General features: G+C 35.6%; 5 protein-coding genes and 1 long non-coding RNA gene across 6 annotated transcripts; 2 read left to right on the top strand and 4 right to left on the bottom strand.

Moving 5' to 3' along the window:
- Positions 1 to 20,992: 20,992 nt before the first annotated feature.
- Positions 20,993 to 23,454, bottom strand: LOC145107320 (uncharacterized). Its single transcript, XR_013707819.1, has 4 exons — positions 23,059 to 23,454; positions 22,143 to 22,950; positions 21,786 to 22,063; positions 20,993 to 21,707 (listed from the first exon to the last, which is right to left on the bottom strand). It is a non-coding gene; the product is annotated as an uncharacterized LOC145107320 (long non-coding RNA).
- Positions 23,455 to 23,998: 544 nt separating this feature from the next.
- LOC145123638 (uncharacterized) lies at positions 23,999 to 26,051 on the top strand. Its single transcript, XM_079058847.1, has 3 exons — positions 23,999 to 25,105; positions 25,205 to 25,671; positions 25,823 to 26,051. Exons 1-3 carry the CDS (start codon positions 23,999 to 24,001, stop codon positions 26,049 to 26,051), a joined length of 1,803 nt encoding a protein of 600 aa, XP_078914973.1.
- Positions 26,052 to 28,157: 2,106 nt separating this feature from the next.
- On the bottom strand, positions 28,158 to 28,582 carry LOC145123648 (uncharacterized). The gene is made up of 2 exons (XM_079058857.1): positions 28,427 to 28,582; positions 28,158 to 28,319 (listed from the first exon to the last, which is right to left on the bottom strand). Exons 1-2 carry the CDS (start codon positions 28,580 to 28,582, stop codon positions 28,158 to 28,160), a joined length of 318 nt encoding a protein of 105 aa, XP_078914983.1.
- A 2,181-nt stretch (positions 28,583 to 30,763) lies between these two features.
- Positions 30,764 to 40,180, top strand: LOC145160980 (uncharacterized). Its single transcript, XM_079080376.1, has 5 exons — positions 30,764 to 31,918; positions 32,008 to 32,049; positions 35,333 to 36,340; positions 37,646 to 38,551; positions 39,107 to 40,180. The coding sequence occupies exons 1-5, from the start codon at positions 30,989 to 30,991 to the stop codon at positions 39,788 to 39,790; spliced, it is 3,570 nt and encodes a 1,189-aa protein (XP_078936502.1). The 5' UTR covers positions 30,764 to 30,988; the 3' UTR covers positions 39,791 to 40,180.
- A 27,411-nt stretch (positions 40,181 to 67,591) lies between these two features.
- On the bottom strand, positions 67,592 to 68,993 carry LOC145123660 (protein FAR1-RELATED SEQUENCE 5-like). Its single transcript, XM_079058866.1, has 4 exons — positions 68,973 to 68,993; positions 68,224 to 68,793; positions 67,760 to 67,911; positions 67,592 to 67,643 (listed from the first exon to the last, which is right to left on the bottom strand). The coding sequence occupies exons 1-4, from the start codon at positions 68,991 to 68,993 to the stop codon at positions 67,592 to 67,594; spliced, it is 795 nt and encodes a 264-aa protein (XP_078914992.1).
- Positions 68,994 to 69,047: 54 nt separating this feature from the next.
- LOC145123669 (protein FAR1-RELATED SEQUENCE 5-like) lies at positions 69,048 to 71,941 on the bottom strand. The gene is made up of 4 exons (XM_079058876.1): positions 71,813 to 71,941; positions 70,575 to 70,677; positions 69,426 to 70,230; positions 69,048 to 69,231 (listed from the first exon to the last, which is right to left on the bottom strand). The coding sequence occupies exons 1-4, from the start codon at positions 71,939 to 71,941 to the stop codon at positions 69,048 to 69,050; spliced, it is 1,221 nt and encodes a 406-aa protein (XP_078915002.1).
- Between the last annotated feature and the right edge of the window lie 148 nt (positions 71,942 to 72,089).

Below are 72,089 nucleotides of genomic sequence, written 5' to 3' on the forward strand. Positions count from 1 at the left end.
GAATCCAGAATTCTCACTTGGAGAACTTTGCGTAAAGTTTCTCCGCCCTTAAAGTTTCCAGCACCAATCTCAAGTGCTGTTTGTGATCTTCCTCGTTTCTAGAATAGACAAGTATATCGTCAATGAATACGATAACGAACTTGTCTAGGAAAGGACGACACACCCGGTTCATCAGGTCCATGAACACAGCCGGTGCGTTGGTTAGACCGAAGGGCATAACTACGAACTCGTAGTGACCATATCGAGTCCGAAAGGCTGTTTTAGGAACATCGCCCTCATGGACTCGTAGCTGATGGTACCCTGATCTTAAATCTATTTTCGAAAAGTAGTTGGCTCCTTGGAGTTGGTCGAAGAGATCATCGATTCGAGGAAGAGGTTAACGGTTTTTGACTGTGAGCTTGTTCAGCTCTCGATAATCGATACACATTCGAAAGGATCCATCCTTCTTTTTCACGAAGAAGATTGGGGCTCCGCAGGGTGAGGAACTCGGTCTGATGAATCCTTTGTTGAGCAGCTCATTGAGCTGACTAGATAGCTCCTGCATTTCTGCTGGTGCTAGGCGATATGGAGATTTAGCTACGGGGGTAGCTCCGGGGACTAAGTCGATGTGAAACTCGACTTGGCGTTCGGGAGGAATTCCCGGGAGATCTTCTGGAAAAACATCGGGAAAATTGCAGACTTCGGGGATGCTCTCGAGGTCTTTAACTTCCTGTTTCTCGTTAATGACGTGGGCTAGGAATGCATAACACTCCTTCCTCAGGAGTCTCTGGGCTTTGATGCACGAAATGATGCGAAAGTTTGAACTGAGTTTATCGTCGTAGATTACAAGAGTTTCGTTTGGGGAAAGATTGAGACGGATAGCTTTTTCGTAACAAAGGATATCAACATGATTGGGGCTCAACCAATCCATGTCGATGATGACATCAAAGCTTTTTATGGAGACTGGCATAAGGTTGATAGGAAAAGAGTGATCGTTTAAGGTAAGGGTACAGCCTACGTATATCTCATTAGAGCTCTCTTTCTCACCATTAGCCATCTCGACGGTAAATGTTTCGATTAAGGGTTGAGGTTTATGTTTAAGGAGATGTTTAAATGCATGGCTAATAAAACTTCTCTCCGCACCAGAATCGAAAAGAATGCATGCGTAAGAGTTGTCGAGGAGGAACGTACCCGAAACAATTGTGGGATCAGTGACTGCCTCCTCGCGTCCCATCGTCAGTACTCTCCCTGTGCCACCAGCTGTTGTTGCCTTGGGACAGTTTCTCTTGTAGTGCCCGACTTCTCCACAATTATAGCAGGCTTGACCGACGCCTGCTCCAGATGTTTGATTGGTTGGTTGAGCTGGTGTTTTGCAAAATCGAATCGTGTGCCCCTTTTTGCCACAGTTAGAGCACAACATTTCACGACATGGGCCAGGATTATGGTGGTAGTTACACTTGTCGCACCGAGGAAGGGTACCAGCGTATTTACTGGTAGGTGTTTGAGTGACAGGGGTAACAGGAGCGTGGACTACCACTGTGTGTTGCTTCTTTGAGGGCTCCTGCGAAGACTGACCCTTTCTTTGTTTCCAGGATTTTCTCTTCTCACCACTCCCTTTAGCCGGTTCAGGAGAGGCTGTCACTTCGTCGAGATCGTCTCCATGATCTATGAGGGTCTGTGCCAGACACTTGGCGCTATCAAATGTAGTTGGCCGATCTATGAGGGTCTGTGATCTATGAGGGTCTGTGCCAGACACTTCGTCGAGATCGTCGAGATCGTCTCCATGATCTATGAGGGTCAGTCCCCAAATGTATATTTCAACCTTTTTGCTTTCCGGGGTGACCATTCTCGGACAGAGAACTACTAGGTCTTCAAACCTAGATGTGTAGGCAGCAATGTCGGAACCCTTCATCCTTAGGTTCCAGAGTTCGTGCTCTAGTTTCTGCACCTCGCCTCGTGGGCAGTATTCACCTATCATGAGTTCCTTTAGGCTTTCCCAACCCATAGCATTTGCCACCGTTAGGGTTAGGGATTTGACCCGACCATTCCACCAAGTCAGTGCCCTGTTGGCGAAAGTGCACGCGGCAAATTTTACTTTGTTGGCTTCAGAACAGGCACAAATTTTGAAAATGGACTCAATCTTTTCGAACCATTGAGTCAGGGCAATGACACCTCCAGTGCCATCGAAGGATGTGGGTTTTGCGTTCATGAAGTCTTTATAGGAGCACTCCTTCTGGTGTCCCTGACCATCTTCATGATTTTGGGGATGAGTACCACTCCCCTGCCCGCTAGATCCGCCGGAATTCATTTGAGACATTGCGGCCGCCACAACAGCGGTAACAGCTGCCTGGAACATAACGGGATCGAACTGAGGGGGTGGTGGTGGTGGTGGAGTGTCGTCGTCTCTCCTGATAGGTCTCTTTCGGGGAGGCATCTTGTTCTAGAAACAACCAGGAAGAAGAGGATGGTAAGTCCTCTGGAAATTCGGATCAAGAGATATGAAGCAATAGATATATCTCACTATCATAGTTACAGTGTTCTACTAAGCGATAAACAAGGAAGAGCTATCAATACAGCTAAGTTATCGCTAAAAGGAATAAGTAGTAACACTAGGAATGGACTCCTACAATGTATTTGGCTCTGACTAAAATACTCCTATAGTATTTTAAGTTGGATGGTTTCTGGGTAAGTTTTAGGCCTGTTGCAACACCAAAGTCACTCCCAAACACATGTTGGTCATGTCTCGAATGAATATAGTTGATCAGGCTATATTGACCCTAGACATGATTACACAACTGCCCAGGTTTAACCGTAGTGCTCAACATCCAAAATACTTTTGTTTTGTTCTACTCATGACACGGTTTCTAGTACTCGGGTATACTTGTATACTTTTTGTAAAAATACTTATATTTTAAAAGTATACTCTTTGTAAAAATACTTATAGTCACGCTCTCCCTCCAGGAGATTCTGGTTACAGGGATAGTCCTACACTTGTGTATTCCGGTGGAGTGTTACCAAGGACGTGTCTCCAATCTTAAGATAACGAATTTACAAGTAATAATATGGAAAATCCTGTTTATGGTTGGCATGAATCCTTTGTAAAATATGACATTTTATGATAAGATTCACAAGTTTCCTTGCTTTAGTTTTGAAAAACTGTTTCTACGTGTGATTTCTTAATCGGTCGGTAAAACGGTTTTCTGTGTTAAAAGCATGCTGAACATGTAAGTAGTTCACACGAAATGATAAGTTTTGAGTACAAGTTTCCTTGTACGTTTGCTTGTATTCCCCCCCCCCCCCTTGAAAACATGAAAAACTCGGTAAAAGGTGTAGGGGTATGAACTCACTGTTTATCGTAGGATCCGAAAGCACAATTGAGAGTCAACCGATGTTTCGTACGCAAGTGGATCCTAGTAACATATAATAACACATATATGATTACACTTAGGGTATATAGTCACTATTAGACACATGGACACATCTTAGGGACGTGAAAACGCTTAGGATTAGGTGTTACAAACACCTATGGAAGTCCCCAAATGAGTGTAGGGCTTTAGAATTGAGTGTAAGGCCAAAAAACTCGACTTTTATGTGTGTGAGGCCAGGTGTGCGGTTAGGGTGTGCGGCCAGACTGCGTGTGCGGTTGCACACAGGAGTGTGCGGCCGTACAGAGGGTATGTGCGGCCGTACACAGGAGTGTGCGGCCGTACACTCCTCATTTGAGTCTGAAACATCGATTTTGGGGCCAAAACTCTTCGCTTTGGAGAGTTTAGTGTGTGTGCGGCCACCTTATGAAGGTGTGCGGCCGTACACCTTTAAAGGATGAAGAACACGAAGAACACGAAGAACACTATGAGTTTTTTATGCTTAGATTCAGGTGTCTTACCACTATAACAAGCTGAATGATGAAGTGGTTCACGTTTTTGAGGCCTTTTAAGTATTCTTGGATGAAGTTCTTAGAGAGAGAAAGTAGTGAGAGAAGGTAGAGTGCAGCCAAAGGAGGAAAAGAGTGAATGAAGGGGGTCTCTTCCAATATATATAGGGTCAGGTGTGAGGCTGGAGGGTGTGTACGGCTGGGTGTGCGGCCGCACACACCTTCTTTGGTGTGTTTGGCCCGATTTTGTGATGTTACACACTTTCTAACCCTTCTTAAGACTCATTTCTAGGTTATACTAAGCCTAGAACACTCCTATGGACCCTTAAATGGCGTTAAAAGATGATAAAATCAAGTTTAAATACGGATGCAAAGATTTAATGTACAAGATAAAAGTTTCGGGTTGTCACATAGTAGATGGTGGTGGAACAATAGTGGTTTGTGGTTGAGTGGTAGAATATGTGAAATAGGAGTATGAAATGAAATTGTTGTTTGAGTAGATGATGTTGGTGGAATAGGAATTTAAATTGTAGTGGTTTAAGGTTGATAGTTTGTAGGTGGTGGTGAAAGAGGTGGAACGGGTGGTGATTGAGATTAAGAAAGATTTGGAATCAGCTCATTAATGATATTCTGCAAAATATCATTCTCAATTTGAAATGGAATCGGAGGTGTAGTTATAGTAGAAACAACAGATACCTTGAAAGTCTACGAAGACTTAGGGATCACAGTTTGAATTTGTACACCACTAGTAGATGGTTGCTCCGATGTGTGAGGATTTGAAGATCTTGTAGTATCTTCGTTGATCACATCATCCTCAAAACGAATATCACTTACAATATTCTCATCATCTTCTTTATCAACAACCGAAACCTTTACTTTCTTCTTCAATTTCATTTGTGGGTTTTTAACTTTATCTTTTGTCTTTTCACTAGCTCTTCTCTGAACATTCCTATCATCCAACACAGCTTGTAGAGCAGGTGAAATATGAATTTCACCAAGCTTGGCATTTTTCTTATAAATGACAATAACCTCATTTTACATCAGAACCTTGCCCAACATTACATATGGAATAGCCCCAATGTTGTAACATCGTTATTTTTTCACCTAAAAATTTCCTTTTATTTTAACCAATTATTATCAGAAAACGTAAGTGGAAGTCTTATAAAACATCATGAATTGTTAATTAGAAAATTCTTTCAAAAATAACCCTTAAAAATTCAAAGTTGTAAAACCCCAACCAAACCAACATCAAAACCAAGTGTAAATGAAACATCAGATGATGTAACAACCCAAAATCAGTGATAAATTTTTATTTGTTAAAACCATTAGTTCCATACATCAAATGTCTCCAAGTCAATCGCAAAACACAATATCAAAAAAACATCAAAGTACAATATCCAAATAGTGCGAAAACCATGAGGGGAGGATGTTGTGCTATCAAGTCGGGCCCTTCACTTTCGTACCGGAAATACCTGAAACCATAAACGTAAACTGTAAGCGAAAAGATTAGTGAGTTCCCTAAATTACCACATACCAAACATAAAACTAACCCTAGCCTTGGGGTATATTCCATCTAATATACAATCATGGGCCTAGCCCTGGGGCCCAACCTTGGGGTTTCTTTTAACCTATCATATCCTTATGGGCCCAGCCCTGGGATTTATTTCAACCTGATCATAAAATAATGGTCCCATCCCTGGGGTCTATTTCAACCCAATTTTACAAAAATATAAGAGTCACATAACAGCTAGCTTTCTACATAAACAATTTGGTGGGTCGGCATTAGTGCCTTCGACCCACAAGCATAGTGAAAAGATTTACCTAGAGTAGGAGAATGCTAAATCTCACACCCGCACTACTGGCACTAGTATCCTCCTATTAATCGCATCAAATAGCTCTAATTAACAATTAGGGAAAATATTGTAGCTCAACTAGTATCCTCCTCTACCCGTTCCCCACACTACCTAAACCGTACCCCTGGTGTAGTGTAGCAGGGTACGGTTCCTTTCCACTCACTCCTATCCTGCACCACACCTTCCAGTCTTAATGGAAAAAATGAAAGTTTTCTAATTCTAAAATAAACAATATAAATTAGCTTTACCAATGTTTTAGTCAACTTAGAGTTCAATAAATTTTAGAAAAGAAAATTAATAGAACTATATAAATAGTAGAAAGATAATCTATATGTCGTTTAATATTAATAAGATTCTATGAAGTTGAATACATTATTTAATACCTAAAAAATATTTACATAAGTCTACTAAAGACTTTTTGGGGTCCAATATTGTTGGAAGACAAATTAAAAATATATCTTGTCTTCACAAATAGATTGGGGATGAATCCAATATTTGAAAAACATTCATGGAAACTTGTTCAAACTAAAACATTAATACAAACATAGATAAATTCAAGTGCTAATGTAATAGCCATAATTCCCATTTTTTTCTCCCAAAAAACAAAGTCAATTCTCCAACATCGTTTTATTCTTTATGATGAACTTCAACCTTCAAGTAGAAACAATATGCAAGGTTAAAACACACATAAGTAAAAATCTATAATTTTCATTAAAAAATAAGTCACCCAACATCAACTTAAAACTTGTTAGAACTTGGAACCTCTGTTTTGTCTTCGGCAATGTTCATATGCATGATGCTTTGAGTTAGTTTATCAACGTCAACATGGGTATCAACTGGATAAGGAAGATAAAAATAAAAAAAAATCAATACAAAATAGTACTTAACATAAGTAAACAACAAATTATAAAATACTACATTTTTCTCCATACAACCAATCCCTACTAAAAATTAAAGCTTCAATAATATCAAGCTTCATGGAACTTTGATACTCATTTAAATCTCTTCCACCGAGACTAAAGGCCGATTCAGATGCTAATGTTGAAACGAGAATATAAAGTATCTCCGTATCTAATTTAGCTAATTCTAGATATCTATACTGTTGCGATTGCCAACACTCAAGCATGTTAACAGAGGAAGTTCTTTTAGTTCTTGCTCAAGAAGGTATACTTGTAGTTGCCTTTTTTTGGTCGCATCCATATCATCATTATTGTATTCATCAAACGCCTATTATATTAAATAAAATATGGAAAAAACTATAATATATTTAAAAACAAAAAGTATAAAGCAAATGTAATGAAAAATGGATTTACCTTAAGAATACTATGATTAGAGCCTCCTATAACATTTCTAACACTAGCTTGTCGAGAGTTAATGTCACCACTACCACTACCACCTCCAACATTTCCAACACTGCCTTGTTGAGAAGCTTGCATGTATTTATCAAAAAGTACAAAAAATGCATCCTCAACCTTCTTCAATTGTGATGAACCTTCACCATACAACTTTTTATAGCTAAAATCAACAAAAGTGAACTTATATCACGGATCAAACACCACAAAAATAGCTAACAGAAGATTGAAATCAGCCCAATATTTGCTAAACTTAGTCTACATTTGAGTAGCTATTTTTTCATATACTCATGAGGACTATCTTTCATTTCAACTAATTTCACGTGTATTCCAAATATTTGAGGGAAATACAAAATTTTATGTAGGATAAAGAGCTTCTGAAAACTGAAGAGTTGCTTCATGAAACACTTTAAGAAAACCACACGTTTTCTCAATCTTTCCCATTCATCAGAGGACATGCAGGTGTGAAAGTTTGAATCACTCAAGCTCAAATGAGAAAAGTCGAGATGATAATAAAGTTCACATGAAAGCATCTTATAAGTAGAATTCTATCTAGTAGGAACATCTTGCACCAAAGCCTATTTGCAGTCTATCTAGTGGGAACATCTAGCATCAAAGCCTTCTTGTTGTCTACAAGATTTTACGAGAAAATTAGTGTAGATCCCTTGATATACTTCACACAATCTCTAACTTTCTCCACCATAACATCTATTTGTTTCAACCCATCTTGTACAATCAGATTCAAAATTTGAGCACAACATCTAAGATGAAATAACTTGCCATCATATACCAAAGAATCCATCAAATGAAACTGATTCTTAAGCAACTTAACACATACATCATTGGGTGCTGCATTATCCAAAATTGTAAGAAACAATTTCTTTTCAATTCCCCAACTTTTGATTAATTCACACAAATTTTCAGCTACAGCTACACCCGTATGTGGAAGAGGGAAGTGGGAAAAGTTTAAAATTCTCTTTTGCAAGACCCAACTGCTATCAACATAGTTGGCAGTCAGACTTAGATAACCATATGTATCAGTTGAGTTCCAAGCATCAGAAGTCAAGCATAGTCTACTAGGATATCTAACTAACTCATCATGAAGTCTTTTTGTTGAGTACTATATAACTTTTTGATATCACACTTTGTTGTGTTCCTACAAACAAGACTTGCATTTTGTTCCAAGTATGTGCAAAAATTTTGAACTCCTTCATACTCAACAAAAAAGAATGGCAAGTCATGTCCAACCATAAAATGAGTCACCATTTCCCAAAATGTTTCTTGACCAAACTTTGGATTTCTTATAGCCATAACACCATTGTTGGAAGAAATCATATATTGACTGATATCTCTAGTATTTGACATATCACATGCATCTCGATGAGGGAGTAGATTACCTACTCCTTTTTTTCTTGTTGCTTGATATTTTTTCTGCATTTTTGCACTTTCAATATAAGGGCTCATTTGGCTCCGGGAGTAATTCAAAACTTCTCCAAACATCTGAAACATTTTTTTCCTTTTTTTTCCTTTGCTTTGTAGACTTGCTCTCAACACCTTGTGATCCATTTTAGGCCCAATTTCTTCAATTGAATCATTACTTCCACCATTAACATCCAAAGGATAGTTGTTAGTAGTATCTGCCATAACTCCCTTACAATGAAGAACCATAAGGAACATCAAGTACATAAACAAAGTGTGCATAATTCCAAATCCAAGTGAATAAAGTAAAAAAAAACTTATACGTATTGATATAAGAAAAGTAGGGTAAAATTTATAATTTTGTTAAACAATTCTCTTCAAGTAAATAGCTTTATGTCCTTGGCTTTCCCAAATTAACACTTAATAAATTACATAGATGAAAGATTACTCATTATTGCATGGTGCATACTTATGTAATGTGTTTGTGTGAATCTGTGAATGGTACAAGTAAAGAGTAGAGACTGTGAATAATTAACTATGTGCTTAAAGTTACAGCTTAACAAACTACACAAATTAAGAAACAATTCACTCTTCACACTTCACATACACTGACACACAATATAACTTAATAGATTACACACACCCATATCAAGAAACTATTCGCATATACATTACAAAATCTATAATAAAAATTAAGCAACTATGTATCATTGTGTGAAAGTGAAACTGTGAATGTGAGAGAGAAAGGAAGTTAGGAACTTAACAACATATACACATTAGTACATTACAACTTAAGCAGCATACCAATGGTCCAGTCGTCCAAAACAAAAGAATGAGAACAAAGAAGTGAGGAAGTGTAGGGAAGCAACAGCAATCACTCAGGAGCCGCTCAATGAATTCAATCGTTCATCAGTGTTGTCGTAATCTTCGTATGCGTATAATAAGGCTAAAGGCAGATGGATTATTCGATATTGTGTTTGTGAGATTATTTAGGGCAAACATGGTGCAAATCAGCAAATGGTTAACATATTCAAGGGTCACGGGTCAAATACTCAAATGGTCAATAACCTTATCAAAGACAATGATATCCTACGACCTACTTAATAGAATAATACTTAATATATTTAAAAAATATATAATTTTTTTATTAAAATTCTAAACGGGTTGGCGAGTCAACAGATATGTGTTTTGACGAACCCATATATGACATGTTTAATAAACAGGTTGGCAGGTTGAAAAACTCAACCCAAACCCGTTTATCTTTGTGTCGGTTTCATGTCGTGTCTTGGGTCGTGTTGAGAATTTTCAGGTCTATATATATATATATATATATATATATATATATATATATATATATATATATATATATATATATATATAGGAGTAGGATCAAAATGAGAACACCTAAAAGGTTGAGAACGCGAGAACAGATCTGAACCATTTAAATACTTAAATCTAAGGTTATTATTAAATGGATTATTTATGAAAAATTCTAAAAACTAATGGTATTAAAGTGTAACTTTGAAATGATCATAAGGGCATAATAGGAATTGCAACTTTATCTATTTCCTATAATTTCTCACCCTCTCACCTATTTCCTCTCATCTTTCTCCTATTCCCCCATCTCACTCGTCTCTCTCTCTCTCTCTCTCTCTCTCTCTCTCTCTCTCTCTCTCTCTCTCTCTCTCTCTCTCTAGGGTTTTATAACAAATCGGCCTCCATCATAAAACTCACGGGGCATCACCGAGTATTACACCATCACAGACCCAAAAATCACAGACCCAAAAATCGAATCTATACAACTCTTCTTTCTCTTCGATCGACGCCACTCACAAGAAAAAATCACAGGTAATGGTATCAAATATTAAACTCGAAATTAGACCTCTTCTCTTCTTTAATCGATCGTACCCTTCTTAAATTTTCTTCTTTCTTTCTTGAAATTGATCACAGGTTCTGTTGATATGTGTTATTGTGTTTGGAGTTTGATGTTTGGCCCGGTGGTTCAGTGATGGCAGACCCATTAAGAGGGGGAAACGGCCAGCGATCCTCTGTCCTTCTTGAATCTGTCGCCAACAGTAAACCGAGGTAAGAATCTCTAGTATTCTTTTTGCTTCATCTTCTTCCTGATTTGATAAGAACAATAAAAAGAACAAAATAGATGAAACATCAATCCATTGGGGGTGTTTGGCTATTATTTTCACAGGAAATGGGAGAAGAAGAACATAATGAATCCTTTTTTTATTGTTCTTATTGAAATCAGTGTGGTTTGATATGTGTTATTGTGTTTGGAGTTTGATGTTTGGCAGAATTTGATAGGCTCAACTGGGTGTTTGGATTAGGTGTTTGAGCTTTTTGGTTTTTGAGAGGGGAATATAGAGGGAAGAAGGAACATTGAATGAATGATAGAGGGAACAGGCAACGATTATATCTGGTTGGCTCTTTTCATCTTTTGCTCATTGCTTGATTCTTCTTCATTTACAGAAACACTGAGATGGATATTCTTAGTCAAACTTCCAATACATCTTCTTTTCCAATGGATCATTCAAGAAAGAAGAAAACAAGAAGCAGACGTGATGCACCAAAGAAAGTGGCTGCAACAATTGCCAAGTGGAGGAAGGCAGAAAGAAAACGACAACAGGGGTGTTTGGGTTTCTTCGTGTGTCGTAAAAGAGTGGGAGAAAACAGAGGGGGCTGCTGCCCTTGGCTCGCCGGAAACCACCAACAAACACCTCTGGTGGGGGTGTTTTTGTTGCACCTCGAAGACAGGCGAAAAAGAAGGGAGTGTGAGAGGAAATGGAAGAATGAAAAATTGTATTTATCTATGAATAGCAGTGTATTCATTTGTGAATAGCAGTGCATTCATGTGTGAATAACAGTGAATGAATAGCAGTGCATTCATTGGTGAATAATAGTGTATTCATTTGTGAATAACAGTGAATGAATGTATTTATTTATGATTAGAGGTATTCATTTATTCAATTCTGAATAACAGGGTACTTATTTCTTAATAGCACTGTATTCATTTGTGAATAACAGTGTAAGCATGTGTTAATGAGTATATTTATTTATGATTAAAGGTATTCTTTTTATGAAGAAATGATAATTTTTGCACTCTTTTTATTTTCAATTGATTAAAAAAAGAAATTGGATTACTTGTAAATTGATGTGTATTTATTTGTGATTGAAGTAGTATTAGGTTTTTTGAAAAAAAGTCGTTTATGAATACAAATGTACTAATTTGGTGTTCGATTTCTATTCATTTTTTTTAACACAAAAAAAAAAAAAAAAACGTGAAATAGGAGAAAAAATTGTTTTTTGTAAGAATTTTTTTTCAGTTTTAAAATAAATTTTGGTAAAAATGTTTTTTATATTCTATTAATAAGAAAAATAAAAAATTGAATATTTATTTCTTTTTTGGTAACTGATCCTAAATTTAAGGGAATTTGATTGAACTTTTGTTTATTTTAATTTAATTAAAATATACAATTACTAGTATGCCCTTATATATTGATTGGTCCAGAATTGTTCTCGCGTTCTCAACCTTTTAGGTGTTCTCATTTGATTCATATATATATATATATATATATATATATATATATATATATATATATATATATATATATATATATATATATATATATATATATATATTAGTTTATAACCCGTGGGAACCACGGTTACAAAATAAATTAAATTTTCATAGTAAAAAATTTATAAATTATTTATCAGTTACTTTAATAAATCATTAATTATGAGATATATCAAAATTTTAAAGTTATTATAACTTTAAATTTAATATATAATTCGAAAAAGTAATTTGAATTTTAAAGTGTTGCCTAATATATCTTTTTGACATGTGACATGATATTAATGAAGAGTTGTATTAGAGTGACACATGTCACATGGAGATTAAAACTATTCATTTATTAGAATAGGGAGATATATATATATATATATATATATATATATATATATATATATATATATATATATATATATATATATATATATATATATATATACTAGTCGTTTACCCGCGCCAAGCGACGGGTGAAAATAGTTTTTTGAAAATTAATTTCTACATACGATTTGTTTTTCATATCGATTTTGAACCGGTTTTGGTTTTTTAAAATCATTTTTTTAGACCGGTTTTGGTTATATTAGAAAAACCAAAACAAAAATAGCTTCATACATATATTAAAACTTATTACTAAATGGCGGTTTGGTTTTAACCTACCCGGTTCTCAAAAAACTTGTTCGCTTTTTTTCATTAACTTAAAAAACGATTTTAAATACGCACTACCAAAAAATGATATTGATTTTCACATACGCATAAATTTATAAGACTATCAACTTATCAAAAATCTACTTAATATATGTTTAAAGAACTACTGAAATAGTATATAAAAATTTAATGAAGGTAAATTTATAAGACCATCCATAAAAATAGTTTATTTCGTTGTAATGAAAATATGTAAATTCAAAACTGATGTTTTTTTCTACCACAATGCTTATGTATGAGTCTAGTTATTTAAAAAATAAAATAAAAAATAACAGCACAACTACTTTCAAACATAATTTCTTCAACTACCTTCTCCACATATGCTTTTTAATTAATATCCCATAATTATATTCATTAAGAAGTTGATAAATATATATTTCATTATATAATAATTTTGACAATAAATAAATTTTGTTGGACATATAAAGACAAATGACGCTTGTTTTTTCTTTAATATAAAAATACAATGCCTTCATTTGAAGCTACTCGTGTAAAGCAGATTAGTAGACAAAGGAAGCGGAGAACTTGTAACAATCAACACAACTTCATTGTAAGGGCAACACCAAAAATTGTAGTAAAGAACCATGGTTTTGTGCAAGAACAAACTTAAAGAGTACCACCTACATACCAAGAAAAACTGATAAAGAGACTTGGATCAACAACTAACTTCAGGCATAAGGGCATAATTGTCCTTTCTTCACCAGAGAAAATATCTTTGAGCATATGATATTCATCCAAAACATGAATTAAGTTGCAACACCAGGATCACTTGAACTCTAGAAAATGTGATCCAAAACATGATAAATTGAATGAAAAAACAAAAGAAACATAGGCCAAAAAAAGAACACATACCAAAAGCATCCCACCCATATATCATACCACAAATAAAAACTTGGAGGAAGAAATTTTCGGCATACACAGAATTACTAAACAACCTAAATGCATTTTACGCTCGGGACAAAGATACACACACACACACATCAGGCCCACACATTATAATTGTTTATTTAGTACACCACCAAAGAAAATAGTTTATGTTTAGACGGTAACTACAATCAACTGAGTTGGGTGGTTAAGGTGGCTAAATAGATCCAATAAGCATGAACAATTAGGGCCAAAAGAAAAAAATAAAATTAACCATTATGTTTAATCTATAGCAGTGGTTCTCATAAGATATGACTCCACAAAAAAGAGCAAATCTAGAAGATCAAAAGGGTCACAAAATATACTCTTGCTTCCCTTCCTTCATCATATTGATTGCTCCGGTCCACATAATTGATTATATTATTACTTGGTGTAGCCTCTGAACAATGAGAGTTCAACAATCAAAAGACTATAAGAATAAAAATAAATGCACAGTAATCATAGTACATAGATAATCAGGTTTCTTAATACCTTAGTTCAGTATGTATATGTTTTTGTTAAACCAGAGAGGCAGAGAGAAAGGGGGAGAGGGAGTGGACCAACAACATCAAATGGACTTTCTTTGATGCAGCTATCAAAGCCAACACCTATCTGATAGGAATTCTAACTTTTTGCGTCTTCCCGATTATCTTCCTGAAGACACTATGATATGGTTTGAAACATTAAAAAAAAAAGAAAAAAAACAATAGTAGGCCCCTTCATTTTACTTTTGCTTGTACTTTTGTTTTTGCATATTTTAGACAAATCTCATATAGATAGGAGCTTAAAACCCCATAATTATTAAAAATAGTGACTTGATGTAGAAATAAAGGAAATAGAAAGTGAGAAAATTACCGTCATGACTTGGAATCATGCATATTAAATTCTTGAGCTTTATTCCTGATTGAACCATTTCTTGAGGGTTTTAGGCTAAGAAACCATCAAGTCATAAATATAAAGCCAAGTTCTCTAAATTGACAACATTCAATGACATAAATATAATGTTGAAAGAAAAAAAACTTTTTGTTCTTGAAGATTGTGTCTCTTGTTGTTCCAAAACCCTGGTAAATGTAAACGCAAACTAATTTAGTTACAAAAGAAACAATAGGGAAGCTAGATTCAAAGAAGAAACAAATGCAACAAAAGAGGAAAAGGGCACTAAATAAAGATGTTTACCAATAGTCAATGAAGAAGAACAATGACGAAGAAGAAGAAGAAGAAGAATAAAGTACTGATGCATTTGATAGTGGTTGTAAGTAGAGGTTGTGACGGTGGCCAATTTTGACCCGTTTGTAGCAAATCCTCGCCATGAAATCAATTCTTGTCTCTTGACGCTTAATTTCCCAAAACCACCTGAATCAAACATTAAAAATCATTAAAAATATATAAAACTTGAAGTTTCTCTGAAAAAGAACCATATCCAATTCAAAACCCATGATTTTTAACTAAAATAGTTTATGTGAAGATTCAAATGATCAGGGTTAGGTTTAGATACAGTAAAAGACATGAAAAAAACATGGATTGGCCAATTATTTAATGTAAATCTTTCAATCCTTCACCTTGCCTGTGAAATAAAAAAAACATAACACTATGTTATCCAATCATTTCGACTAAAATCACATCGACAAAAAAAAACTCTAAGAGACCCCTTCACTTATGGAAACAAAAGAAAAACATCTAAGACCTCTTCTTGCCCAAACAGGTTCTGGATTTGATGATATTGGTGATGGAGAAGATGCCATTCAAGATCATAAAAAATCAACAGATGGAGAATAGTTCAAGCTCATAAGCCATAAAGGGAGATGGGGACGAACAGGTGAAAAGAAGGAGAAATCGAGGATGCCACTTCTGTACTTTGAGCGATAAATAGGAAGGGAATTTCAAACTATTTGTTATCATGGGATAATATTGCAGGGAATTCAAATGAGAATACCAGGTCAAAAGCCGAGATCTTTGCCAAAAAAATATCGCACACGCTTGAATAAATGAATCCCCCTTCTTATCTTTGACTTTTTCAATGGTTAAGGAAATGGCGATTTGAATTAGTTTCATATTTGACTTTTCAAATTGTTCGACTGTATAAAATATATGCATAAAGTTATTGTATATCATGCTTTAAGGGTTATACCTCTTAAAATTCAGCAAAACATGTTAAATGCTTATTAAGGTGTATATATATATATATATATATATATATATATATATATATATATATATATATATATATATATACTAGTGGTGGACCCACGCAAAGCTGCGGGGGCACATAATTTCTTTCGGCGATATGTTTCGTTTACAAAAATATTATGTCCAAAAGAAAGTACATGTCGAAGACAATAGAATCCAACTTTGACGTTAGTAGTTGTAGGGAAAGTGTTTCATTAGTGTATAATTCCTTAATATACATGTCACAAATGAGCTTTTATACCAAAAAATGTAATAAGAATCGAAACCGAAACCTTTTATTTGGTGTGGTTCTCAGTTCTCCCAAATCTATTATTTTTTATTTTCGGTTAGTAATTAGAACCGGGTAGGGGTATACTGATTCTCCAAATCCATCACTTTCGGTTAGTAAATAGAACCGAGGGAGAACCACTAAGAAAAATATGAGTAACCTATTGTATATAATTAACATTTTCAAATAAAAAAGCAAATGACCACGATTCTGAGTCCATATTTTTATATATCTAACAAACTAACCAAAAAAAAAATTCCAACTTTAGACATAGATACAACAGATAACAAATCATATTTTGCTGCCAAAGAATGAGCAAACAAACTCCATTCTAGATGATTTCTTTGTAGTAATTTGTAAGAAACATAAATGGCAAGGAACTTTGCTAGAATAAGAAACAAAACCCAATAACATCTGAGGCATCACACCACAAAATTAATCAGAAGAGGCGGTATGCAACTCCAACCAAGATGATTTATCATTAGCATGGTGGATATCCCGAAACAGTAACGAACTTTGTTCAACCACAGTAAGAACCATAATAGGAAGCAATCCTATGTGATTTATAGCCTTCACCAGAATCCAGATATATCTGCAAATCAACATTAACATTTCAACTTGTATAAAAATCATATTTTCAAGAAAAATAAATCAAAAATCTATAGCAAACTCACTGGAACAGCAAGAAAGAAATGCAATGGCTAAAAAAACAAACAAGTAAGAACTCAAACCTGTGAGAGCTTGAAACCACCTCTTTGGAATAAAACTCCTTAGAACTCTAACATATGAGATCACAAAGGAGTGAAATCCTGCCAAATAATTATCAAAAAGGGCCATTATTTTTTAATTACATATCACGAAGTATACATTGAAAAAAATTCTATAACGATGTTGTTCTTATCAAAGTATTAATCCTTTGCAACTTGTTGAAACAATGATCGTTTATTTGTTTTCCTGTGTAATATTCTGCCAAATAATTCTCAAATTTAGCAACCATTGTTTTAAACATGTAAATAGATCAAAATTTTATTTAAAAAAGTAATTATTAATAACCAACATAATTATGCATAGAAAACCATCAGATTGATGCCTTGAAAGAGCACCATTATCGATAGTGAGTTAGTGACAATACTTTGCAATATATGCATCATTCACAATTAAAGACGGGGCTAACCTAGAGGCCTCAAATATGTTATGAAGAAGTAACCGATATTCCAATCCATAAGAGTATGATACTATAATAAACAAATAAAATGAAGTATGTTGCTAACTCATGCAATTCATAATTTCAAAAGCTCATTTCATATGATTTTAAAAATTCATTTCATATAATTTTAAAAACTCGTGCATATAAGTATTGATCTTAATCGGTTTAAATAAAAAATGGAAAGATTATCCCTGTATTTTACAATAGTAATATAGTGAAAATGCAAGAAAAATGTGAAACTTTTGATCTAACGACCAAAAATTGACAAATGTTGTCGTCAAAGAAACATGTACTTACAATAAATGCATCCTAAATGCCTTTTATTTCAAGGTCAACTCCACCAAGGTCAAATTTTAACAGACCCACAAAAGTATGTCAGATCGATTAATAAGATAAAATATCTCAGATCCGTATCCCGCATCTACAATAAAAAATAGCAATATAATTAAAAAAAATAAAGAAAAACTATTTCTTGCATTTAACTGAAAAAAAATGAGCTTAAATGAATTTTAAAAAAAAAAAATTGCAACACACTTTACTTTCTTTACGAAAAGGCTTAAAAAGGGCAAAGTGCAAGAAAGTTTTATCCTTTAGTGGATTCATCACAACCAGGTGCTTTACATGTTATCTTAGAGCATTTTATCTCTTCTTTCTACAATTAAAAAAAAAAATTCATACCATATTCATAAAATCTACTAAGTTATAGCATACTTTTTTATTTGTATCTACTACTGTCATGACAAAAATTTTACCAGATTATACAAAAAGGATAAAGTATGATCAACCAATGACAAAAGAGTAGAAAGCCAAATAGTCCTTAGGGGGTTCCATGTAAGCACATCACATTTTTACTTGCATAAGAAATGAAAATTAATAGAATGGAAGGAATATCATTCCTTCAAGAACGGTCAATTTCATTCCATCAAGAGAAATAAATATTTTCTTCATTCAATAGAATATAAAAAGAGTATATTTTAACAACCGTTTGATGCAGGGGGTATATTAGTAATTTCACATGCTTGAATTGATTACATTACTTTCTGCATTATATTAGCAAATTCAAGAAGCGGGGGCCTTAAAGGATAAGGCTCTTTATTTTAGGTCGCTCAAAGTTGTTATTTTTTCATTTTGCTCCAAATGGTTAGCCTCAGATTAGGATTATCCTGAACCAATATAATGTTAGGTATAGAAGATGAAATGAAATAAATCAATATCTGTTAGTAGATTCATGTAAATAAGAGTAAACTCTCTTAATGGATTGAAGGGGACATCAGGTCATACAATAAATTCTACATCAACAACAAAAGTCAACTAAATCACAAGATTATGTCAAGCACAAGAAAAATTAATTGAAAAAAAGGAGATGAAAGAAAGCCTTACCTGATAGCAGTGTTGTAAAAATCCCGAATAGGTCCTGATTAATCTCCGATTAATCCCTAGGCGCTACTTGACCGATTAGAGAGCGCCTAACGATTAATCCATGCATACAAAATGACTGAAACAGTAGAACCCGATGAAATTTTAACACTTTGAAGAAGTTATATCTCAATAGAAACTATTTGGGGTATGATTAGTGTTGTATTTATCATATTAACCTATTTTATTATGATATTAGTGGTATTTATGAACTTTTATATGATATTAGTCATATTTAATTTTTTAAAATTTTACAAATTAGCAATTAATGGTCCCCGATTAATCTCCGCCTATCCGATTAATCTCTTGACCCCAGTCCACCGACTAGCTAACGTCGAGCTATTTTTACAACCTTGCCTGATAGAAATCATCATAAGAGATGGTGTGGTACTGTTCCTTAATAGGCTAAGTAATCTGACAACCATGTCGATGTTATAGTTGGCAGCATGGCTTAACTCAAGCTTGATCTTCATAGTGACCCAGATGGTGTCTCCATTTTGTATTAATGTCATTGTTGAGTCCCTATCTGAATCATCATCATATCCCCAAATCAATAACACCAAGTGCCATAGCCCTGCATACAAAGTAAAATAAATAAAACTAAACATATTTCTCCTAAAAAATGTAATTATATAAAATTTGACTGTAAGCAACCAAAATTTTGACCGTAAGCAATCAGATTCACTTAGCTTAAGCGCTTAACCTTTAATATGTAACCCTAACAAATATCAATCCAAGTTTCTGCATAGCCTGCAACAATTTCATTTAAAATGTAAGTGCAGAAAAACTGTGCATAAAGTAAAGCATTAATAAATGATATAACCTGCAAGAAATTCCTTCTAATCACTTATCTAACACTGATGATAGGTAGCTTTCCCTAATATTCAATACACACAAAAATGTGGATTATGTTCCAACATTACAAATCTACAAAAATAAATCATTTAGGGTCTGGATTTTATTTTTAAAACGACAAATAAAAAGAAAATATGATAGCAAAAATTCAATAACACTACCAAGTAACAACAAAAACACATTTGATTCAAAAGATTTACAGAAAAGAAAAGCAAACTTGATACCAGGTTGAGAGGTGAGAGGAGTGAACTTGTGTTAGAGATTCTTTGAGACATTCCAACAAACATATACGATGCCTATTAATAAATCAAAATAAAATAACATACCAATTCAATATCTAAATGGCAGAATTTGAAACCCATTCATATAATCGGTATTGAAGGGCTTCAAACCGTCGCCATTTCTTGAAATGCATCCGGATCATGTTGAACCCAACTTATTGTGTTGATGGCGCAGTGTGAGCGGAGATTGTAAAGAAAATCAGAGGCGAAGACGTTGATGGCAGGGAGGAATAGAAGCGATGGATACGGTGGTGGTGACGTTAGGAATTCCGAAATGGCGAAGGGTAGGAGAAGGCTTTTTGCAGGTGATTGAAGGCGACCGTAAGAGGGAAAGAGACCATGATGGTGCTGTCGATGCGGTGTTGTAAAGATAGTGGTGAATGATCGACGAATGTCTAGGTTAGAGAGAGGTGGTAGGGGAGTGATGGTGTCGACGATAAATTGTGGCTTAGGGTTTGAGATACAGAGCATCGTGGTGAACGACATTGTGGTTTGCAGTCACATAATGATATGCCAAAAATAGCCACTCGCCCTGCCTTCAACAAAGCATTAAAATAGGAGGATAGAACCAGAGATGCAATTGCTGGAAGCAGAGGCGATGTGAAGTTATTTAACATAAATCCATGGGCCAAGAATGAGGAGAGTGTTGGTGGTGGTTGCATTAACTGATGAGGGTGACAGGGTCGTTAGCTTTCGTTTTTGAGAGAATAAAAGGAGAGAGTTTGTGAAGGAGATGGGAGCCGAAATATTTGGGATTCAAGATGGGCCAGAATCGATTGAGTTTAGCCGATATATCTGGATTCTAAGAGGATTAGGTACGACTTGATCACGGATTAAGGGGGCTAGCTCGAGTGAAATAAGAAACCTATGCGCATTGAGTGATTGTATTTTTTGCTTAAACATTTGGACGACTTAAACTATAATATTATAATATTATAGGTTTGTTGTATTTTAAGCTTAAACACTTGGACGTCTTAAAAAAATAATATTATTATATTCAATCTATTTATGGAAATAGTCAGATTTCTTTTATAAGATAATATATATATATATATATATATATATATATATATATATATATATATATATATATATACACACACACATTCACACACACATACATATATCCTTACTATATATGAAAACCAGAAGAACTGAAATGAAAAGGCTAGAGGAACTTGCATTTGGTTTTGGGCGCATATCACGTGGCCTTTCTTTTCTTCCCTTTGAATGATGTAGCATGAGACAAGATGGTAGTGGCTTGAATACAACTTCCCTCCGCCAATGGAATCGCATCCACCACCCTCATTCCCAAGGGTAAAACTAGCATAGAGTCAATGCTACCCCTCAAATTTGTCTAAGAACTATTTTTTGGGATGATGTTGAAGATAATACAAGGTGCTACTCCTCGATGGTATACGGTGCTACTCCTAATATGAGTTTAGAGGAATTAGCATCTTTCGATGTCAATTCCAAACCCATGATTCAAGAAATATTTTGACTGAGAACTACAAGACCAACAACATGCTAAATCAGATATCATTTGAAAGGTATGTAGTTGTTTTTTTCTTATTTTCTTTGTCATCCAATTTCTAATACTAGTAACAACTTTGATTTTTTTACGAAATATGTGCATAACAAGTGTTTGATGGAATGAACTTCATTGCTATTTGGAAGCAAGTGGAATCTCTCAATCTTGTGAATTGTTTGTTTCTTGAGAAGTTACCTGAAGAGGGTTTCTTGAGTTGTTTGGTTTTACATCCGAGATACTTTAAAGGATGATTTTAAGAAACTCCTAAGGCTGTTCTTGACTTCATGTTACCATCAGGTTCTGCATTTCAACCTTAGTCCATAAGAGACATTTATTTTATTAGTATGTAAAAAAACTTTTAGTAATACCAAAACAAACCTTAACATGGAACAGAATAATTGGTCTTTCCCATCAAAACTTTGTTATGAAAGCGAAAGTCATGAGGTAGTATTTAGTTAAGAAGGAAATCACTATTTTAGACTAAAAACATGTTCCTGGTAAGAAAAACATTAAAAAAAACAAAAGATTAACATGGATTACAAAGCATTCTTTCTTAGCCTACAAAATCCGGAAAAATGGAGAAATAAACGCTCCAATCCATTGTGAGATGATCAAAAATCAGCTTTCTGCACCTATCTTCCGTTGCCAAAGCTGACCTAGAAAAAGTAGATGGATAATACATTTGAATTAGAATAAAAACAGAGAAATTAGATAGAAAGCTTTGAAAGTTGATACCATAAATTCAGATCTAGGAGCTTATGCATCTGATACTTAATCCTTTATCCCTCTTTTCAAGATATTTCTGTGGGCCAAAATACAGATAACCACCACTCTAAAAAATTATTAGTAAACATTCAACACTCAACTTGGGAACAACTTGTTTGTATTATTTATAATTTAATATTATTCAGGTTTTGAAGAGGGGGACAACTCACATAGAAAGTTTCCCATTAGAGATGGCATGAGGTGCCTAACTTTATATGGTTGAAGCAGGAAATAGGAGGATGATAATGGTATTATTAAGAAAATAAAATGTTTATAAAGGACAGGAGAAGGAAAATGAGAAGAGGAATAAGAACCTGGATCCGTCTAACAGAGTAGACTTTCATCTTCATAAGAATTAAATGAGGACATAACAAATAAAATCATAGTTAATAGACTGAGAAAGAGTAGGTTACTATTGAGTGCATTTTAAATTCTCACCCTAAAATAAACACAGAGAAAAGGAAAATTTACTTTGTCTCTTGAGGAATAGAGTCATTAGAGAGTTTCTAACGCAATACTACTGAGCCTTTGTAACTATTTTTCATTCGCATCTTGCATTGAACAGAAAATTCGATGTAAATCTCCTAAAGAATTATACTTAGTAAACAAACTTAAAGAAAAACTATACTATAGGATCGACAATCACACACAGAGTAAAATAGTTGGAAGAAGTATTGAAAATTTGCCTATAATAATCAGAAGAGAGCATTATGAGTGCTTGGAGAGATTAATTAAGTTCGAAAAGTCACTCCACACATCCGGGACTCTCATGAGCAACCTGTATTTCATCAAAAATGTTGATAAAAAAATTGTGTGAAGTTGTAGGTGGTGGTGAGAAAAAAAATCATATTTTTAATCGATGTATTGAAGGAACAATACGTTATACCTCATGGTTCGTAGAGAGGAGGGTGGAGATAAAGGACGGAGAGATCAGTTAGCATCTTAGCGTCGGTTGAAGTAGACATGCCATCAACGGCAGAGCAGGGCTACCATCGACGTTTAGCCACCAGTTGGTGGTGGAGACGAGGGCATCGACGATTTAGGCGATTGTGGCGTTCGTGATGGTAATTTGGTGATTGGTGTCGGGGTTATATAGTAAGTTAGGGAAGAGAGAGGTTCAGATATGGACGGTGGTAGGGGTCATTAATTGGTGTGAGCGTAGACAAATGCTGGAGATGGCAGTCAAATACGATGCTGGTGTAGAAGAAAGAAGGACGAGTGAAGTGACGACAACTCTCATATTAGGGTATATGAGTGTTGGATTGAGAGAAAATATGAGTTAACATCGAAATAAGAGAAATGATATTAATGTTTTTTTTAAGTAATGGAACGGATACATATATGTCAACCTAGGTAATATATGTCAAGTAATTGAAGGATACATATAGTGATATAGGGCTAATGGCATAAAAACCCTTAAATTTTCACAAAATTGACGGATTTGCCCAAAGTTCAAATTTAGGTCTGTTTTTGCCTTAAACTTGCATTTAATGTGTCGTTTTTGCCAAGTAGCCGGTTTCCCTTTAATCAACCGGTTACCACTTGCTTAGGTGGAAGGCTCATTAACGTCGTTTGGCAAAAAAACTCCAATTCCGTTACATATGTTAAACTGTCGCATCTCATCTCCCTCTATAACCTGATCACTCTTCACCTTTTCCCATTTCATCGACTGTATACACAGAGAAAAAAAAGGGTTTTCTTGGAGACGATTAGGGTAAAAGTTTCTTCGAAATGTAAGGTTTTTACAGGTTGACTGAAATTACGTTTACATTCAACATTTCTTGAAATGTGTTCCTAAAGTTAGTGTGTTGATGCAGGAGGGTGTAATGGCTTCATCAGACGAAGGGTATGCTGACCCCTTTGCTGGCATACATGAGTCATTTGCTGGCTTGAGTGAAATGGATTTTGAACTCCACGGCATTTACATGGACCACGAACCAGAGGAAGAATTTGTGTCCTCACTCGATAAATGTAAGGATATCTTCCTAAATGTTTTATTAAGTGATGAAAACCTACGAAATTCTAGTATGGCAGATGAAATCAGAGCACAAGTGTACCATGCTACTGATTGGCAGAGTGATGAAGATGAACAGGAGGTATTGAAAAAAAACTATAGAATTCATGACCCAACCATCAAGTGGGACAAGATGGTACCAAAGCTTGGTGACATCTTTGAATCCCCTGCCCAACTGAAGTTTTGTGTCACCATACATGGCTATAGAATATACTTTGAAAAATGTGATAGTAAAAGAATTGTAGCTAGATGTGGCAATAGGAAGGAAGAGAATAAATGCCCTTTCAGAATTTATGCTGCATGGATGTACAAAGAAAGATCTTTTCAAATCAAAGCTATGAATGGTGACCATAAATGTTCTAGGCAGTTTAAGTTTGGATCCATTGTGTCTCCTGAATGGATTGGAAGACATTATGTGACTGAAATTGCAAATAAGCCAAAGATGAAACTTCAGGAAATGATTGATGACATCAGACAAAGGTATAGGTGTGTGGTATCTATAGGACAAGTTAGAAGGGCAAGGAAATGGGCCAAAAATTTAATAGAAGGTAAACTCACTGAGCATTATGCAAGGATATGGGATTATGCCCATGAATTGTTAAGGTCAAACCCGGGGTCCACATGTCAAGTTGGTGTAACAACCAATCCAGATGGAAAGAATTATTTTCACAGGTTTTACATTTGTTTCAAAGAACTAAGTGATAGCTGGAAAAGAGGGTGTAGGAGAGTAATTGGGCTTGATGGGTGCTTTCTAAAGGGGCAGGTAAAGGGTGAACTACTAACATCCATTGGTAGAGATGCCAACAACCAGGTTTATCCAATTTCCTGGGCTGTTGTTGATGTGGAAAATAAGTCCAACTGGACTTGGTTCCTTGAGCTACTGAGTGGTGATCTAGACCTTATTGATGGAAGGGGCTTGGTATTTATATCAGATCAACATAAAGTAAGCTTCTTTATAACATATTAATCCTTTTCAAATTACTTATAAACACTTACATGTATGCTGGTTTTCTTATAGGGTTTGTTGCAATCTGTTAAAGATATATTGTCACATGTGGAGCACAGGCAATGTGCCCGACACATATATGCAAATTTTAGAAAAGCTTACACTGGGGTGGACTTGAAGAAGTTGTTTTGGGCTGCAGCTATGAGCTGTGTGGAAGGTGATTTCAAGAGACATATGGACACAATTAAAAAGCTCAATCCTGGTGCATATAAGCATCTCATGTCCAAAGAACCCCAAACATGGTGTAGAGCTTACATGAGTACATGGTATGCATGTGAGGCAGTGGAGAATGGTATATCAGAGTGCTTCAACTCCATCATTGTGGATGCTAGAAAAAAACCATTGATCACAATGCTTGAAGAAATAAGGATATACATCATGGATAGGTTTGCTCACATGATTGAGGAAAGCACTAAATGGAATACCCGTATATGTCCAGCAGTGTTAAAGAAGATGAAGCTTTTTGAGAAGAACATGAGGTAACACTTTAACATGTAACTTTTTTTTAATTTCATTAGGTAGTACTTTAACATGTAACTTTTCTTTTAATTTCATTAGGTAGACCTTTAACATGTAACTTTTCTTTTAATTTCATTAGGTAAAACTTTAACATGTAACTTGTGGATGTAGGTTTTGGTTAGTAATTCATAGTCAACAACATGTGTTTGAAGCAAGGAGAGGATGTGATAGCTACATGGTGGATTTAGATGAAAGGCATTGTACCTGCAGGTTATGGGATCTGGCTGGGATCCCATGTGTTCATGCCATTGCAACCATCAACTATATCCAGCAAACACCTGATGAGTACATTGATCACATGTTTTCTAAGGAATGGTTCAAATCTATGGCCTCAAACTGAATTCATAAAGCCCTTGCCACCAGTGTCAAGGAGAATGCCTGGTAGGCCAAAGGTCAATAGAAGGAGACATGTAACTGAAAATGATGGAAGAGTACACACCCCAAGAACTGTAAGGTGTGGTAAGTGCTTTGAGTATGGCCATAACCAGAAGGGATGCAAGAATGCAACCAGGGAACTTGTCCCTATGCCATCAAGGAAGAAAGGAAGGCCAAGGAAGAAATAATGTGAACCCAGTCAAGCATCATGTGATAGGTCTAAGAGGCAGGAACATGTCCCTATGCCACCAAAGAAGAAAGGAAGGCCAAGGATGGAACAATTTGAACCCACTCAAGCATCATGTGATAGTTCTGAGAGGCAGGAAGCAGTTCCTATGCTACCAAAAAAGAAAGGAAGGCCAAGGAAAAAGGTCCAATCTGACCCAAATCAAGCATCAAGTTCTAAATTTGTTAAAAGCAAAAAGAAGTTGGGGATAAAAAGAGGTGGTAGCATTGTTGAAGATAGAGTTCTACTTGATGAGCATGATGGTTTAGATGGTCATGTTGAAGGTAGGGGATGTGAGGAACAAATGAAAGATTTGTTTGACAAAGAAGATATTGATGATGATAGTTTGGTTGATATGATGTGCACTTTTGAAGCTTCTCTTAGCTAAGCAAAGTATAATTATCAGAAAGGTGATGGATTCCAAGATGCAATGGATGCTATTATTCAAAGTATTCATCATGCTAATGATGAAAAAGGTGTTGAGGATGTTGAACCTGACCTGACAAAAATACTTGATGAGGTTGAAGATGCAATGGATGCTATTCTTAAAGGTACTGATGAAAAAAGTCAATATGAGAATGAGGGTAATCCTGAACCTGAATTCACTGAAGGAAATGCAAGTGATGTTCTCCCAGAGATGGTGATGCTAGATCTAGAAAGTGTAGCAGACCTACTTGGGGCAGAATATAGCATGGTTGAAATAGAGAGCATGAGAGGGGTTCAAGTTGAATTGGATGATATGCCACCAGTTGAGATGGTTAGTTTGACTTCATCATTTTATAATTGCTAACATTAGTAACAAACATGTTTATATCTTTTATTAATAAGTATTTTTCAAATATTTATTAACAGGATGTGAATGAAGTTGAAGATATTCCATATGTTGATGATGCTGGTGAAGTAGCAGGTGAGGGTGAGGGTGAGGGTGAGGGTGATGGTGATGGTGCTGGTGAGGGTGATGGTGCTAGTGAAGGTGATGGAGAGGGTGATGGTGCTGGTGAGGATGATGGAGAGGGTGATGGTGATATTGAGGATGAAGGTGATGGTGCTGGTGAGGATGATGCAGCATATTTGGAGGGAAATGATGTTGATGATGAAGGGTATGTACCACCTAGAAGGACAAGAAAGCCCTCAGAAAGGATCATCCTGCAAAAGCTGAAGAAACCTTGTTTTGACAAAGATGGAAGGGGTTCCACATCTAGCTATCCAGTAGATTTGGAGTAGTTACCTAGGTATATGGGGGCAAAAGTGGGGATGGTATCATTGGGCAATTGTAAAGGTAGCCCTTTTTGGTTATTTTTTGATATACACCCACTACTTGCAGCATACATCCATTTGTTTATGGCTTGCCTTTTTTGGATATTTTTTAAGCTTTTGGTTACATGTTTTGGTATACAAAATGGATGGCTGCTACATGCTAGTAAAACTTATGTAATGGATGCTTTATATTAAGGTTTATAATGGATGCCCCCTATAATGGTAACCATGATGTTTTTATTTTATTTTCTAGTAAATGTTAAGCATTAACAATGTACTTTCATTAGTGCAATTCCTTTTATGCAAGTTAGTGCAATTCCATTCATGCAAAGTTTACTTTCATTGTGAATGTAACTAATGTACTTTCATTGTACTTCCATTCATTAGCCCTTCCTTTTATGCAATGTACTTCCATTCATGCAACATATACATGAGATAGCAATTAACTACCATTAATAACATTACCATTAATACCCTTAATACATTACAAACATGTAACATTCAGCCGTTCAAAAAAAAAACATTACAAAGATGTAACAATTCTTCATTACCCTTAATATATTACTAATACAGGAAAAACCAACAAAACTACATCTTAATAACCACTATTGCTAGCATCAACGATATAACCACTAATAACCCTATGATCACTTCTAACAATGGATTGATCTCCTCTGTATGACACATCTCCATATTTTGACCTAGTTCTTCATCCGCCCATTTGAAAAAACCACAGTTACCTCCTTCCACCTACAACAAAAAAAATTAGGGTTCTATTACATACGTTCCTCTTTGGGAAGTTAGAGCAGCCCTAAAATTTTAGGGAGAAATTAGTACAAAAATAAATAGATTTTTACCTGATAATTAGGGCAGCCCCAAAATTTTCTTCCTGGGTTATCAGGTGTTCGTGAGATTGATACACCACAAACATCACCACAGTCGCATCTTATTACCTTCTTGTTCCTCATTCTTGTACCACCATTGAAGCTTGATCTTGAAGACAAAGTTGTCATTTTTCCGTTGTAGCTCTGTGACTAACTGTGGGGGTCGAAGGGATCAATTGCACACGAGGATGTCTGTGAATGGGTTTTTAAATGATAAATGCCACGTATCTTCCACCTAAGCAAGTGGTAACCGGTTGATTAAAGGGAAACCGACTACTTGGCAAAAACGACACATTAAATGCAAGTTTAAGGCAAAAACGGACCTAAATTTGAACTTTGGGCAAATCCGTCAATTTTGTGAAAATTTGAGGGTTTTTATGCCATTAGCCCATACATATATAGTAAGTAATAAGCATAACATGGTTGTATATGATGTATTGAGTTTTGTACCTCTTAAATTTCAAGAAAAATGTAATATTCTATATATATATATATATATATATATATATATATATATATATATATATATATTAAAATTTAAGGTTTAATAGAGTGTTGTAAAAATCAGCTTAGACAGTCCCCAACTGCTTATGATTAGCATTAGTCGGTCATGTTAATTGGTCTTGGTACTAATCGGTTCTAATCGGCCATGTCTTAATCGGTCATAATTAGCCCTAATCGGTCTTAAGTGAGCAACAAAATTAAAATGGCAAAGTTAATAAATCGTTTAAAAAGTCAAAAAAAAAAGTAAAAAAATCAAATAAAACTACAAAAATTAAAAAAAAAAAAAGGTAAACAAAAAGTCAGAGTTCTAACTTCTCATTAGCTCTCTACGTGTCTACTCTCTTTCATGGAATTGGTGGCCGCTTGTCTTCACGACATCAATGTTGGTTAATTATTCATAAATTAAAAGCTTCAGTACTACACGATAAGTTTGTAATGTTTATTTACTTATTTTGTTATAATACTGGTAGTATTTATTTTAAAAAATTATAAGTTCTTTTATAGTTTAGGGTATTCGATTAATTTTCGATATTAATCTCTGTCTTACCGATATATATATATATATATATATATATATATATATATATATATATATATATATATATATATATATATATATAGAGAGAGAGAGAGAGAGAGAGAGAGAGAGAGAGAGAGAGAGAGAGAGAGAGAGAGAGAGAGAGTGTGTGTGTGTGTGTGTCAGGTTTGTTTGATCTAAGGCCATCTGTTATGCTTGTCACGAAGAACGGAACCACGGGGACCTTCACGAACCACGGAACTGTGTTGGTGTACCGGAGACGACAAAGAACAGAGAGAGAGGGAGAAGAAGAAGGTTGGCTGAGAAAGGCAACGACCGTGGTCTTCCGTCCTCCCCACCACGAACCACCACGACCACGAACGTCCAGGGTGGTGTGCACGGACAACGCTCGTGGCCACGTAGACCACGAGCCCCTTCAATGCCGGTATACCAGACTGTCTAATGAGTGTTTTTGTTTTCTTGAAACGGAAAATCTACTCTAACGAGTTTACAGTTTATAATTTAACTTGACAACATTTATCCATAAGAATATAATATGTTAAAAGTTATAAATAGTTTCTAAGTTGAAATGCTACATATTCTATGTAGGTAAAACTTTTACTTGTTATAAAATATAAAATATAAAATGGTGAACATGTAATATATTATAAGTTATAAATGTTAAAAATAAAAAGTTAAATTTTAGCTACTTTATAGTATTTATAATTTCTATTTTAACTTGTTACAAGTTTTATATAAATTTTATTTATATATTTTTTTGAATAAGTAAGTTAATATATACATAATATTATAAAAGATATGAATCATAAAATAAAAATAAGGGGAATCTAAACGTATTGTATTAATAAAGTTAAAGCTTAGTAGTAAAAATAAAAACTTTAATATAAGAACGTCCATAATATTAAATTCAATGGAAATGTTGAATGAGTTAATAAGTGTAACTATCATGAGTGAAACTTAGTTGTGAAATGCCATTTTTAAAACTTGGAGCTCCATGGCAGTTTGAACTTTTTAATTAATGGAAAAAATAAAAGTTTTCTAATATTAAAATAAACATTATAAATTAGTTTTTCTAATGTTTTATTGAACTTTGTTGAGACAATGAATTTCAAAACAAAAAAATTAATAGAAATATATGAATAGTAGAAAAATAATCTCTAAGACAATCGATTAGAATTAATAGAACTATATAAATAATTAAATAGTACAAAGATAATCAATATGACAATCAATTAAAATTTGTAAAGTTGGATGTATTATTCAATATCTAACATAAGTCTAGTAATGACTTTGTGGGGTCCAAAGCCTATTACCGGAAGACAAATTAAAAATATCCTGTCTTCACAAATAGATTGGGAAGGAATCCAATATTTGAAAACACACACACACACACACAACTCCATATCTGCTTTTCATTGAGCGTTCTTATCTCTTCACATTCATTTGCTGCCTCTCCTTTTCTTGCTCTCGTTTTACTTGTAAACACAAATATCATGGCTTCATCTTCCTACAAAAAGTTTGCTCATTTACAAATCCCTCTGGAAGAGATAGTATCCGCCACCAGCAATTTTTCTGAATCAAATATCATTGAAAGAACTGGATTTGGAAACGCTTACAAAGGACAACTCTTGCGGTCTGAACAACTGATTGATATTTTCGCACACAGGTTAGATCGTGCGAATGGGCAAGGAGACACTGAGTTTTGGAAGGAGATCTCGATTCTTTCAAGTCTCAAGCATGAAAATCTGGTCTCCCTTGTTGGTTTCTGTGATGAGGAAGATGAGAAGATCATTATAACAAAGCTTGAGACCAACGGAAATCTGGACAAATTTCTAAGAGATCCGACCCTGACATGGATCCGAAGATTGGAGATATGTGTCGGTGTTGCCCACGCGCTGAGTTACATTTATTATGATAAGGGACGCGATTTCAGCGTCATACATCGTGATATCAAAAGCTCCAAGATTCTTCTAGATGACAACTGGAAACCAAAATTATGTGGTTTTAATCTTTCCATTAATCAAAAAGCAGCACGAAGGCACCGTCTTTGCCTTGAACACGCTGTTGGTACGTTTGGTTACAGTGACCCAACATATTTACAAAGCGGAAGTGTGAGCCACAAGTCCGACATATATTCTTTAGGAGTTGTATTATTTGAAGTACTTTCTGGGATGAAAGCAGTAATGGTAGAGGAGAATAGTAGGCTATTAGCTCCATTGGTCAAATCCCATTATGAAGTAGGAAAACTAGATGATCTTATCCATCCGGATCTGCGGAAACAAATGGACCCACAATCATTCAGAATCTTTTCAGAAACAGCATATTACTGCTTGAAGGAACAGCGATCACAACGCCCAAGCATAAATCAGATTGTCGTAAAACTTGAGAAAGCTTTGGAATCTCAATGGAAACATGAAAATCCTGTAAGACCTTTCCTCTTTCCATTCTCCTTTATGTCATGATGCTTGTTATGTTTATTAATTATTTCCTATTATTGCAATTCGTACATAAGGTCTACACGATTGGTCAAGGCACAACATCCAAGAGCTTAAAGGTAATCGATTTCTTTTTTTTTTGGAAAATAATTTAAAACAAGAGAAAATTGTAAATTTAGGCAAATATGTTAACTAATTTGTGGAAAATAGCCAAGAAAAAAAATTCAAATTGCATTTTTGGACACCAAAATTGGAGATGGATTAAGTACATCTACGATTTTTGCAACCCATCTATGAACGTACAAGTCCCTAAAGCATAGACGTGTTTTAGCGATTTGTACGTTCGTAGATGGAATAGTCCATCTGTTAACACAGGAACACATCTATGAACATAGTTGTGGCTAGTATAAAAACTAATTTTTTTTTCTTCATTTTTCACTCTTTTTTGTTGGAAACTCTCTCTGGAAAGTTTGATTATTTTTAAAAGTTCAACTTTATAGTTGTTTAGTTGTTATAAGGATTGAACATAGGAACGCATCTGGAAAGTTTGATTATTTTCACAGCTTCTTTTTTTTAATGGATCGAGTCAGGAGATGGGTCAGTAGCTTCTTACCAAACAAGCTGACCGGACCGAGTCAGCCAAAAAGTGTTGACCGGACCCAGTCAGCAAGTCTCTGTCTGCAGTAGTGGTGGCGTTGGGTTGGGTCATAAACGATAGTTGGCCCATTAATCAAACTTGTTAAAAATCTCTAACCAACCCTATCAGTTTAAGTAAACAGGTTGAAATTAGGTCAACATGCTTATTGTTTTTCCAACCTAATATATTTGATAAACATGTTGAAACCAAGTAGACCAAATTAAATTTCCAAAAAAACTCCTTAAAAATCATGTAATCCTTCCAATAAAATAACATAAAACTTAAAAACTCCAACAATTATTCAATTTTAAAAATAATGCAACCATAAATCTATAAGTCCATCACACAAACAAAAACTAAGTTCATACATCCATAAAACATTGTAAATGTTTAATTTATAAATTCTACGCAACTCGACTTTCAATAACGTTTACTAACCTGCGATTTTTGTAAGAAGTATTAAAAAAAATAGTAATCAATTAAATAATAATGCTAAGTAAATATAAATTAAAAAATATTAAAAAAAAAACTTTAAACGGGTTGGCGGGTTGTAAACTTGTTGTGAATTTCAACACTAACCCAACACATTTAATTAAATCGGTTAGATGGGTTGACCTATTTAATTAAACATGTTGAAAATATCCTCCTAAGGCTATCCGGAGTGGAAAGCAAACCACACATGAGTTTCGTATGTGGCATACACGTGGCACACTAACCCACCGTTGAACACCGCCCCGTGGACCGGTGGTTTGGGTGTGAAGTGGCTTCTAGTTGTGGTGAAGACGGAACAAGACAAGAATTTTGATTGGTCCTTCCTATTTCCCTCACATTTTCTCTTTTTCTCTCTCCTCCTTTTTGCTACTTCACTACCAACCCACCGGTAAACACCATTTCCACAATCTAGTAGGTTGGTTATGGAATGGTAAAATACCTATGTGGTGCTGAGTTGGCCGGTGGTTTTGTTGTGACCACTCCCCACAACCTAATCTGCTATATATCGTGTAAGGTTGATGGGTTTGGGTTAGGATTTTCAGCCCTAGTCTCTAGTACATACTCCATTCCATCGTGGATGTTGCCGATTAACACTAATCAGAAGTTGTAGAACTCTTATTTCTTGATCGCTTCAAGGTTTAATATAAGGAAAGAGAGAAAGGGATTAGGGTTATGCCCTCCCTCCGACATCATTGCCTTCTCATCGGAATCTCTATCGCTAGCAATCGATCACATACAAAACCTTCCCTTTGTCCTTCTTCTGGGTTCGATTTCTCGGCCACCATGTTAGCCCTCACCTTTACTTCCCATCTCATCCATCTTTGGCGGCCACCTCTACATCATTCCTCTATCACCACCATATGTGTCTCCCTCACCCTCTTCTACATTTCATGTCCCCTCCAACCAGACATGTCTCGCTCTCGTCTCCATCTCCTGATCAACTAATCTCCTTTTGATCAACTGACCCCTTTTACCTTTGTTCTTGAACTTTGAGGTACATACCTTATGGTATGATGATTCGTCATTTAAAAATTGAAATGCTTGAATAAGATTATTTTTCATGGTTGCTTACTTATTTTGCTTGTATATTGGTAATATTTATTTATTTAAAAAAATTCATTCATAATTTACGGTCCGCGATTAGTTCCTGACTAGGCGATTGATATTGTTAGTGTTTAAGCACTTTAACCAACAATAAACGATTTCACACAGAGTAATAAATGCAAAACAAAAACAAGAGCACAATTATGTGGTTGCCACGATCAGATCAATTGGCTACGTCCAACGAGAGAGAGAGAGAGAGAGAGAGAGAGAGAGAGAGAGAGAGAGAGAGAGAGAGAGAGAGAGAGAGAGAGAGAGAGAGAGAGAGAGAGAGAGAGAGAGAGAGAGAGAGAGAGAGAGAGAGAGAGAGAGAGAGAGAGAGAGAGAGAGAGAGAGAGAGAGAGAGAGAGAGAGAGAGAGAGAGAGAGAGAGAGAGAGAGAGAGAGAGAGAGAGAGAGAGAGAGAGAGAGAGAGAGAGAGAGAGAGAGAGAGAGAGAGAGAGAGAGAGAGAGAGAGAGAGAGAGAGAGAGAGAGAGAGAGAGAGAGAGCCCATAAACTCTAACAAAAAAACTGGCCCATGACAAAATTGGTGGCGAATATGATATCGAAACTATATAACCCATGAAAAATTTATGCATACGGTGCTGCTATAGAGTCAAATGTTGAATCAAACTCTACAACTTAACACAAAATACCACGAAAAAATAACAAACTTTACATATTATTTTACAGATAAATATGCTCCCTGGCCATAGGGTCGAAAGGTGATTCGCCTTCAATAGCAGTAAGTTAACCTAAAACCTAAAACTGCCAATGAGGTCAAGCCCTGAGTTGACAAAAGATTGGCGGTTGACAAAATTGAAGGCGAATCTGATATAGGAACTAGCCAGCGAGAAATCTCTTTCTGGGACGCCGACCATCGGATCAAATGGTGAACCAGTATCCACAACTTAACACAAAGTAGCACCAAAAGATTAACTTACTTGACGTATTCCTTTACGTATAAATTTTTTATTTGAAACAAAACAAGATTTTAAGAGATTATTTGAAATTACTTTTGTTAAATAAGAATAATAATTTAAACATAAACATATAAATCTATTATATTAAAAATGTTAGTATTAGATAAGATTACACAAGCGATGATGAACTAGTTTCAGCCCTTGCTATTATATTTTTTTGAAAGTATTTATATAAAAATGACATATAATTACGCTACCACCTTTTTGCAGGGGAAAAACTTGGAACACTTAGAGATCCCACTACCTGATATAGAAAAGGCAACAGAGAATTTTTCTGAAAAATACCTCATTGGGTCGGGCACATATGGTGATGTCTACAAAGCAGAACTTGACCATTTTGATAGCAAAAATTTATTGCCATTAGAAGTGAAAAATAAAAGCGAACTTCCAAAGAAACGTAGCACTGTAGCTATAAAGCGGATATTAATTAGAGAAGACAATCAAGGAGAACAAGGGTTCCTTGCAGAAATCGAAATGCTTACTAGTTGCAAGCATCCCAACATAGTCTCTCTTCTTGGCTTTTGTAATGAAGGTCGCCATATGATACTTGTCTATGAGCATGCTTCTAATGGAAGCCTTGATGAATATTTGGGAAACACCGGTAGCTTGACTAATCTTACTTGGGTGCAACGTATAAAGATATGCATTGATGTTGCATGTGGGTTGAATTACATTCACAACAAGATAGAGGATGATCGAAGGATAATACACCGTGACATAAAAAGCGGTAACATTCTCTTGACTGAGAATTGGGAGGCGAAGATTGCTGATTTTGGCCTTTCTAAATTCCGCCCAGAGAATCAACAGTTGAACACACTCTATACAGAAAATATTGCGGGCACAAAAGTGTATTTGGATCCGGAATATGATAAAACGGGTAGGTTGAAGAATGAAACAGATATTTACTCTTTCGGGGTAGTTTTATTTGAGATGTTGTCTGGGAGGTTTGCCAATGATCCAATTTACACCAAGGAAGATATTAACGGGATTGCACCTGTCGCAAGAAGACGCTTCAATGAGGGAACAATAATGGAAATGGTTGATCCTAGGTTATTGGAAGAAACTCATGAAAACATTTTCAATCCAAATAAAGGACCAGATAAAGATTCCTTATATGCATTTTCAATAATTGCCTATCAGTGTGTCGCAGAAACTCAAGTTGAGCGTCCAACAACGGAAGTCATTGTCAAGAAACTTGAAGAAGCATTATCTTTTCACGTAAGTTATATATAATCAGTTTAGACACAAATCCTTCATAAAGTTTGTTACCACTTTGTTAGTTTTCCCTCACCTTTTGTACATTTTCACATAAAAAATTTAGCAAACAATTTCATTTCCAATTTTATCATCGGTTAGTAAAATTTCATCATTAATAAGTAATTTTTTTATCACTAACTTAATATACATTTATAACCTATTTAGTCATATGTATGTATATATGTATCAAAGGTGAGTACTTGATATTTGAGGCCATGTAAGAATATATCACAATTTTAAATGAACATATATAAAAGATATGGACATTAATGAAATATTATATTATTCGATCATGATATAAAATAGAAAGGAAATTTTGTTCAAAACTTAGGTATGTTCGTATGATGAAATGGAATAAAAAGAAATGAAATAAACATTGTAATGGAATGAACGAGATAATTGAATGTATCATTACATTCCAAAATTTGGTCGACTGAAAAAGATAAATGAGTTATCAAAACATGTTGTTTTATATCTATAAATAGAAATTAAATAATATTGAAGTGATAAATAAAGAAAAAATAAAACATAAATTTTAATTATAATTAAATAACGGATGCTTTTAAAATAAATTGCATATAAATATATTTATTTATTTTAAATTACATAATAAATATAATTTGATTAGTTATTGGACATTATATGAATAATCCTGATTTATATATAAACTATCAATCTCCTAGGTGAAGGAACAAGAAGAAAAAAAAACATATCTAATATATTTTTTTCATTCCAGCAGCTTAACACACTATTTAATTACCCATTATTAACTAGTAATTACTAAACACTACCTATTTAACCTACATCAAAGTTAGAAACCAATTGATGGTAGAAGGGATTATCCAATGTGGGATTGGGTTTGCACCCCAACATTTTCCAGGTTTTTTTTTTTTTTTTTAATTAATGGATATAGTTCTATTTCATGAATTAGGTTGAATCTTCAATCTATTACCCGATTGGCGATTCCATATCCAATTTAAAAATGAGACATCGACTATTAGACCATTTCTAATCCATGATAACATTATTTTACAATAATATGATTTAATTTTTTATGTAAAAAGTGATACTGTCCAACGTATTATACCAATTTTTATTTAAAGAAAAATACCCTAAAGTTGAAGGACCAAAGTTAGAGTAAATGAATAACAATGCCGTATGGTGTAGCAAATTGTGCTGACTTTGAGCAAATATTATATCAAATTTGGTATACATTTCTGGTTATTTTTGAATTTTCAAGTTGATCGAGTGTTTATTAATTCACAGGAAAACTCCAAAGACAGCATCAAAATTTCACTCGAGGACATAAAATCGGCCACACAAAACTTCAGTGATGACCACTTGATTGGTAGGGGTGGATTCGGGAAAGTCTACAAAGGACAAATTACACACGCTACTGGATGTAATGCCATTGCTGCAAAGCGGCTGGACAGACGGTTCGGTCAGGGAGAACCACAATTTTTGTCGGAGCTGCAAATTCTTTTGGAGTATAAACATGAGAATATCATCGGTCTTGTAGGTTATTGCAACGAATTAGATGAAAGAATCATTGTTTATGAGTATGCGTCTAGAGGAAGTCTTGATAGGTACTTGTCAGACAATGGGCTTTCATGGATTAAACGACTTGAGATATGTATTGATATTGCAAGCGGGTTGGATTTCCTTCATGGAGGTGGAGTAACACAAGAAGTGGTGATACATAGGGACATCAAAAGTTCAAACATTCTGCTAGATGATGATTGGAAAGCAAAATTTACAGATTTTGGGCTTTCTATGATAAGTCCAATAAATAAGGATATTGATTTTGTCATCGAAAATACTGCTTACGGTACACTCGGCTATTGTGACCATCTGTACGTTGAGATCGGTTTCTTAACAAAAGAATCTGATATATACTCATTTGGTGTGGTTTTATTCGAGATTTTGTGTGGGAGATTGGTGCATGAATACAAAAATGGGAATCGTGGACAATCTCTAGCCGATTTGATTAGAGTCCACTATAAAATGGGAAAACTTGACGACATGGTCTTTGAAGGCATAAAGGAACAAATTGTTCCAAAATCGCTGTCTACATTTCAAATGATTGCCTATCAATGCTTACACCGTGAAAGAGAACAGCGACCAACAACTAGTGAGGTGCTACTGCAACTTAAGAAGGCATTGGAATACCAAGTAAGTATTCATATTCTCAGGAAATTGTTTTCATTTCAAGGAATGAACAGTTGATAACTATGAGTATGACCCATGCCTCCGCTCAGGTTTAAAGTTGGACATATTTTGTTAGTTTGCTTCCAGCTTGCCGCTGTTTTTTTTTATTTGAAAAAAAAAATCTTAAAACAGACTCCCATTTTGTTGCCACTCGTTGAAAGAAAACAGGAACACTTTATTATTATTTTTTTTGTTTCCGGTGTTATTCTGGTTTTTCATAAACTGGATCTTTCCAGCATTGTTTGTTTCTAGGATTTTCAGAAACCAACTTATATGCTTCCGTCTTTAGAACTTTAAAAGAATATTTTCTCGATTCTGGATTTTCAGTTATGGTTTCCATAGGTTACTATTCAAAAAAGAAATCATTATTTCCAGAATTTCCAAAGCAGAATCATTTTGTTTTCTGTTTCTAATCAACATTTCCAGTTTTGGTGTTCTCAGAATAAGGCATTATTATTTTAAGAAACATTTTTTTAACTATTATATTATATACTACGCTAATTAAAACATCCGTTTCAGATGGAAAACAAATCTGCCAACAACAGAGCGATTGTTCCTGCAACAAATGAACTTGTTCCTCCTTTATCACATAATGTGTTGGTGGCTCCACACAAACCAGAGAAATTCAGTGGTTTAGATTTCAAGAGTTGGCAACAGGAAATGATTGGCTACTTGAAAGCACTCAACTTGGATGGATTTCTGACTAAGGATCCACCCGAGTTGAATGCCCAAGTAGGAGACATTCAAGAACCCGCTGTCATCGATGCTTGGAAGAACTCAGATTTCATGTGTCACAATCATATATTAAACAGCCTAGTGGAGGCATTATCAAACAAGTATAGTACCACTAAAACAGCAAAAGAATTATGGGAATCTTTGGAGCGGGAGTACAATACAGAGGATGCTGATGTTGTTGCACGTTTTCTAGAGTACAAAATGGCGGATTGTAAAAGAGTAGTAGATCAGGTGCAAGAACTTCAAATAATCATGCATGACATCCATGCTGAGGAAATGACATTGAGCGAGACTTTTCAAGTAGCTGCAATTATTGAAAAGTTGCCTCCTACTTGGGTGGATTTCAAGAAATATTTGAAACAAAAGAGAAAGGAAATGAGTGTGGAGGACCTCATCGTGCAGCTACAAATTGAGGAGGGTAATAGGTTGGCTGAAAAGAGAGTGTATGTTTCAGATGTCACTAATTAGGCTAATGTTTTCGAACATTTGAAAGATGGCTAGCCGAAAAAGGGAAAGCTTTAACTTATTTCAAAAGGTGGAAAGTTAGAAAAGAAATTCCGAAGGAAATGTTACAATTTAGACAGTTTCGCCACAAGTCTTTGATAGTACGTTGCCAAGTGAAAGAAAAAGGGAGAAGTGAACCACTTATAACTACTGTGTCACGCACGAGGCACCCAAAATGGCCCTTGTTATTTTTGATTCAGTAGGTTAATCTCCTCATGTTTATTACGAGAAAGAGTATAGATTTTTATTGGCATGATCTGTCAAGGGGTTAATTATATAAAAAAAAACCTTATGATTTCCCAGATAAGACCTCAAATATACTTTTTTCAAATAAAGACCTTGGCTTTTGACAAACTTTTCGAATTGTACATTTTAGCAGGTTTCATCGTGACGTGTCTGTAATGCTTTTGACGTGGTTATCCAACTAGGATAACACTTAAAGATTAATTATGTTTTATTATGAGAAAGAGCTGTATAGATTTTTATTGGCACGCCATGATCCGTCAAGGGGTTAATTATATAAAAAAACCTTATGATTTCCCGGATAAGACCTCAAATATACTTTTTTCGAATAAAGACCTTGGCTTTTGACAAACTTTTCGAATTGTACATTTTAACAGGTTTCATCGTGATGTGTGTGTAATGCTTTAGACGTGGTTATCCAACTAGGATAACACTTAAGGATTAATTATGAAAAGACCCTATGTTTTGCCTTTATTTTCGGATTAACCATTAATTTTTTTTCCTTAAGGAATGCCTTTCTTTTCAATTAAAATGCATATGGTTAATATCAATAAATACCTCATATGTTGTGTTTTTATTTATTTATTTATTTATTTTTTTTTTTTTTGGGAAATCTTCAATAAAATCCCAATATTTTAGGCCGGTTTATAGTTTAATCCTACTTTTATTTTTTAAACAGAAAAGTCCCGATTATTTTATATTTTGCCCAAATTAACGAAACACTCTTTATTTTATTTTTTTAACAGAAAATAACAGATTATCATATAAAATTAGATGATCGGGACTTTTCAGTTTAAAAAGTAATTGTTGGGATTAAACCGTAAACTGACAAAAAATATTAGAATTTTATTGGAGATTTCTCTTTTATTTTCATAAATCTCAACTTTTTTCCCTGAATAAGACCTTGTATATTTTTTCACTTTTTTCAATTTGGCATTTTTTGAATTTGTTAAACAAGTTTGCATGATTCGTCTCCGATCCAGTATGCTGAGCTGCAATCTTTTGAATTTCTTGTTGTTCATGTGTAAAGAACAATTTTCGCGATATTCTTAGTGTTATCCCCTTTTTTTTGGAAAGGGAACTTCCCTAACGAGGGTTTCCGGGCCAGCTTTCGCGCACCGACTAATCCCCCGCTGCAAACATGAGGCTTTGCTTCATGCCCTGGAGTCACTGCAGGCGAACCTCCATGACCACAAAGGCTGAGTGGTGCCAGGATTTGAACATGGGTCAATAGGTTATCCACCATATCTTCCCCTTTGTTGTAACCATATTGCGCTTAATCAGTAACAATAATGTTATATTAATATACGATAACTCGTAGCCATATACACTCCCTTGTCGCCTCATAGAGGGCGTAGTTCGGAGTGATTCGTCGATGTGGCAAGTAGAGACTATTTACAAGACCTCCATGATATCTTCGTGTTCCCGATGGTAAGGACATTACGAGATTGGGAACGTTCCTTATGCGGGTCTAATAAGCTGCATCAGCATAGCCGACAAGGGTCGTGTTATTCTAAGTATCATTCGTGGTAGATTCACTCAATGCCATATAGGGATAGAATAAACCCATATTCATAGTACCTTTAAGGAAACGAAAGATGTCTTTAATACCATCCCAGTGGTGGCGTGTTGGCATAGTGCTTTGTCGAGCACGACAATTGAAAACAAATGAGATGTCCAGTCTAGTACACTCAGACAAGTACAATAATGCACCTATTGAACCCAAATATGAACACTCAGGGCTCAATATCTCTTTATCGTCCTCTTTTAGAACAAATGGTTCTTTTTTAATGTCTAGAGAATGAACGATCATGGGAGTAGATGACAACTTTGCATCATGATGACTAAAGCGTCTCAACACCTTCTAGGTGTAATTTTCTTGATGGGTTTTAAGCATAACAAACAATCCCTATGTGTGCATGCAACCCTAATATGTTGGATCTATGTTTTCTCTATTAGACATACAAGCATTCAACACAAAATAAGAAACCCTTGGGGGTATCTATAATTTTTGAAATTAACATAAAATTAGGGTTAGGATACATACCTTTCAGATTGTTATTGTAAACAATCTGGAATCCTTGCTTGAAAGACCATTAGTAGCAAGCGCCACAAATGTCGCGCCTCTAATGGTTCACAAAGAAATCCTAGAAACCAAGGAAAACTATAGAGAGAGGGGGAAGGAGCCAAGATTTCGTCCAAGGCACTTAGAAAGAAGGCATGGACGAAATTCAACCCTAAGGAGGGTTTATATAGGTCTTAGGAAGGTATTGGAGAACGCAGGTATCTCCAAGATATCCCTAATCCCTTAACTTCCTCCCTAAGGCATCCAAGGCACCCTTAGAGCCCAAGGAAACCCTAGAGACACTCTAGATTTCGTTCCCCCCTCTTTAGGGAGGTTCTTGAATTTCCCAATGCTCAACTATTGAACATCGTCACCTTTAGTGTTGGATTAGTGTCTAAGTCCATAACTATAATTGGTATGTACTTGACCCGATTTGGCATGGTCCATTTGGGTTGCATGGCATCGAAACGATTTGGATAGAATTTTGTGAGAAAAGGATATTTATGATTTATTAATATATTATAAGTTCTAATATATTAATATGAAATCATATTATTTAATTAGTATTGATCAAGAATTAATTCAGAATTAATTTTGTGATCAAAAGACATTAATTAAATATATGGGGATTGATTGTAATCATTCATTCTTATATATATGGGCTTATGATCCATAGTTCTTCATGTTGGGCTAAACCCATGGAGTAACCCATGGATACTCCATGGAGGTTTTAACCCATGGAGCATGAAGAATATGGAAAGACATGAGTTACATGGTGTAACCCTAATAGCCACAATATATAAAGACCCCACATCTCCAGAAATCGGCGCTAAGGATTGATATGTGAGGGCTAGCCGATTTTGAGCATAAGGACTTTTCTCTCAAGTTATTCAAAGTTGTTGTTGGTGTTGTGTGAACCATTTGAGGTGTCACACTTGGGGCACTAGGCTCTTAAGCTCCATGGAATCAAGCTACAACAAAGAGGTATGTTATTCTAACTAGTATCTTATTTGTTTATGTCAAATTACATGCTAGTTATAGGTTTAATGCCTTGGAATCCATTTGCATGTATAATTAGTGAAACCATAGATCCAAGGTATTTAGGGTTGTATGTGCACCATAGGATGTTGTAGTATACTAAAATCCATCAGTGGTATCAGAGCCAAGGCGTGTTTTTATGTTATACTTGCTGAAATGGCTGAAAATCGAAGTTTTTTGCTGTCTGGACAGGGGACTCGACGATTCCATGTACAAACTCATCCAACTCGTCGAGTTTGTTCTTGCTCTCGGCGAGTTGGAGCCCCTGACAGCATACCTTCGAGTTTTAAGGCTGGAATTGGACTAGAATCATTACCCTAAGCTGTTTTTGAACCTATAAACATGTTTTTGATGTGGTAATGTTCATTCTAATCCAATTCAATAGATAATTGTCAATAGATTCATGTTTGTATTACTTTAATGGTTAGGCTAATTACATGAAAAGTGTTTAATTTGAATTATCTTGTTCTGATGAGTTGTTTAGGTTAATAGAAAAATTATGTGATAATTTGTTTTCAATCCAAAATGATCTAAATGTTGTTCATAATATGTGTTTTTGTAACTTGTCCTCAAGTTATATGAAAAGTCACATTTATGATTTTTAATACTCATAAAATTTCCATAAGTTATAAAAAATGAAGAATCTCATTTTTAAATGTTTTAAAGTCTTCCATAACTTGTCCTCAAGTTATAGAACTTGAAGAGTTTTTCCATTATCACTACTTTAAACTCATAATTTATGGAATTGAAAAGTTTTTTGAATTGTTCAAAACTTGCCCTCAAGATTTGGAATTTGTAAAGTTTCCCCGCATGAACAAAGTCAGTCTTACCGTTAGTAGGCATCATTCACGAATCCGGTCTATAAGGGGGTATAAGGTTACTGCCTATAATTGGCAGTTTAATGGGTGTCCACTCTCACCCACCTCTTCCTTGACTGGTGGAGGGTCGTTAGCCTAACGGGTAGGACATGACTCTAATTCTCCCTTCATTAAAAGTATAATGATAAATACTAAGTAACTAAACACTTATAAATTCCCAATCATAGTTACTTAGGAAAATGTGAATTTGGTGCTAACCCATGAAATTACACTTTGCACCTTGCTTAAGCCGTTAGTGGAGCGTGTGTGGTTAACCGGCACACTAACTTGGATTTAACAAGGTTGGCAAAGGGTGGCTTAAAGTTTATCATAGATCGGTGGAGCGCGTGTGGTTAACCAGCACATCGATTAGGTGATAAAAATTAAGAGTACCAAGTATATTTGCATGGTTATTCACACCTTGTTTGTGATCCTCGACATCTCAGTCACAAACTTGAGAGGGCACAATCGAGATTTAAACATGCCATTGAAAAGTTCAATGAATCTCCAAAGATCTAGGAGTTTCAAACCAATTAAAACCTAATACCTATTTCGTTTTTCATGGTGGAAATTGGAGTAGGAACATTACCCTAAGATGTTTTTGGACTTATAAACTTGTTTTTGATGTGGTAATGTTCATGCTAATCCAATTTCAAAGATAATTGTCAATAGATTCATGTTTTGTATTAATTTAAGGTTTAGACTAATTACATGAAAAAGTTTGATTTGAATTATCTTGTTCTTATGAGTTGCTTAGATTAATAGGAAGTTATGTGAAATTGTTGTTTTCAATCCAAATTAATCTAAGAGTTGATTCTAAAATGTGTTTTTGTAACTTGTCCTCAAGTTATATGAAAAGTCACATTTAAGTTTCATAAAACTCATAAAAGTTGGCAATGGTTACAAAAAATGAAGAGTCTTGTCCACAAGTTATGGAGGTTCAAGAGTCACTTCATTAAGTAATAAAATGTGTAACCTTAATTAATTCCATAAGTTACAAAATAAAGAAAAGTTACATTCTTTTATTAGTTTAAAGTCTTCCATAACTTGTCCTCAAGTTATGGAACTTGAAGAGTTTTTTTTTAATTAAAACTACTTTAAACACATAAGTTATGGAATTAATTAGTTTTGAATAGTTTCAAAACTTGCCCTCAAGTTTTGGAATTTGAAAACTTTTCACTTATGAATACTATAATTCCAAGTTAGCCTTTAGAATTTTAAAAGTTAAAATTCAACCCTTATACTTTATAATATTATAAGTTAATAATATTTATATATATGTATAAGAGTAAAGTCAGTCTTACCGTTAGTAGGCCTCATTCACGAAGCTGGTCTATAAGGGGGGTATAAGGTTACTGCCTATAAAATGGCAGTTTAATGGGTGTCCACTCTCACCCACCGCTTCCTTGACCGGTGGAGGGTCGTTAGCCGAACGGGTAGGACAAGGACTAGAATTCTCCCTTCATTAAAAGTATTAATGATAAATACTAAGTAACTAAACTCTTATTAATACCCAATCTTAGTTAGGAAAATGTGAATTTGGTGCTAACCCATGAAATTACACTTTGCACTTGGTTTAAGTCGTTAGTGGAGCGTGTGTGGTTAACCGGCACACTAACCTGGACTTAACAAGGTAGGCAAAGGGTAACTTAATATTTATCATAGTATCGGTGGAGCGTGTGTGGTTAACCGACACATCGATTAAGGGGTAAATAATTAAGGGTACCAAGTATATTTGCATGGTTACTTCACACCTTGTTTTGTGATCCTCGGCATCCCAGTCACAAAACCTGAAGGGCACACTCGAGATTGAAACATGCCATTGAACAGTTGAATGAATCTCAAAAGAATATAGGAGTTTCAAAAACCAATTAAAACCTAATAATACATTTCGTTTATCTTGATGGAAATTGGTGAATCATCATTCACCTACCTTCAAATATTTTATAGCTTGGATTACGGCATCCCTCTTCCGAGTTATAAAATAGTTTGTAGGGTCCTAGCCTTAATATTTCATATTGGGTGTTATATTAAGGACTTTTAATCAACTATCTTGAATATCTCCTAAAATATGTCTAGTTCAGACATCTATGATCCTCCCAAATCTCTTGGAACTTCACTTCCTCCACCTCCTCCAATTATTCTCCCTAACCCACAAAGCTCAAGGTCACTCAAGCCCTATTGGCAAGGCAAGGTCTAGGTGTGATCACATCTCGGAGATGAAGTCACATATTGACAAGCCGGGAGAGTTGGGTGTCAAAGTCTTGAGAAAGTTGGTGGTTCAATCACTTTCTAAGTCACATAGTGAGTTCCTTTGGGACTCCTATGAAACAGACTATGACAAGACCCTTAATGATCTTATCTATTTGCTAAGATCAACTTCCTAAAACTTTATGGACATTGACAATGAAGACACTGGATATCCAGTAAAGCTCTCTCTTCCCAATGGAAAGGAATCGGCCATAGTCAACTCGGTTGACCAAATGGTAAAGAGCAAAGCTAAGTCTGTGATAGTACCGATACCCTTACCAAAGGGTCCATATGTTTATATTGCCAAAGGAAGGGGCATTAGTTGCGAAGCTGCCAATTTTACCTAAGGATGTTAAAGTCAATAACTTTGACCCTACTTCAGGTAAAATCCACTATCTAACTCTGTTAAGTTTCTATACTGAGATTCTTGATACATGATGTGACTAGGTCACATGTTGATGTTTGTAAGAATCAAAGAAAAGTGAAGAAACTTAAAGAAAGAATATGCTGAATCTGATCGCGTAGATGGATTTCTATCGCATAGTTTGAAGATCGCATTCTTGAGCTACTTCTTAGGAGTTATGATATATTGCTTAGGAATAGATAACAACAAAGTTTTCATGCTCTTTTGCATTGTAAGGATAGTTTTTCCGCAAAGTTTTTAAAATAAAAGGAAAAATGTTGATTTTATTTATTTTAAAATATCCTTACAATGGCATTTGAGGGAAAAAAATGTTGCTTATATGATTCCATTAATAGCAAGAGTGAAAATATGAAATTGATTCTTTCATTTGTGGTAATGTCTAAATTTACCAAATAAGGAAAGATCCTCATCACCCAAGTTTCAATTGGACCGAAACTTGGAATCATGCAAGTTGTATAGCATGATGAATGAGAATTTTTTCATCTTTGGAAAATTAAGACTAGTTCCTTGTTCACATGTATATGTGAGTCAAGTGAAGGACTAAGGGATCGAGTACACATTCTTGTGCACTGGTCAAGTCCACCACAAAGATCGATAAGACTATTCGTCATGATTTACTAAAGTTTAGTAAATATGGTTATACTTACAAGATTAAGTATAATTCTGAAACATTGGAAAAGTCTCAATGTATGGCAGAACGAATGAGAAGAATCAAATTAGGCAGAAAGATAAAAGTTTTCTCAAATCTGAAAAGATGGGAGAGTACTTTAGTATCATGTTTTGTGATCATCTTAATGATTTAAGAACCACATCACAATTGGTCTTCTAAGGACATCTTAGTGCATTCTTATGACTAAGAAGAGGAGTCATGAATTGTTGAAATGGTTAAATCAAGAAGATAAGTCATACTTTGTTTCAAAACAAGTCTTAGAGTCATACTCCAAGACGATAAATTGAGTGACATATCTTAAAGAAAGGTTTATAACACTTGTCAAATGTAAGAGTAAAAGTGTCCTACTCTTGTACATTTGAAGTTGGTAAGTTGTGATGTTTTGGATTAAACAAAGACCAACTAAGGCCAATTGTGTGAAGTGTTTGTCTTGATATAGAATCTACACTATCCCTTGAATATTTGACAAGAGAGTCTTATATGTCAAGAGGACAGTGGGAGTCTTAAAGGTCTTGAAAGTCTCAAGAACTAATCAAGAGTAAAACCTGAGGCTCTTTCACTAGCACACGACTTGAAGTTTATAACCTATTGTGTTGACATACTTCTATTTCTGTGCCCATTCCAGTTAAAGTTGGTTTTGCATATGAGTTCTTAGAGTTCTCAATTGGTTTCATAACAACTTGGAAGCAATGGCAAGCCTTGTACTGCCAGGTGGCAAGAAGTTAAGATTGAGTTCAGTCCATATGTGTTTGGATTTGTCATTATCCTTGTCTTGTGACTATGGTTTTGACGATTCACATGGATAACAACACATACATCATAAAATCTAAGGGTCATAAGGTTTCTCTCCGATTCATGAAAATGATGGTGAGGAAACACTTCCACCAAGTAGATTTGAAGCAGATGGCAAAAGGTCTAAACAATTGAGACTATGATTACGGCATCCCTTTTCATAGTTCTGAAATTGTTTAGACACATATGCATGCTATCTAAGGTAAGGTGTATGATTTTGATAAAGTTTTATCAAAGCATCTGGTATCAGAAATCTGAACTTTGGTAAGAATGTCAATAAAGTATTGACTTCTAGAGGTCCAGCTGTTTTCTGGATACATGTCAAAGCTAGTGGGAGCATAAGTGTTATGCTAATAATCATCATGTTAGTGGGAGCATGATAATTATTGTTAGTGTTGCAAGTTAGCAATGTTAATTATAGAAAACAAAAGTTTCAATTCGTGAGGCTGCAGGGATTGAAAAAGTTGTTTTGCTATAATTAAGGGAGAGGATATACTTCATTTCAGTTCTAAAGGCTTAGATTGAGACCTTAATCATCTTTAGTCAAGAATATATATATGAATTTCATGTTGGATTGGTTCAACTTCAAGAAATTCTATATATTGCGTTCTCAAAATTTGATTAAGATTACGGCATCCCTCTTCATAGTCAAATTTTGAAAACATGGAAAATAAAAATATTGTAGCAAAAGACTGGTCTAGAATCATGTCTTTATGTGAGACATCATGAATCGTGTACCATTTGCTTTGGGTACAGGATCGATTGCATGTGCTATAATATTTATCATTTTTAAAATTTCCAAATGCCCAGAGGCATTAAGAAGGGAAAAGGTCTACAATTGGATATGACTAAAATGATTAAGCAATTGTCGAGGACAATCTGAGGTTTACCAATGATTGGTTGCTCAGGGACAGTTGGAAGTATAGTGCTAATTTTGGAAGGACCATATTGACATATTCTGAAAAGAGGCAACTCTTGTTCAGAAGTGATAGTCAAAAAGGGAATGTGGAAATGATCCCATTGGTGGAAGTTGTTCAATAAATCTGTGTAAGATTAGGAAACTTAATGCAAGAAGGATGTTTCCAAGGAGTTGATCTCCTTTGGAATGCTCTGTAATGCTTGTTGTCAAGTCTTTGTGACTTAGTGCATAATCATTACAAGAGAATCATTGCATATAAGTTGAGAATCTAACAGATTTCGGTAAAATGGCATGAATTTGGAATTCCTGCATTTGCCATAAGAATTCGGGAGTGTGAAATTAGAATCATTGAAAGTTTGGTCAGTTGGTTTATTTCAAAAAGTAAGGGTCATAGACAAACATAGAGTGCATACTTGGTGTAAGGCAAATCTATTGTTTAGAAAAACATAGTGTACATGCTCGGAGCATGGGACAACTGTTGTTTTAATTCAAGAATAAAGTTGATAGCTGAAACAGTATGCAATGAATAATGTGTAATCATATGGTGATAAATAAAAGGTGTTTTATTTATGTTCATAGGTTTTGATACCATATTATATTTAATTATTCTTGTGTTTCATTTTGCATGTTTTGACTTCCAGAATAAACTAGGTTGTCCTTCCGGAATGACTAAGTTATTCAAACCATCCACAGTCGGTCATATGTTAGAAGTAGATATGAATCAAGACTGTCATGGGTTGGCTTGTAGAGGTCCAAGTTGGTGGACAAAGTTGTGCTACAACACTCATGAGTGCTCATAAGTTCTGAGTATTGGATTCAACCCGCGCTCATTGGAATCACTTCATGGATTTTATCACGAGTGATCATGAGACGATAATATCTTATATTCTTCAAACCTAGAGATATGAGTTGTTACTATGAGTTGGTTGTACATTGATTGCACGAAAACGCATTCGGTAACTCGATGTTATAAAACGTGCCTTTGTGTATGATTCAACAAGTAGTGAAACAAGCCATATGAGTCGAAGTTTATCCATTCCTTTTACCTTCGGGATAAAAGCGATATCTATGGGCCCCTCGATGATTTAATGATGATACATGTGAGTGCTTGGCCAAGCCAGGACTGATTTGATCTGTTCAATCAGTCAGTCATCATGAATCGGAAATCGGGAAACAACAAATGGACAGAGAGAATGATTTTACTCCATGTCTCAGTCCATATGATATCTAGAATGGAGGAATATATGATCCCTTATCTAATGGACAAGTCATTGACAAAGGTCAGAGATCATCGGCAAGGTCAGAGTTCGACGGAAGCTTTTGAGAGCTACGATTGCCAGTCGGTTCTTGAAGTCATACGCAATAATAGTTTTAGACTTATCCAAGTGAGAGAATGTTGGATTAATGTCTAAGTCCATAACTATAATTGGTAAGACTTGACCCGACCCGACATGGTCCATTTGGGTTGCATGGCATCATGCATTTGGATAGACTATAATGAGAGAAATAACACTTAAGGTTGGTTAATATATTATAAGTTCTAATATATTAATAAGATTATTTAATTAGTATTGATCAAGAATTAATCTAGTATTAATTAAGTGATCAAAAGAAGACTAATTAAATATATGGGTTGATTGTGTAAATCATCCATACTTATATAGTGGGCTAATGCTCCATGGATTATCTAGTTGGGCTAAAACCCATATGATGCTCCATGGTGTATTTGAACCCATGGATCCAAGGAAATGGAAAGCCATGACAATTAGGGTTTACCCTAATTGTAACAACTATATAAGATCATATTCTTTGACAAAATCGGCCACTAAGTTATGAAGAGAAGGGCTAGCCGATTTTAGAAGTGTTCAAGTTTCTCTCAAGTTATTCCAAGTGTATTTGATGTTGTGTGAACCATTTAAGGTGTCACACTTGGGGCACTAGGCACTCAAGCTTCATGGAGACAAGCTACATCAAACAAAGGTATGTATTCTATCCATTTGATTACCCAAGTATCAAGTATTGTATGCTAGATAGGGTAATACCTTGGAAAGTTCATAATTGCATGTATAATAGAGAAAACATAGATCCAAGGTATTTAGGGTTTCATGTACACTTAGAAGTGTTAGAATGCTCAAAACCCATCAGTTGGATCATGGAAATCATAGTTCACTTCCTCCACCTCCTCCAATTATTCTCCCTAACCCACAAGTTCAAGGTTACTCAATCCCTATTGGCAGACAAAGTCTGTGTGTGCTCACATATTAGAGATGAAGTCATATATAGACAGGTCGGGAGAGTTGGGTGTCAAAGTCTTGAGGAAGTTGGTTATTGACTAGGTTCTTCAATCACTTCCTAAGTCACATAGTGAGTTCCTTTGGGACTACTATATGACAGACCATGACATGAACCTCAATGATCTTACCTATTTGCTTGATGCTGCTGAATCAGCAATGATTTGGAGCACTGGTAAAGCAAATTTGATTGGAAGATCGACTTCCAAAACTTCCATGGACATTGACAATGGTAACATTGGAAATCCAGTAAATCTTTGTCTTCCCAATGGAAAGGGATCAGCCATAGTCAACTCGGTTGACCACATGGTAAAGAGAAAGGCTAAGTATGAGATAGTCCCGTGTACCATCCCCAAAGAGACCATATGTTTCTATTGCCAAAGGAAGGGGCATTGGTTGCGAAGCTGCCCTATTTACCTGAAATATCATGAGGATGGTAAAGTCAAAAGTTTGACTCTACTTCGGGCAAAGTCCACTATCTGACTCTATTAAGTTCCTATTTGGAGATTCTTATACATGATGTGACTAGGTCACATGTTGATGTTTTAAGAATCAAATAAAAAAAGAGGAAGCTTAAAGGAAGTATATGTTGATTCTGATCGCAAAGATGGATTTCGATCGCATGGTTCGGTGATTAGAATTTTGAGCTGTTGCTTAAGAGTTGTGATAGATTGCCTAGGAATAAATAACAACATTGTTTTCACATTCATTTGCATTGTAAGGATAAGTTTTTCCGCAAGTTTTAAAATAAAAGAACAATCTTTTTTTATTTATTTTAAATATCCTTATAATGGCGTTTGTGAAAAATTGTTGTTTATATGATTCCATTGATAACAATATTGGAAAATGGATTTGATTCTTTCGTTTGTGGTAGTGTCATAATTTACCAAATAAGGAAAGATTCTCATCACCCAAGTTTCAGTTGGATAGAAACTTGGAATCATGTAACGTGTATTGTATGATGAATGAAAATTTTCATCTTTGGGAAATTAAGACTAATTCCTTGATCACATGTATCTGTGAGTCAGGTGAAGGATTAAGGGATCGAGTACACTTGAGTGTGCGCTGGTCAGGTCCACCACAAAGATCGATAAAACTATTCGTCATGATTTACTAAAGTTTAGTAAATATGGTTATGCTTACAAGTTTAAGTGTAATTCTGAAACATTGGAAAAGTTTCAATGTAAGGAAGAACGAATAAGAAGAATCAAATTAGGCAGAAAGATAAAAGTTTCTTCGATCTGAAAAGATGGGAGAGTACTTGAGTATCTTGTTTTATGATTATCTTAGTGACTATGAAACCATATCACAATTGATTCTCTAAGGACATCTTAGTGCATTTGTTTGACTAAGAAGATGAATCGTGAATTGTTGAAATGGATAGCTCAATAGATGAATCATAATTCGTTCCAAAATTGAGTCTTAGAGTAATACTTCAAGAATGTAACTTGAGTGACATAGAAGGTTTATAACACTTGTCAAGTGTAGAGTAAAATGTTTTCTTACTCTTGTACATTTGAAATTGGTGAGTTGTGATGTTTTGGATAAAACAAAGACCAATTGTGTGAAGTTTTTATCTTGATAAGTATCCGCACAAACTCTTGAATATTTGATTTGTCAAGGAATGGTTCTTGACAAGAGAATCTTATATGTCAAGAGGTCAGTGGGAGTCTTAAAGATCTTGGAAAAGTTTCAAGAACTAATCAAGAATAAAACTTGTTGTTTATCACTAGCACACGACTTGAGGTTTGTAACCTATCGTGTTGACATATTCTTGTTTTTGTGCATATTCCAGTTAAAGTTGTCTATGCATGTGAGTTCTATGAGTTCTCAGTTGTTTGCATAACTACTTGGAAGCAATGGTAGGCCCTTGTGCTACCAAGTGGCAAGAAGTTAGGATTGCACAAGTTCAGTCCATATGAGTTTGGATTTTTCATTAATCTTTTCTTGTGATTATGATTATGACAAATTCACATGGATAGGAACACATACACCATAGAAATCTAAGTGTCATAAGGTTTCTCTCCGATTCATGAAAATGATGGTGAGGAAACGCTTCCACTAAGTAGATTTTAAGTAGATAACAATTGTGATATTTGTATTCTCAAAGTCGTTAGTGGAGCGTGTGTGGTTAACCGACACACTAACATGGACTTGTGAGAAATGGCAAAGGTCTAAACAATTGAGACTATGATTACGACATCCCTTTTCATAGTTCTAAAAATTGTTTAGACACACAGGTGAGCTATCTAAGAAAAGGTGTATGATTTTGATAAAGTCTTATCAAAGCATCTCGTATTAGAAATATGAACTTTGGTAAGAAAGTCAATAAAGTATTGATTTCTAGAAGTCGAGCTGATTTTTGGATACATGTCAAAGCTAGTGGGAGCATAAGTGTTATCCTAATAATTATCATGCTAGTGGGAGCATGATTATTATGTTAGTTGTTGCGAGTTAGCAATGTTAATTATAGAAAACAAAAGTTTCAATTGGGAAAAGTTGTTTTGCCATAATTAAGGGAGAGGAAATTATACTTCATTTCAATTCTAAAAGCTTAGATTGAGATTTTAATCATCTTTAGTCAGGAATATGTATATGAACTTTATGTTGGAATGGTTCAACATAAGGAAATTCTATATATATATATATATATATATATATATATATATATATTGCATTCTCAAAATTTGATTATGATTACGGCATCCCTCTTTATAGTCGAATTATGAAAACATGGCAAATTAAAAATATTGTAGCAAAAGGCTGGTCTAGGGTCATGTCTTTATGCGAGACATCATGAATCGTGTCCCATATGCTTCGGGTATAAGATCGATTACATGTGCTATAATATTCATCTGTTCTAAATTTTTCCAAATGCCTAGGGCATTAAGAGGGAAAAGTACTAGAACTGGATATGACTAAAATGATTAAGCAAGTGTCGAGGACAATCTGAGGTTTACCAAAGATTGGTTGCTCATGGACAATTGGAAGTATAGTGTTAATTTTGAAAGGACCATATTGACATATTTTGAAAAAAGGCAACTCTTATTCAGAAGTAATAGTCAAAATGGGAATGTGGAAATGTTTCCATAGGAGGAAGATATTCATTAAATATGTGTAAGATCAGAAAAAAACTTAATGCAAGAAGGATGTTTAAAGGAATGTACTTTGAATTTGAGACTTCGTATCCATGGAATTGATCTCCATTGGAATACTCTGTAATGTTTGTTGACAAGTCTTTGTGACTTTGTGCATAGTCATTACGAGAGGATCAATGCATATAAGTTTAGAATCTAACATATTTCGGTAAATGGCAGGAATTTGGAATTCTTACATTTACGATAAGGATTTGGATTGTGAAATGAGAATCATTGGTATTATGTTCAATTGATCTATTCCACAAAGTAAGGATCATAGACAAACATAGTGTGCATACTTGGAGTATGGCATAACTATTGTTTGTACAAACATAGTGTGCATGCTTGGAGCATGCCATGACTACTGTTTTGATTCAAGTATAAAGTTGATTATTCGAAACATTATACAATAAATAATGAGTGATCAATATGGTGTTTAAATAAAAGGTGTTTTATTTACTCTAAAAGGTGCTTGGAGCCATATAGGATTAGTATTATTCTTGTGTTTCACTTTGCATGTTTTGACATCCTAAATAACTAGGTTATTCAAATTCTCCACAGTCAGTCATATGTTGGAAGTAGATATGAATCAAGACTGTCATGAAGTTGGCTTGTAGATGTCTAAGGTGTTGGACATAGCAAGAGTTGCTACAACATTCATGAGTGCTCCTGGAATGAGATTCGAGTATTGGATTAAACCCACGCTCATTTGACTCACTTCATGGATTTTATCACGAGTGAATCATGAGACGATAATATCATATAAGTCTTCAAACCTAGAGATATGAGTTGTTGACTATGAGTTGGTTATACATTGATTGTACGAAAACGCATTGGTAACTCGATGTTATAAAACGTGCCTTTGTGTATGATTTAACAAGTAGTATAACAAGCATATGAGTCGAATTTTATCCGTTCCTTTTACCATTGGAGGGATACAAGCGATATCTGTGGGCCCCTCGATGATTTAGTGATGACAAACGTAAGTGCTCGGCCGGGCCTGGACTGATTTGATTTGTTCAATTAGTCAGTCGTCATAAATCGGAAATCGGAAAACAACAGATGGACAGAGAGAATGATTATAATCCGTGTCTCAGTCCATATGATATCTAGAATGGAGGAATATACGATCCCTTATCTAATGGATGCGTCATTGATTTGTTCAGAGTTCGACAGCGGCTTTAAGAGCTACGATTGCTAGTCGGGTTTTGAAGTCATACTTGCAATAATAGTTTTAGACTTATCCAAGTGGGAGACTGTTGGATTAGTGTCTAAGTCCATAACTATAATTGGTATGTACTTGACCCGATTTGGCATGGTCCATTTTGGTTGCATGGCATCGGAACGATTTGGATAGACTTTTGTGAGAAAAGGATATTTATGATTTATTAATATATTATAAGTTCTAATATATTAATATGAAATCATATTATTTAATTAGTATTGATCAATAATTAATTTGGAATTAATTTTGTGATCAAAAGACACTAATTAAATATATGGGGATTGATTGTAAATAATTCATTCTTATATATGTGGACTTATGATCCATAGTTCTTCATGTTGGGCTAAAGCCATGGAGTAACCCATGGATACTCCATGGAGGTTTTAACCCACAGAGCATGAAGAATATGGAAAGACATGAGTTACATGGTGTAACCCTAATATCCACAATATATAAAGACCCCATAGCTCAAGAAATCGACGCTAAGGATTGATATGTGAGGGCTAGCCGATTTTGAGCATAAGGACTTTTCTCTCAAGTTATTCCAAGTTGTTGTTGGTGTTGTGTGAACCATTTGAGGTGTCTCACTTGGGTCACTAGGCTCTTAAGCTCCATGGAATCAAGCTACAACAAAGATGTATGTTATTCTAACTAGTATCTTATTTGTTTATGTCAAATTGCATGCCAGTTATAGTTTTAATGCCTTGGAATCCATTTGCATGTATAATTAGTGAAAACATAGATCCAAGGTATTTAGGGTTGTATGTGCACTATAGGATGTTGTAGTATACTAAAACCCATCATTTAGTCCATGCACTTTTAATTAATCCTTTAACCCTAAAAATAATTCCAAATTAATTTCTGATTAAATATTAATCAAACAATATAATTTCTAATTAATAAATTATTTCCATAATAGATTAATAAATCATTTATTTTGATTTCTAATTAATTAATTAACCAAGTAATAAATTAATAAATCATTCTTCTCTCTCTAAAACTTATCCTATTCAATTGCTGGGTTTGAAAGCAACCCAAAAAGGTTGTGCTATTATCAATTCAATTTTATACCAATTATAGTTATGAACTTAGACACCTAATCCAACAGTCTCCCACTTGGATAAGTCTAATAACTATAACTGCCAGTATAACTACTGAATTGACTAGCAAATTGTAGCTACCAAAAGCCGTTGTCGAACTCTGACCCAGTCAGTGACGTGTCCTTAGATAAGTGATCAAATATTCCTCCGTTCTACAAGATATCGTATGAACATGAGACATGGATTATGGTCAATCTTTCTGTCTAATATTTATTTCCCGATTTCTGATTTATAACAACTGAAATCAGACTACTACTTGAACACATCAATTCAGTTTAGGCTTGGCCAAGCGCTTTAGATGTCATCATCAAGTCACCGAGGGGCCCACAGATATCACTTTTCCCATTAGGGCAAAAGGAACGGATAAACTTCGACTTATATGCTTGCACTATTTACTCATCAAATTACTGACAACAATACGTTTTATAAAATCAAGTTACTAATGCGTTTGCGTATTATCAATGCACAACTGACTCGTAAGCAACAACTCATATATCTCCATTTCAAGAATATAAGATATTATCGTCTCAAAATTACTCGTGATAAAATCCATGAAGTAATTCTTTGAGCGTGGGTTTATCTAATACTTAAAAATCCTCATATTCTAAGTACGCATGAACATCACAACAAAACCATTATGTAACATCCCAAAATTCAAGACAAAAAATTTCGTTTTGATTAATTAAAAACCGCTTAATAAATTTTTCTCAATCATTTAATAACATTCTTAATAAAACAATTATCAGAGTTTTAAATCCCAAAGATCATCTAGTCCGGAAAACATGGTGTGACGCGCTACGATCGCCCCGAGCTCCTTCCTTGGAAAAATATTAGTACCTGAAAAAAAATAGCTGAAAACCGTAAGCACGAAGCTTAGTGAGTTCCCCAGATACTATATACCATACATATCAACTGTCCATACATGCCATACGTAACCATGAGCCATACATAACAAACATATCCATAATCAAGTAAGGTGCTATGTGCCAAACATAGTCTTGCTGTTATGCCACGGGCCCCACGTGGTCTTTCTTGTCAAGCCTGGGGCCACTCCCTGGGTCTTACAGACAAGCGCCAAGGGCCACCCCTGGTCTTCCATGTAAGAATCACAAAGACAACTATACATACTACTCTACTAGGCTACTCAGCATACAGTGTGCCAGGAGCCACCTCCTGGTCTTTCATACATGTTGCCTTGGGCTAACCCCCGGGTCTTCCTACCATACATAATAGCATACTGTGTGCTAGGAGCCTCCTCCTGGTCTTTCATGCATAAGCCTAGGGCTAACCCCCGGGTCTTCCTACCATACATAATAGCATACTGTGTGCCAGGAGCCTCCTCCTGGTCTTTCATGCATATGCCTAGGGCTAACCCCCGGGTCTTCCTACCATACATAAACTAAATGGGTCGGCATTGTGGCCATAGACCCATACAAACAGTGAGGAGACTCACCTCGATGTGGTATAGTGTCAGTACGATCCTCGGCACGGAAATCAGCTCATCTCAACTCTTCAATCTCTACACAACAACCCTTCTCGATTACTAATTCATAATCATAACCGTCTTACAAGAGTCAACCCAAGTCCAAGCCAAAAGTCAAGGTCAAACCCTGGTCAAAGTCAACATCCAGTTGACTCGACTTGCCGAGTTGGCCCGCCAACTCGTCGAGTCCCCTTTTCCATAAACTGTTAAAACCCCGATTCTACCTGCCGAGTCCACAACCACTTGACGGGCCCTTCTTCACCCATAACATCGGGACCATCTTCAACCGACTCGCCGAGTTCATCCTTGAACTCATCGAGTTCATCTCCCTCATATGAACGTGTTCAGTCTATGACTCGTCGAGTTGTATGAACAACTTTACGAATCCATCTTCATGAGTTGGGAGATTGCCTTGGACTCGCCGAGTCTGTTCATACACTCGCCGAGTCCTATGATTTCTAGGTCCAAGACAAACCCCTAGCAGGCTGGGTGTTCCTTCCACTCAATCTACACCATTTCCAGAAGACATTTTGGGGGAAAAAGCGTCCCGACTCGCCGAGTCACCCAAGTGACTCGCCGAGTCCCTCTTTGTCCAAAACTATACAGTCGATTACAATGGGTCTCAATGCATCAAAACCATAGATCTGACCTCCTAGGGTCCATTTCACACGTAAAGTTCCAATCTTGACGTCCATGCATGGGGTTTTTGGCTCAAAAGCCATAAAAGAGGTATATATATGAAGCATGGGTCTCCCATGGCCATAAAGTTGGCACCTTTATGCCATGGGAACCCTAAATGGTTCCAGATCTGAAGCACAAACCCACTTATGTACACAATTCCGACTATAGCTTCACTTAGGCTTAGGAAAAGGTAGAAAATAGCCCCAAATCAAGATCTAAGCAAAGAATAGTCAAGGTTTCAACTTTATACCTCAAGTGAGCTGGAATTGGGGCACAATATCTGGATCTACTAACTTCCACTTGAACTTCCAAGCTTCCTTCTTTTCCTTCAACTTCTAATACACACAAAAGGCACCAAAAATCTCAAGAACACTCAATAATGGCTTAGGGTTTCGAGTTAGGGTTTCTCTGGGTTGGAAGGAACGATGGAGGCTGGGTTGAGGCAAGAAAAGTTGTTTAAATAGGGTGCAAACCCTGAACATTAGGGTTTTGTCCAGACAGCTTCTACTCGTCGAGTAGGTTACTAAAACTCCCGCATAATGTCAAGTCTACTTGACGAGTTGGGCCTCCAACTCGCCGAGTCCTATAGTAAATCCCAATATTTCTTGAATTTGAAAACGTACCAAGAACCGGGTGCTACAAATCTCCCCCACTTATTTTAGACTTCGTCCTCGAAGTCTGCTACTGAATCCGACTCCCAAGTCCATTCTGAGCCCTTGCGGTGCCGCCATTGCACCTTCACCAGCTCCACCCTTTTGTTCCTCAGATCCTTCGACTTCCTGTCGAGGATAGCTACTGGCCGCTTGTTGTAACTCATGCTGTCACCCTCCTGAATATCCCCTAAAGGCACCACTGTTGAATCGTGCAATTTACACGGACCACATCCTAAAACAAACAGAACGTCGAGTTTCCGCAAGTAATTTCTGTCTCCCCAAAGTCTGAATCCCATGCTGGTCTGTCTCCCTGACGGACCGCCTACATTCCAAAACTATCATGCCATCCCCATCGAGTAACTGACCAATGCACACTCCCCAGTGCCGATTATCTCGATGCTAACATCATAACAAAATCCATGACCATAACTAGCTGTAGCATACTGATACTTGACAGAGGGATCAGATAATCCTTCGAGTAGCAAATTCATCCCTGAAACGGTTAGACTCATACGAGAGCTATAGTATAGGGTCAAACCCATTACTCTGAGATTATTCAATCTGTCTGTAAGTGACTTAGTGCCTTCGTTTGGTGAGCTAATTTGGGCACAAGGTTACTCACAGTACTCCCTTCTATCCGAATATCCTACTGTCTCTTAACCACTATTCGGATGAACTGATACTACCTTGCTCGGCAACTGATCTGTCATTACTTGTATTATCGGACTCCCACCGGCTACTAATTCCAAGCACAATCTCTCAGTCGCTTCCAGTGACCTCCGGAGAACTTCAGCTATTGAAACTCCTCGATCCACACCCTTACTCACGGCTCCAGCATTCCTGCTGACCCTCGCGATCGTACTGTCTGACTACTCATTTCCAACGAATCTACTACTAAAGGTGAATGCTACCTAAACCGTTGTAGTCTTACATCACTCCTGGTCTCCAATGACCTACCGCCTTCCGAATCCAATCATAATGTGGCCCACTCACATTCGAGCGGCTGCCCCGCCCTATCTTAAACTATCTGAAAAACCCTGCCAGCGAATCACATATCTGATATATTCGTACTGTCGAATAGGGACCGACGAATGCTACGGTCCACCCCGTAGTCTTAATATACTTGTTCTGCCAACTATTGAATGCTATGGGCCACCCCCATAGCCTTACAACACTTCTTCGCTACCAGTCAACTAATGCTACAGGCCACCCATAGTCTCACCACACTTCTACGCTATCTGCCGACTAATGCTACGGGCCACCCCACAGTCTTACTATACTAATGCTACGGGTCACACCGCAGTCTAACTATACTAATGCTACGGGCCACACCGCAGTCTAACTATACCATTGCTACAGGCCACACCGCAGTCTAACTATACTAATATACGATTGCTACGGGCCACACCGCAGTCTTACAACTGCCTTACTCTATCTGCTAGCTAGTGAACGCTACGGGCCACCCCATAGTCTTACAACACTCCTACACTATCTGCTAACCATTGCTACGGACCACCCCACAGTCTTACCACACTTCTCATACTATCTGACCACTGGTGAATGCTACGGCTATCCGGTAGTCTGACAACACCTTCCACATCGACTGACTGCTAGTGGATGCTACGGCTAACCCATAGTCTTACAACACCTTCCACACTGACTCGACCGCTGACCATGGTCTTTTGCTCACTACTAATCCATACATACTTATAATCGAGCATACAAGCACAATCTAGTACCCCAAGCTGTACTCATGTCCTAACTGAAACTCCCAACTGATTCTTCTGAAACCTGCTATTAAACATCCCGAGAATGCGATCTCACAATTGGCAAGTTTTCCGAACTTCCAATTCACACTATCCTCAATTCATACAGCCGCCTGGGCCGTCTTTCTCCCTGACAGGAGAGCGAAACTTATCCCAGTTTCAAAACCGCTTCTGCTCCCGTAACATGATTTTTTCTCCCCCACTTAGCTTTGGCTAAGTCTTTACGGCACGCGAAAGTCCGAGGATTTCCATTCCTTCCTCCCTTACACAATAGGCATGATAACTACCATCGCCTTAATCTTGCTAGCGATCCGTCACTAGCCCACTCCAAATACTGTACGATTACCGAATACTAGATGAACACTTCCTGCATCCCCGATACTGATAATCCCCTGAGCTCAAACTGACGTCCTTAAGGTCCGAATAAATAATGCTCAGAGAAACCTCTTCAGTGATAGACCACTTCCTTTGATGCTTCCAAAAGCTATCCCAAACACCAAGACTAGAACCACCGAACCCTAATGATGGTGGATGACTACTCCATGGACCCTGCCCACCGACCTCCACGTAACGCTCCTGAACTGTTTTCGGCCGTAACCGAGATAATACTGGACACTTCGAACCCGAAGTGAGAGATGACCTTATACTAGCTACTAATAGTTCCTGGTATGCAATTGGCATATGACAATTCTGAAAATACAATCTGAATACAAGCAGAGACACAACTCATACATACTATCACCTGAGACCGAGGTAATAACAATCCTAATACATATAGAATCGAAACTAGCCATTGATACATAACTGCAACATTCCCTGCTGTAATCCAGATCTCCCTCATCTGTCACTACAAGGCCCTACCCTCTCACCCATCCGTAATCCTCAAAGTTGTCGGGGCAGACGCACTCCCTGCTCCTCCCCTCATCGACGGGCAGTCGACCTTCTTGTGGCCCACCTAATTGTAGTGAAAACATAATGGGCTTGCCCCCTGTGGGCAGTCCCTGCTGACGTGACCATCACTGCCACACTTGTAGCAGCCTGAACCCTTGGAATGAAAAACTCCCTCGTATAGTTTCCCGCACGTGCTGCACTGACTTCGGCCCTGCCGACCTACTAATCGCTGATCTGAAGTCTTGGGTCTCTTCCCGGGACCCTCCAAAGTATACATCTGATCCAACCTCCTCTTCGCAATGTGCTCCAAATCAATCTCCCTTTCCCGCGCCCTGGCAATCATAGAGTCCAGGGTCGGGCATGCCGAGAAGCTGACATGCTCCCGAATATCAGCTCTCAACATGTCATGATAACGGGTCCTCTGCATCTCCTCATCCCCTACATACTGAGGCACCAATAAGGCCCTCTCCCGGAACTTGGCGGTAATCTCCGCCACCGACTCCGTCGTCTGTCTCATGTCTAGGAACTCCCTGGCCAGCTGCTGAAGCTCCACAGCCGGCGCAAACTCTGCCCTAAACCTGGTCACAAAGTCGGACCAGGTCATAGCCACTATGGCTGAGGCTCCCAAGGAATCACCAACTGACTCCCACCAGTCTCTAGCTTTGTCCCTCAAGCATCCTGCAGGAAATCGAACCTTCGACCCCTCGGGACAGAAGCTCGTCAACTGTGCAGACTCAATGTCTGCAATCCATCTCCTAGCAACAATGGGGTCCTTCACCCGGTGGAAGTCTGGCGCGCCACTCCCCCTGAAGTCCTTGAAAGACAATGTGCGCGATTCTGACTGGCTGGATGCCATATCACTCTGGAACGCTCTGAGGCGATCCTCCATCAGCTCAATAATCCCTTCCTCGATCGATACGAAAATCACCGGGGTCGACTCAAGGATACCTCTCGTGATCTCAGACGCGATGAACTCGCGTAGTTCCTCATCCACTGGCTCGGAACCTGCACCCGAACCTGATCCTGAACCGGATCCTGATCCTCCTGCTCTGTGTCGCGTAATCATCACCATTCTGAAACGAAACACATTCTTAATAAAACAATTATTAGAGTTTTAAATCCCAAAGATCATCTAGTGCGGAAAACATGGTGTGACGCGCTGCGATCGCCCCGAGCTCCTTCCTTGGAAAAACATTAGTACCTGAAACAAATAGCTGAAAACCATAAGCACGAAGCTTAGTGAGTTCCCCAGATACCACATACCATACATATCGACTGATCCATACATGCCATACGTAACGATGAGCCATACATAACAAACATATCCATAATCAAGTAAGGTGCTATGTGCCAAACATAGTCTTGCTGTTATGCCACGGGCCGTACGTGGTCTTTCTTGTCAAGCCTAGGGCCACTCCCTGGGTCTTACAGACAAGCGCCAAGGGCCACCCCCTGGTCTTCCATGTAAGCATCACAAAGACAACTATACATACTACTCTACTAGGCTACTCAGCATACAGTGTGCCAGGAGCCACCTCCTGGTCTTTCATACATGTTGCCTAGGGCTAACCCCCAGGTCTTCCTACAATACATAATAGCATATCGTCTGCCAGGAGCCTCCTCCTGGTCTTTCATGCATAAGCCTAGGGCTAACCCCCGGGTCTTCCTACCATACATAATAGCATACTGTGTGCCAGGAGCCTCCTCCTGGTCTTTCATGCATAAGCCTTGGGCTAACCCCCGGGTCTTCCTACCATACATAAACTAAATGGGCCGGCATTGTGGCCGTAGACCCATACAAACAGTGAGGAGACTCACCTCGATGTCGTATAGTGTCAACATGATCCTCGGCACGGAAATCAGCTCCTCTCAACTCTTCAATCCCTACACAACAACCCTTCTCGATTACTAATTCATAATCATAACCCTCTTACAAGAGTCAACCCATGTCCAAGCCAAAAGTTAAGGTCAAACCCTGATCAAAGTCAACATCCAGTTGACTCGACTCGCCGAGTTGGCCCGCCAACTCGTCGAGTCCCCTTTTCGATAAACTGTTAAAACCCTGATTCTACCTGCCGAGTCCAGCAACCACTCGACGGGTCCTTCTTCACCCATAACATCGGGACCATCTTCAACCGACTCGCCTAGTTCATCCTGAACTCGTCGAGTTCATCTCCCTCATATGAACGTGTTCAGTCTGAACTCGTTGAGTTCCTTCTTTTCCTTCAACTTCTAATAAACACAAAAGGCACCAAAAATCTCAAGAACACTTAATAATGGCTTAGGGTTTCGGGTTAGGGTTTCTCTGGGTTGGGAGGAACGATGGAGGTTGGGTTGAGGAAAGAAAAGTTGTTTAAATAGGGTGCAAACCCTGAACATTAGGGTTTTGTCCAGACAGCTTCTACTCGTCGAGTCAGTCCCCCGACTCGTCGAGTAGGTTACTAAAACTCCCGCATAATGTCGAGTCTACTCGACGAGTTGGGCCTCCAACTCGCCGAGTCCTATAGTAAATCCCAATATTTCTTGAATTTGAAAACGTACCAAGAACCGGGCGCTACACATTGCTATGTCTAAACCCTTAGACAATCTACAATTCAATTCATGACAGTCTTAATTCGCTACTAACTTCCAAAAGTACGATTGACTGTGGATGTTTGAAATATCTAATTATTCGGGAAGTAAAACATGCAAAGTGAAACACAATAATAACCTAATTAACTATGGTCTCAAAACTATTGAATATATATAAAACACTTAGTATTTAATCACCATATTAATTAGAATTTATTAATTATATAATGTTTCAATTAATCAACTAAACACTTGAATTAAACATCAATAATGTCATGTAATAAACATGCATACTATGTCTCTCTATGGTTCTTCTTTTGTGAACCGATCAGTTGGACATTATTCCAATGATGCTCATTTCACAACTTCAAATTCTTATTAGAACATGTAACAATTCCAAATTCTTTTCATTTCTAAATATGTTAGAGTTCAACCTTACATGCAATATCCTTCTATGATGGCGTGGCGTCAAAGTCACCGAGACTTAGCCAACGATGTCACAAAATGCCCCATTGAAACTTTGTTACTAAAACAATTTCATGGTAATGAAGTATCAAATTCAAGTTACACTCCTTGAACATCTTCCTTGCATTAAAGTTCCTCACTCACATGTAGATTTCAACAACCAACTCCCACTATGGAAACATTTCCATATTTCCATATGACCATTAATTTTGACCAAGAATCATCTTAATCCAAAACATGTCAATATGGTCTATCCAAATACTATATTTCTAACTGTCTATAAGCAACCAATCTTTTGGTAAACCTCATACTGTTCTTGACAGTTTCTTAACAACTTTAATCACATCTTGTTCCAGTCCTTTTCCCTTCTCAATGCTCTAGGCATTTGGAAAAAATAGAACAAGAAGATATTATAGCATATGTAATCAATCCTATATCCGAGACATGTGGGATTCGATACACAATGTCTTACATAAAGACATGATATCTGATCAGTCTCTTGCTATAATATTTCGATATATTGAATTTCCTATGTTGAATCATTTCAACATGATATTCATATATGCCCATGAAAAGGTTCTTTCAAATCCTTTCAATCCAAACTTTTAGATTTGAAATGAAGTATAAGTGTCTTCTCCTCTAAATCCTTTTGTAGCGAAACAATTCCCAAACTTTGCAATTTTGCAAATTTAAAATCTTTGTTTCTTACAACTAGTATTGCCAACCTGCAATACTTAGCATCACAATTATTTTCTCACTAGCATAACAAGTATGCTTCCATCTGCATAACATTTATGCTCCCACTAACTTTGACATGTACGCAGAAATCAAATGGGCTTCCAGAAATCAATACTATTGACAGTATTACTAAAGTTCAGATTTCTGATACGTGGTGCTTCGTTAAGTCTTAATCTAGATTTCTCAAGCTCATACACCATTCACTAGATAGCATATATATATATATATATATATATATATATATATATATATATATATATATATATATATATATATATATATGTGTGTGTGTGTGATTAAACCCATTCAGAACTTATAACTCTAAGTTCTGAATGTTCAAACTATTTCTTTCCATCTCTCACAATTCAAACTATGAAAAGGGATGATGTAATTATATGTGAATTTGAGAACATAATTATCACAACTGCTAACCATGATGATATTAATCATATTTAAAATCTACTAGCGAAAGTGTTTCCTCATAATCATTTTCATGAATTAGAGCAAAACATTTTGCCACCTAGATTTCATGGTGTATGTGTTCCTATCCATGTGAATTTTTCATTTCCAACCTACAATCATAAGACAAGGTTTATGAAAAATTTCATATTTACCTTTCATGGATTGAACTTTACTCGTTCTTAATTCCTTGTCTTTTGGTAGCACAAGGGCCTACCAGTGCTTCCATGTTGTTAATCAGGTCACCCATATTGATCAATGTACTTTCACTGACCAACGTGCTCTGCCTTTTGCAGTCAAATGAGAACCATAGAACTATAAGCTTTTCCAACTCAACTGGAAGGTGCATAGAAACAAGAATGTGTCAACACGATTTGTTATTAACCTCAGGTCGTGTGCTAGTGATAACTAAAAGGTTCATTCTCGATTGACTCTTGAAACTCTTCAAGACCAATAAGACTCCCACTTGACTTCTTGACATATAAGTTTCTCTCTCAACGAACAATCCTTGATAAGCTAAAACAAATATTCAAAAGTTAGTGTGGATTTCGACAAAAAAAAAACACTTCACTAAATTGGTCTTAGTTTATCCTTTGTTTTAACCAAAACATCACAACTATCAATTCCAAATGTGCTAGAGTAAGAAAACATTTCTACTCCACATTTTCATGAGGTGCTATAAACCTACTTAGTTTGAAATAAGCTTCAAGATTTTATTTGTAGTTACTAGAGTATTACTCTAAAACTTGATTGGAAACGAAGTATGACTCAGTTATCGATTAAACCATTTCAACAATATTTGATTCCTCTTCTTAGTTGAAACAATTTCATTAAGATTTTCTTCGAGGATCAATTGTGACATGGTTCCACAATCATTAAGATGATCATAAAACACGATACCAAAGTACTCTCCTTTCCTTTCAGATTGGAGAAACCTTTATCTTTCTGCCTAATAGATTCTTCATATTCGTTATGCCACTCTTTGAAAATATTCAAAGATTCAGAATTACACTTAATCTTATAAGCATAACCATATTTACTGAAGCATCAGTAAATCATGACGAATTCAGCAAAGAAAGCCAATTTCTTTTTGTCATCTCTTACAATATCCAAACATGATTCAAAATTATAATATGAATCATTGACTAGCTTCACATTCTCACAATCCCCTGAATCAGATTGAAGAGAACTAAAATGATAATTTCTTGATCTTACATCCTTTCTCCATCTTTTAGAATGTACCTTTCAGGAATTTCTTTAACACCACATCTCATCATTATTGTAAAAGCATGTCTACATAAAACACGCATACACTTGAAATGTTCACAACTGCAATTTATTTCTTTATCTTCAGCTTTCATTTCAACCTGATACAAAAACGTAATAAAAAAAATGAAAAAACAATTTAAACAAAAATTACACATTTACATTCATATATGAACAATCATATATAAGTATTCATATATGAATATTACATTCTAATCATATACAATAATACATATTCATAAATGAATAATAATAAATAAATATTCATATATGAATAATCACATTGTAAATATTCATATAAGATATGAATTTAAATTCATATATAAGATTCTAATTTAAATTCATATTCATATATGAATATTCTCATATTCATATATAAACATTACATTTTTCATAAAAAACTATTAAATTACCTTACATTCATTTTTAAATTCGCTTTTATTGTTGTTGTGTTGCACAATGTAAACTTCCCACCCATCTTCAATACCAACATACAAGTATGTATAGAAAAAACTTGCTTTATATATTTCCTTTTGCACCTCAAAAAATAATGTACTTGTATAAACCTTTGATTCTTGTAGTTCTATTTCTCGAGGTGTTTGCATTTTATATGATGTTTTCTTTGATGCCTTATCAAGCTCTCGTTGAGTATTCCTTTGCTTTTGAATGGCAGTGTCGTAATTCATCATGAAATTCAAAAGTATATTACCACTTTCTGAGTAGGTATTAAAGAATGAATTCATACTCTCTGACCTCGACGTAGTCTTCATCAACCCACACATTGCAATATCATTAAAATATTTAGGTATCCATGAATCACGTTTTGTGAACATGTCTTTAAACCATCTCGTGTCTTCCAGATTGAATTCCTTCATAAGCAAACCCCACTTCACCTCAAATACATCAGGTTTCATATTAATGTCCCAAACAAGCTTCGAGAATCTTTTTGTAAAGTTTATGTTCGTAAATAAATCGTCTGATATCTGTATTAAAACAAAAATAAAATAAACTTCTATATTTATTCATAAATGAATAAATATTAATAAGTAAAATAAGAATAAATATCCATAAATGAATATACTAATCTTTGAACAAAATTACTATATTCATTTATGAATAACTAAATACTATCTAACATATTTGAAATATATTAAAACAATACCTTGTTTTTCAACTTCTTCATTATATGCCACATACATAATCGGTGCTTTGAATTTGGAAAAACATTCTCAATAGCTTATTTTATTGCAACATCTTGATCGGTTAAAACAAGTGTTGGTTCTTTCCCATGAGTTTTAAGAAACGCTTTAAGCAACCAAGAGTAGGACTCAATGCTTTCATTGCTCAGCCAACTCGCTCCAACAGTAACTGATTTTTTATGATGGTCAATAGCAGTAAATGGAACAAAAACGATTCCATACCTAACACACGAAAAAAAATTGTTCATTAAAGTCAATTTTTGATGTATTCATAAGTAAATATAAAATTATTCATGTATGAATATAGTTACAGTATATTATTAGAATAATTTCAACAATAAAAACTGAACATTAAACATAAAAGTTAAAATATTAATATATGAATAAGCAATAAAAAAATAGATAGAATAACTTACTTGTTTGTTCGGAAAGTCGCATCAAACGAGATAATATCACCAAATTCAGCATAATATGCCTTCTCCATTTCATCAGCCCAAAACATATAGTCCAAAACATCATCTTGACAATTAAACTCAAATGAGTAATTTGGATAGTGAGCTCGACGGTCATTCATTGTTTTTACTATCATTTGAGCATCTTTATAACCTATAACCCTGTTGATATCTCTCCTAAAATTTTTATAGTCAACTACTTTGGGCTTTACAAACTCATACCCACCTCTCAGACTTGCCCTCAACTTATGAGCCATTATTGGGCCTATTTTTGATGTGGAAGCACGCACTATAAACTCTTTTTCTGAATATGACATTTTCCTCGCTTTTTTTAAATCACTTCTCTTCTCAACTGGATGGTTGTGAAGTTCATAAAACTGAAAAACTTTATAATCTGGAGTTCCATACACAGATTCAAATATAATCTTTTCTTGACAACCAATAACTCTTGAATTTGAATTTCGTTTCCTCCTAACACTACTTGTACCCAATGTGTCATAAGATTTCTTTTTCTGTTTTCCACCACGATTACGTATAACATGTTTCTTCTTTATAATGTTGTTATCAAACCTTGACTGTGTGCACAGTCTCACGTCAAAACCACCAATTTCAGCATAATCAGAATACATTTTGATGGCCAACTTTAATGATTTGAAGATTAAACCTTTAAATGGAATAAGTTGAATAGGTACATCTGGCTTAAAGACATGTTCTCCAATTATGTCACCACAATATTGCGCATCATCTACTGAACTCGAAGATTCACCAGCTAAAAAATTATAAATCTAAATCAATCTAATAATGCATGAATAAAACAATCATATATGGATACATGAAATTCATATGAATAAAATAAAAAACAATGTTTATTAATGGATTAATAAAACATTCATATATGAATACATAAAATTCATGAGGATTAAAAATATATAAAATAAACATAACTTATTCATATATGAATAAAACGAAAATAATAAAATATTCAAAATTACGATTATCACACGTTTATTCATATATGAATAAGACAACAATTTATTCATATTAACATATTCATATGTCAATAAATGATAATTAACAAAATTAAAAACAACCAAATAATTCAATAACTGATACCTTCAAAAAATAAGTTCTCAACATCTTCTTCTTCACTTTCACACATAGAAGAATACAAATCACCATAAATAACACTAGAATTTGACATAATAAACCAAATGATCTGTATAAATAAACAAAAACAATCTTAATATCGAATATATCTTACAAAAAAAGTCGGAAATATGAAAACCTAGTTAATTTCGAATATATCTCACCTCAACATACAAACTATCTTAAAGAAACTTAAATCAGCTCGATCAGAAGATGCAATTAAGAAATCTCTCACTTCAGAGCGTAAAAACTACAACGATATATCCGATTGAAAATTAAATCAGCTCCGATTTGAAATAGAGATCACAAACTACATAACAAAAATCCGATGAAACAACACCAGTACATATTCGAAACTTCAGGATAAACAAAAATACTATGTGTAATTCCTAACAAATTATATAAAGCAATAATCTTGATAATGACCTCCTATATATCCGATTCAAAAGATATACATACTGATCAAATCGAAAACTAAATACGAAGAAGAAAACTGAAATACAGATGCGAAACATCACGATTAATGGAAAAAATACGTATAATTGCTAACGAGTTATATAAAGAAAAGAATCTTGATAATGAACTCCTCCATATCCGATTCAAACGAGGTAAAGATATCATCAAATCGGAAACTGATTACAACGAACAGGTAAGTTCGATATAAAAAAGTGGCTAATTTACAAAGATACCCTTAATGAAAAATGACACGCACATTTTTTTAAGGTTTACATGCTAGATAAATGATTGGCTGAGAATGGTTCCCCCATTCTCATACTTTTTTATTTTCTCAATTGAACTTACCTCTGTCTCTCTCTCTCTCTCTCTCTATATATATATATATATATATATATATATATATATATATATATATACAAGCACACACACACACACACACACACATATATATATATATATATATATATATATATATATATATATATATATATATGGGTAGGCTGTAATGTGGATAGTAAATATTGTGTGGATATAGGAATGAATGGGGACCAATAGTATAAATAATTAATTAATTAATATATATATATATATATATATATATATATATATATATATACATACATTAAACTAGGCCACTCCATAGAAACAGTAAAGTTCGTAAGGAGTTGGCGGAAATTGTCCCCTCATTATGGGTTTAGTTGCAGTTTCGGCTTCGTTTTTCCATGCGAGCATTTTATGGAATTATGTACATTCTTTACACATGTGTTGTTCATCGTTGTATCTGTCTCACTGTATTTGATGTTTATCTTAGCGACATTCTTTTTTCCCTTGTCTTCGTCTGCATCTTCGATTTGTTCCTTGCGGTTTCTTCTTTCCATCTCAGGTAATATTCTTCGGCTGTTGGTTTTTTTTGTGTTTAGTTTCTTTGGATTGTTTCGTTTCGGTTTTAACGGTATGTCTGGCTGTGGTAAGCAGGGTTATGTTGATGTTGGTGTTGGATTAGACGTCTAAGCCCATAACTATTAT

The sequence above is a fragment of the Lactuca virosa genome, chromosome 1 (assembly GCF_052849685.1).
Source record: "Lactuca virosa cultivar CGN04683 chromosome 1, Lactuca_virosa_CGN04683_v6, whole genome shotgun sequence".
In the NCBI taxonomy this organism is placed as follows: Eukaryota; Viridiplantae; Streptophyta; class Magnoliopsida; order Asterales; family Asteraceae; genus Lactuca; species Lactuca virosa.

Bases quoted from the DNA above. Each gene is read 5' to 3' on its own strand.
- LOC145123638 (XM_079058847.1), top strand. From the start codon at position 23,999: ATGGCTTCATCAGACGAAGGGTATGCTGACCCCTTTGCTGGCATACAT. The intron at 25,106-25,204 runs GTATTTATATCA...GTTTTCTTATAG, and splicing joins TTATTGATGGAAGGGGCTTG to GGTTTGTTGCAATCTGTTAA. The intron at 25,672-25,822 runs GTAACACTTTAA...TTGTGGATGTAG, and splicing joins CTTTTTGAGAAGAACATGAG to GTTTTGGTTAGTAATTCATA.
- LOC145123648 (XM_079058857.1), bottom strand. From the start codon at position 28,582: ATGACAACTTTGTCTTCAAGATCAAGCTTCAATGGTGGTACAAGAATG. The intron at 28,320-28,426 runs GTAAAAATCTAT...TTTTTGTTGTAG, and splicing joins GGGGCTGCCCTAATTATCAG to GTGGAAGGAGGTAACTGTGG.
- LOC145160980 (XM_079080376.1), top strand. From the start codon at position 30,989: ATGGCTTCATCTTCCTACAAAAAGTTTGCTCATTTACAAATCCCTCTG. The intron at 32,050-35,332 runs GTAATCGATTTC...ACCTTTTTGCAG, and splicing joins CAACATCCAAGAGCTTAAAG to GGGAAAAACTTGGAACACTT. The intron at 38,552-39,106 runs GTAAGTATTCAT...CATCCGTTTCAG, and splicing joins AGAAGGCATTGGAATACCAA to ATGGAAAACAAATCTGCCAA.
- LOC145123660 (XM_079058866.1), bottom strand. From the start codon at position 68,993: ATGAAGAAGTTGAAAAACAAG. The intron at 68,794-68,972 runs GTATTGTTTTAA...GTTTTAATACAG, and splicing joins TGAAGAAGTTGAAAAACAAG to ATATCAGACGATTTATTTAC. The intron at 67,644-67,759 runs GTAAGATCAAGA...GGATATTGTAAG, and splicing joins CTAAAAGATGGAGAAAGGAT to AGATGACAAAAAGAAATTGG.
- LOC145123669 (XM_079058876.1), bottom strand. From the start codon at position 71,941: ATGGAAAGAAGAAACCGCAAGGAACAAATCGAAGATGCAGACGAAGAC. The intron at 70,678-71,812 runs GTACATAATTCC...TTATTTATACAG, and splicing joins ACAACACATGTGTAAAGAAT to ATCATTTGGTTTATTATGTC. The intron at 69,232-69,425 runs GTAAGTTATTCT...TTCGTGTGTTAG, and splicing joins GCGACTTTCCGAACAAACAA to GTATGGAATCGTTTTTGTTC.